Source organism: Dama dama, chromosome 23, assembly GCF_033118175.1.
Source record: "Dama dama isolate Ldn47 chromosome 23, ASM3311817v1, whole genome shotgun sequence".
Lineage (NCBI taxonomy): Eukaryota > Metazoa > Chordata > Mammalia > Artiodactyla > Cervidae > Dama > Dama dama.
In genome coordinates this window covers 36,087,588-36,159,676 of record NC_083703.1, presented here as the reverse complement: position 1 = coordinate 36,159,676, position 72,089 = coordinate 36,087,588, and the positions used below count along the sequence as shown (strand labels likewise).

Sequence of the window (72,089 nt, the reverse complement as noted above, 5' to 3'; positions counted from 1 at the left end):
CTAGATTAGATGTGCTTTCTTGCCATTAAAAAAGACAGATTCTTTAAAATAATTTTACTTTTAAAAGTGGATAAAGCATTTAATTCAAAACTGGCTCTTATTTTTCATATCCAGGAATTCCTATAAGATGAGAAAATCTAATCTTTGTATTATTTGTAAATAATATGAAACTAAAACTTGGCAATTAATAAGTATGATATAAAACTGCATTTTATAAACAGTGAATGCATTATTTATTAGCTTTTTTTACTTTTATGTGTTGAATTTTTTGAAAATAATTTTAGACTCACATAAAAGTATCAGACGCTTGCTCCTTGGAAGAAAAGCTATGACCAACCTGAGTGAATGAATGAAGTCACTGTATCGTCCATGGGGTTGAAAAGAATTGGACACGACTGAGCAACTTTCGTAGACCCTCAATGTTTGCATGCGTACTAAGTCACTTCAGTTGTGTCTGACTTTATGCAACCCTATGGACTGTAGCCGGCCAGGCTCTTCTGTCCATGGGATTTTCCAGGTGAGGATACTGGAGTGAGTTGCCATTTCCTTCTCCAGGGGATCTTCCCCACCCAGGGATCAAACCTGTGTCTCCTGCATTGCAAGCAGATTCTTTACCAGCTGAGCCATTGAGGAAGCCCTAGACAGCATATTAAAAGGCAGAGACATTACTTTGCCAACAAAGGTCCGTCTAGTCAAAGCTATGGTTTTTCCAGGAGTCATGTATGGATGTGAGAGTTGGACTATAAAGAAAGCTGAGGGCCAAAGAATTGATGCTTTTAAACTGTGGTGTTGGAGGAGACTCTTGACAGTCCCTTGGACTACAAAGAGATCAAACCAGTCCATCCTAAAGGAGATCAGTCCTGAATATTCATTGAAGGACTGATGCTGAAGCTGAAACTCCAATACTTTGGCCACCTGATTTGCAGAACTGACTCATTGGAAAACACCCTGATGCTGGGAAAGATTGAAGTCAGAAGGAGAAGGGACGACAGAGGATGAGATGGTTGGATGGCATCACAGACTCGATGGACATGAGTTTGAGCAAGTTCTGGGAGTTGGTGATGGACAGGGAGGCCTGGCGTGCTGCAGTCCATGGGGTCACAAAGAGTCAGCATGACTGAGAGACTGAACTAAACTGAACTGAAAAGTATCAGAATTAGTACACAGAGTTCTAATGTACCCTTTCCCAGCTTCCCCCAGGGATGACATCTTACACACCCATAGTTTGTTATCAATTATCAAAACTTTATTTGATTTCACCATTTTTCACAGGTACCAGTTGTGTGTGTTTCTATCAGATTTCATCAAATGTATCTTAATAGATGTGTGTGAGCACCACCATAACTAGGGTATAGAACTCTTCCATGAGAAAGAAACTCCTTCAACCCAAACCTTTATGGTCACACCCTCCCAATTGGCTGCTTAATCCCTGGCCACCACTGACTCATCCTCTATCTCTCCACTTATGTCATTTTGAGACTGTCATATACACAGAATCATACCTTTAGAGACTGACCGTTTTCACTCAGAGTCTATTTTCCCTGCTGATCTTTCAAATATCCTGTTCTCTAAGAAGGTGGGCTGCAGACCACCCAGAATTGGGGGATGGAGAACGAGTGTCACAAAAGGACTGAAATAAGAATATTTCGGTGTGTCAGTGATTCAGTCTACTAACCTTCAAAAGTAGCTCATACCTTTCCTATTGTGTTGGAGATAATGACCCGTCATGAAACTTTTTTACAACATCTCCGGCATCTCTGGGCTCCTTGTGGAACTATTCTCTGGACATAAACCCATCTCTCTGTCTGTCTTTCTCCCCCATGTCTGTATCTTCCTTTTTCAACTAAACCACCAACCTATCTCAGCTGACCGCCCCCCGCCAATAAGCCTCTGAACTCTTCCCTCTGTTTCCCTTCTCATTCTTCAGAAATCCACTCCTGGCAGCAGCTCGTGGCCCCTTTGACCCATGCCTGGTTGGCTCTGAAAATACCTCTTTAGAGGAACTTTCTCTGCCAATTGCCTCTCTCCCCAGCCCTTCCCCTCTCCCCCCAAAATAGCTACCAAGTAACTCTGTTTTATGTTGTTCATACACTTATGAAGAAATTCACATATTTATGTTTTTGGTGTACAGTCACTTACTGTTTATTTGTTTATGTTCTCTCCTTCACTATAACATCACCTTGATGAATGCAAGCTCCTCCGTCCCTAGCACCTGGGCACAGTCACGACCTCAGTAAATATTTACTGATTGAATGCATGACTACACAAACACTCAGTGTGATAAAAAGCTGCTCCCAAGGTGGAATAAGCCAGAGAGCTGCCCTTACTACACTCTACAACTGCTCCGAAAATGCAGCAGAACACGGAGAATGTCTACAGCATGTGGGGATAAACAGACCAGCAGGATATTGTGGACAATTTTCAAATCCATCCACATACTGTGTTCACAACCCCAACACTGTGGAAAATGCTGTTGAAGCTTGCATGGTGATGGTGGTTAGGAGGTTGGCTTTCACCTAAATTGCCTGGAAAACAAAGATCTCCCTCCCTGTCCTCTCGTTGTTGCCTGATTCGATTTCTTTCTATGTATAGCAGTCAGCCACTTGTAAACTCCTAAGCCACATGCCAGCAGGAAGCATGTGGCAAAGAGAGGCAGGTTTCAAGCCAGTGCAGGGGAGGAACTGCTCTAAATCAGCTCGGTTTTGTGGGTTCACCCGAGGTACAGAACACTAGTTGGCTCCAACAGCCCCCTGGCAAGACCAGCCAGCTCTGCTGGATTGAATATTTCCTGCCTCAGCAAGAAATTTCTGTACTAAATCTATTGATGGATGGGCTGGGGTGGGGGTGGAGGTTGATATCTGGCATTTGGGACCACAAGGCAAAACAAATTCATGTTTTGTAGGGAAAAGAGATTTTCCTCAATAGAAAATTAAAGGCTTCTTTCTTCAAAGAAGAGAAGTGAGATGAGATTTTCTGCTCCTAATTGAAAAAAGGACTAATGCTGAAACTGAAGCTCCAATACTTTGGCCACCTGATGTGAAGAACTGACTCACTGGAAAAGACCCTGATGCTGGGAAAGATTGAAGGCAGGAGGAGAAGGGGATGACAGAGGATGAGATGGTTGGATGGCATCACCAACTCAATGGACATGAGTTTGAGCAAGCTCTGGGATTTGGTGATGGACAGGGAAGCCTGGCATGCTGCAGTCCATGGGATCACAAAGAGTCGAGCACACTGAATGATTGAACTGAACTGAATTGAAAAAAAAAAGTCTTCCACATAAAATATTTCTGCACCATCCCAATAAGACCAAGACTGGTCTTGAGGTGCAGGCTGCAGGTGGTCTCATTAAAGATATATATCTCTGTTCCCAGGGAGTCACAGCACAGGAACAAACTAAAACAGCAAAGGAAGCCAGTTAATCTCAATAAGCAGCATTTGGAGAACTGGGGTGTGGGGAAATGGTCACCAAGGCAGGGATAGCAACATCCAGAATGTGAGTTACTCTTTCTTGATGTTGTGCATTCATTCTGTCACTCATCAGATAATGACCGCCTCTACCAAGAGAGTGAAGAGCACTGGACCAGGTACCACAGAACATTCCTGATGCCTGAGACACAGTCCCTTTCTTCAAAATACTCACCATCTAAGTGTAGGAAAGAAGAACATGCATAGAACACATGGAGAAAAGCTACCAGAAAGTTACAGGTAAGATGTTATGAAAATCTGGGGAAGACAGAACTTATTTCACTCAGTTAAGGTAAGAAATGCCGGGAGGGGACAAGAAGTGAACAGAAAATTCTCTGTAAGAAGGGACACCTGCAAGGGAATTTGCCAGATGGGTGGGGGTTGACCAGGAGGGTATGAAGCCAAAGGGAATTCCTCACAGTGAAGGCATCCACACAGTCACCCACAGAAGAGTATCTCCTTGAGAAGGCAGAAGGGGGCATGCAGAAAATTGGCTTAATCAGTTCTGAAAGGAGTAGAGAAGAAGTTGTATGAAAAGGTACATTTCCTTGATTCATGATCAAGAATGACACCAGTTTCGATTTGCAATATATAGACCAAGATTACAGGCAAGGCCCCCAGAGTCTAACCCAGCAAAAATAGCTAGGGGGGCAAACCAATAAATGCCTTGAAGAGATCTGAATTGCCTCAAATTAAGTGTGGGCTCATGCCAACGTTATGACTTCATCTGTCTGTGACTTTTTCTGAGCTACCTCACTGGCTTCTCCTGATTTATGAATGAGACCAATTATCATCTTTAGGAACATCCTAGAGGCTTGTGAGGCAGAAATTCATAGTGGTAAGAGCACAGGCTTTTGGAATCAGTTTGTTTATATTTTAAAAAATTTTTGGCCCTGGAGCATGTGGGATCTTAGTTCTCCAGCCAGGGATCAAACCCACACTCCCTGAATGGGAAGTGGGGGTATTGTGACCACTGGACCTCCAGGGAAGTCCCCAGTTTGTTCATATTTTAATGATAAGTCCTCTTATCATCCACTTAGTAAACTTGGACAAACAATTTAACCTTCCAAAAGTTCCCCCCTAAAAATGGGGATAAGAAGAGTATATATTTCATGGGCTCTGTTTAAAGGTTAAATAAGAATATTTGTATAAGACAATCCAATTTCAGCACCTAATAATGTAGTTCTGTTATGAATAAGCAAATAGCATCTCCTAATCCAGAAACTGATGCTACATATTGCTGCAGATGAAAGCCTTGTGATAAAGGTCATTAACTGACTCAAGGGATCCCAGATAAGGATGCATGGCTTGTGTGACTTAGAATACAGAATAAACCAACATGAAGTACAGCCAGATCTCTGAAACTGAGTTTTTCTTTTCTTTTCTTTTTTACTTTTTATTTTGTACTGGGGTATAGCTGATTAACAGTGTTGTGATAGTTTCAGATGAATAGCTTAGAGACTCAGCCATACATTTACATGTATCCATGTAAATGTTCTCCCCCAAACTCCCTTCCTATCCAGGCTGCCACATAACATTGAGCAGAGTTCCCTGCACTATATACAGCAGGTCCTTGTTGGTTATCTCTTTTAAATATAGCAGCGTGTACATGTCTATTCCCAACTCCCTAACTATCCCATCCCCTGGTCCTTACCTCCAGCAACCATAGGAGACTGAGTTTTTTGATTAAGTGAAAGGTCAGGAGAGAAGACACTTAGAGAAGATGATTCAATTGGAAATTTTTGAGTAGAATCCACCTCTCTCTCTCTGTCTCTTTTCATCAACATTCTGGAAAGCGACCATTGCCTGTGGTGGAAGTTTGGGACATGGCAGGACTCTCCAGGAGTAATCATCTCAGGCATCGTTGGAAGCAGCCCTCCCAGCATTGCTAGCAGAGCTCCATTATTCATTTCTTTAAAATCAAATTAAAAGCTCCTAAGGCTTATTTGCTTTGAGGTTTCCCCTGTGGGTTTTTTTTTTTTTTTTCCCCATCCAAGGTGTCCGCTGAACAATCAGGTAGACTTTTCATGCAGTGGGTTCTTAGAGCCACCAAGCTCTTTGTACCTCCCCATATGAGAGTAATTTATTGTAATATTCTGTTTCGGTGGAATTTTAACACCTTCACTTAAAAGACAAAGTTAAGTAACTTCACGGAGGATATTTTAGAACCTATAAATGTCTTTCCCAACACCCACCTCCTGGTTCAATTTCTCTTGCCTATGGGAATGGAGTAAAATATACAGTTTATCCAGGAAGGGTCAGTGCCAAATGGAGACATAGCAGCTTGTTTAAAAAGCAGATATCTTATTACTTACAACCCTCACCTTCTGGCCCAGGCTAATGCCATAATTACTCTCTTAAATTTCCCTTTATTTAACATCATCCATCCTGCCTTCTTCTGTTACCATTATTTAACTAACTAAACACACCAAATACAATACCAAGGACTAAAGGAGGCATGAGTCCAACTTGTGGAAACCTGCTTTTAATTTAGGGTTATGGGGCCAGTTTCCTAGAAATTGCCACATTTTTAAAGAAAATGGATTTTCCTTCTTTATGTCAAGAGATGGCTGATCTAATTAAATTCAGTTTAATCTAATAACAAGTATGTTAGTGCCATCTTCAAAATTAAAATTTTAGGTCACATCCAAACTTTAATCATCAGACATACGAATTCTTGCTAGCCTAAATAAGAATTCAATTATGCAATTCCCATAAGAATTTCCTCCACTCTCATGGAGATATATTAGAAGGTATGAAGATGAAAAGATAAAGCAAAATTGTATTTGGCCACCAAGTAGACCTCTATGAATCATTTTCCTTCTGAAGACATGCTGTGCTGTGCTTAATCGCTCAGTCATGTCTGACTCTTTGTGACCCCATGGACTATAGCCAGCCAGTTTCCTCTGTCCATGAGGATTCTCCAGGCAAGAATACTGGAGTTGGTTGCCATGCCCTCCTCCAGGGGATCTTCTCAACCCAGGGATCGAACCCAAGTCTCCCACACTGCAGGCAGATTTTTTTTAACTTTCTGAGCCATCAGGGAAACCCAAAAATACTGGAGTGGGTAGCCTATCCCTTCTCCAGGGGATCTTCCTAACCTAGGAATTGAACCGGGGTTTCCTGCATCTCCGGCAGATTTGTTACCAGCTGAGATACCAGGGAAGCCTCTGAAGAGATACTGAAATATAAACACTACTGGGAAATTAGGAAGCTCTTGGTAAGCTTGTGGAAGGTGAATGGCATGAATCATTTTTGTATCTCGACTGTTTCACAGCATAACACACACAGTGGCTGCTCAGTAAATAAGGGCTTCAACCTCGAAAATTCCCAGCTAAAGTGAGATGATCCCAAGAGGGGAGACTCTTCTGTTTTGTCCTCGATTATACATAATTTGCTGTTGTTGTTTAGTTACTAAGCTATGTCCAATTCTTGCAACCCCACGGACTGTAGCCCACCAGGTTCCCCTGTCCATGGGATTTCACAGAGAAGAATACTGGAGTGGGTTGCCATTTCCTTCTCCAGGTTATCTTTCCGACCCAGGGATTGAACCTGCCTCTCCTGCTTGGCAAGTGTCTTCTTCTGAGCCACCTGGGAAGCCCTATTATACATAATAGGTGCTTTGGAAATATAGATTGAGTGAATGAATGGCTGATACTGACCTGGACCTCTCATTGGGTTGCTGTATCTGGTTCATATAGAATCTTCAGGCCTTGGAGAAACTATGGCCCTTGAGTTGCTAAAGAATAAGTTACTGAACAGGAAACTTGACCAGCTTCCCAGTGCAACATCATGGGGACCCAAGCAAACAGCAATTTTATAGTAGATAATTTTGACCTTGACCACTAGGAGGCCCGAGAATTCTGTTAAGTTTGACAGGTTTAGACGTGCAATTAGAAGGCAAGATTCCCTCCCTTGTCCTGCTAATAAAAAGGGGTAGAAGGCAGCATCTAGAGAACTAAAGAACTCACAGTGGACTGTAGGAAATTTCCACTGTAAATAAGTTAGGCGACCTTAGAACTGTCTATAAATAGTTGGTATATGCCCCAAACCCAAGACACATTAGGAAGGAACAGCATGACTTTCTCTGGGGAGTTTCCACAGCTCTGGTGCATATAGACAACTGTTCCCTTGTTCTGTGCATATCCAGGATGAAGTCAAGTCTTCTGTGTTAGTATCACAGAAAAAAAAAAGGGATGGAAGTTTCAGTTCCTGAAAGATGGTTGGTTCTCCCAAGCTGATTAGACCCACCAGAAGCAAAAAACAATCTCTCACCAGAGACATGAAAGCAAGAAACCTTGACCTCAAATCTTCGATTAATCCACCAACTCTGAAAAACACCTTTGAAAGAAAATTGGAGTATAGTTGACATACATATAGTTGTGTTAGTTTCTTGACTGAAGTGGTGGATGCTGCAGAGAAGGGCTGCAAGTGCTGCGGAGGAAACGAGACTCAGGATCTTCAGAGACTGAAGTGGAGAGTAACAACATCCACAACCACAAAAAAACTGCAAAATTCAGCAGTTATTGCAGAACTGTGGTCACCAGGATTGAGTCACATCTCTGGACTCCTCATTAGCAACCCTGACTTTGTTTATGGAAACTGGATTTTAATAACTCTAGTCTTCCACAAATTTTCAAATAATTTCATAAAGAGGAAAGCTGATGCTCATGTCGAATACATACATATTCTCCCACATATTTACATGGATGTATGTGCAAAGTCATGCATACTAGGAAGGAAGGCTAACCATGCTGGCCTCTGAAATGGAGCTGTGTCTGGGGAGAAACACAATAGACATTGGCCTCAGTGCATCAAAACTGGGTAATGACTTTCCGACATGCCTCCAGGCGATGGGGAATAAATAGCATGTCCAATTGAAAGCCAGAGAGGATTTAGAAGCCCCCAGAAAGGACATGAATTCTCCTCTGTCTCTCTTTTTTCATTTTGAACTCCATAATATAGTTTTCCAACATGGACCTTTTGAAGCCTGACACTCGGATGGAAATTCCTGAAGGATGTGAGGCGGCAGAATGCGTGACGGAGGAGGGCATGGAATGTCCTTTCATGCATATCTTTAAGGACGGGAGAGACAGACAGATGGATGTTTAGACCCCTCTCCATCCTCCAACTTCAACAGCCCAGGGAAATGAATCTCGACTCTGCCCGATGAGCAAGGACAAAACAGAACAAAACAGAAATAAACAAGGACATCCCTATTGTGTCTGCCCTTCCCCTACTTATTATGGCCCAGCTCCCCAGGCACCAGGGCGCTCTTCACCCTTGCTTTGTCCCTTCCGATCTTCTTTGATGCAGACGTTCACAAAGGCTCCGCGTTTCCTTCTCCTCCGCCTGTTGGATGTGTTCATCCACCACCTCGGGGCGGGGGTGGGGGCACCCAAGTCCTTGGCAGCCAGTTGAGCCCAGACTTGCCCTGTCACTGATGGTCCCTCACAGGCCTCACCTCCTTCTGCTGTTTCCAGATTCCCTTTCAGGACCACTTCAAGTCTTCCTGCTTCCCTCCAGTTTTCTGGAGTTGAAATTCATTTCCATGGGGTAGCAGCACCAAACCTTAAGGTCAAGGTCCTGAGTGTTCGCGCCCCTGGGGCAGAACAACATGACCCTGATCCCCTCCACTCTCACCAGACAGGCCTCTGGGTGTGAATCTCCTTGGCTTCTGGCCCTTCCTCACCTACAAACTGGCCCACCTTCACACCAGGCTCAGCCTCCTTCCAGAATCAGATCAGGAGACCTGCCTCGTTCTGTTGAAGGTCATGGGATCCCAGCCTCCAGAACTCAAGGCTCGTACTGGGCCTTCCCAGCCCTCCTCTGGTCCATATTTTCCATTTCCTCCTCCTCCCCCTCTTTCCAACCTCATCGAGTTACTCCAGGGCTGATAAAATTGTTTAACTCGATCTCCTCTCATCTTCCAAAAACATAATCAAGTTCCGTTGACTTTACTACCCATTTTTATAGCAACTCTCTCCTCAACCAAAGTTCATGAAGGAAGCGTGGAGCACTTCTTGTCTCCCATCTGGAATTTCTCGCCTGTTCCTCAAGCCATCCCTTACCACTCACTGTCTCAGTAACAGGCCTCCCCCTGCCCCCACCACAAGGCTACCCTTGTTCCTCAGGATATCAGGGACCTTCGTAATGATGGCTTTTTTAGAAAAATTTATTTATTTGTTTGGCTGCACTGCATCTTAGTTGTGGCACACAAGGTCTTTCATCTTCCTGTGGCATGCAGGATCTAATTTCCTGTCCAAGGATCGAACCCGGGGCCCCTGTATTGGGAGCGCAGAGTCTTAGCCACTGGCCCACCAGAGAAGTCCCTGTAACGATGACTCTTCATGTTATTGAACATCTACTTCACTTGACACTGTTGATCTCTCCCTGCTTCTGGAAGCACTCTCTTGAGTTCCCTCGAGGGCCCCGCATTTCCTGAACTTGTTTCATCTTCTTTTCTCCTTTATACGGTAGTATTCTCAGAGGCTTGGTCCTTAGCTCTGTTTTCATCTATACTTTCCCTTGGCTGAGCTCACCTAATTTCCTAGACTTACGAGTCGTTAACATATAAGAGATGGGTAATCCCAGATTTCTCTGCCACAGCTCATCGCCCTGAGCTTCAGACTTCCTAAAGGCCACTCCCTTGTGATTTTTTTTTTCCTTGCAGTAGCTATTAGCAAGTCAAACTCAGCACACCCCAAACTGGCCCTCTGTTTGCCCTCCCTCCAGGGTTTCTGTCTCAGGCGGTGGCAGCAGCATCCTTGGTTGCCTCACCTGGCTGCAGGTAAACTTCACTCTTCACGCTTCGTTCTGCCCGCCTTGTGCCACCACATTGCTAAACAGCCACTGAATGCTTTGATTCCCCTCCTGAACACATCCCAGATCTACTCCCTCTTGGGACAGCCAAAACCCTCATGTAGGTACAGATGTTCTTCCAGGAGGATTAGTGCAAAAGGCTCCCATCCTCCTGCACACAGTTCTGTCCTCAGATATATTGGGCACATCCCATCTGAAAGATCCATGCCTGAAACCCGACCAGTCATTCACTCCCTATTACCTAAAAGGTAAAGTTCTTTACCCGGCTATACGGAGAAACATAACGCAGTATTTTGGGAATGGCAGCACCCACACGATAAACACAGCCCACGTCTGTGGTAACTAATACAAAATTATTTCCATGTGTGTTTATCTCTCAGACTAAATCATCCTGAGGAAAGAGACTGTGCCCAGGATCTAGCACCGTGCCTGGAAAATAGTGAGAATGAACAGATGCTGGTTGACATGTGCATGGAGCGATCTCCCTGAACTTGCTAAGCTTCTCTGGAACTGGCTTCTAGAAATCTGAAGGGAGGGACGGAGAAGCAGAGGGGCACTCTGTGAGGTGAAGGGCTGAAGCGGAGGACGGTCTGTGATGGGGGAGCTGATGAGGTGTGTGGGTTTGGCTCCACGTGACTGATGTTAAACACAGAGGTGCCTCTGATTGGTATGACGGGATCACCTCTGCCAAAGGACAGAGGAGGTGGAGATGTAGAGAGAAGGAGTGGTCTCTGACCTGCGCTTATCCAGTGCTGATAAGGACAGAAGGCTCGTGGTGACCTCTCTCTCTGTATGTCCAGCATTGGACATATGAGCAGCCTGGCATCTTTGTCGGCTAGAGCTGATCAGGTGTTTCCCTGATAGGTGTGAGTATTCAGGGGACATGATTAAGCCCAGGAAGGTCAACACTCAGAGAATGATGAGCTGCCTAGTAAGGGGGTCCTCCCACAAAATCTGAAGAACCTTTCCTCAGCAGGGAAATACCTCTGCAATCTCCCACGACACTTGTGGAAGCAGAAGATACTGCCTCTATCTCTGTACACAGTTGGGCTCCACAGGGTCCCATCGGGACCAGCAGCGTTGCCCCTAAAAGGAAGTCCCCAGGCCTTTATCACAGGAATGGCATTTTCCTACTTATCTTAATGTAAAGAGCCTCCCAGGGTCCTTTTCTTCTTAAGTCCATGTGAGTATGATTTGTGAAGTTAAAATTGTAGATACATCTCAGGGAGCAGGTTTATTACTATTATTGAAACCTTCCTGTGATCATAGGCAAACAATAGAAAATAAACCTTCTTTGAACCTAATTATTTTGAAGACCAGGAACTTCTTTGGGTTATTACTCTCCTTATCTACTGACTGAAACCTTTTTCTGAAATTCTAATTTTCTAATCTTTGTTCAGATTCTCAAAGGAATTCCCTGGTATTTCCCACAAGGCCAAATGTTTGTGGTATATTAGAAAATCAGATTGTGTACAGCTGATGGGGCTATCACAATATTATCCAGAACCTCCAATTAATGCACTGTCTTGTCTTATCTTGGACAAAGAAGAATGATTGAATACGAGGGTTAGAGTTAGTGTTAGTTTATGATAAAATTTCTGCCTGAGGAGTACCTAATTTTATAACAGCACAAAGAGAATGATCATTTGTATAAAATCTTTCTCCATTCCTTTTTGTTTGCTTGTTTGTAGTTTTTCTCACTCTGATACTGTTTTCCAGTTAATGTCCATCTATGATAAAGACTTCTGTATTCATTGCTCAAGTTATGGTCTTTTTTAAAAACCTTGATTCCCCTAAATCTTGCCAGGTCTCTGAATTGGAGGTGAGGTTCAGTGAAAACTGAGATGAAGAATTAAGGAATTGAATAAGAACCTTCATTTCACTGTAAGTGGAGACCACCTGTCCTTTTCATCCTGTAATAATGTCATTTTTTAAAAGAAAATCCTATGATTGGTGAAAGTAGAAATTTTTATAACCACTCCAGAGGGTAATTTGGCAATGTATGAAAAGTTTAAATGACTTGCCCTTTGACCCAAGAAAAATTGCAAGAATGTGTCTAAAAGGATGTTCATCAATTATAGCACATTTATTAAACAAACAAACAAATCTAGAAACAAGTGAAAGAGGTTATCAGTCAAAAACACACCAAAGGAATTCTAGGCAGTCATTAAAAGTAATGACATTGTTTTGTAATGGTTTTCACATTATAAGAGAAAAAAAAGGATTACCAAGTGGAAATATAGTAAAATTTCCCTTTTGTTAAATTGTATGTATGTGTTTTGAACAGTCTATAAGGATATGCAAGATGTTAACAGTAGTTATCACTGGGAAATGAAATGCTACATCTTTGTGAAAAATATATTTCCATGCTGTCCGAATATTTCTCATTTGGGGGAGTCAAGCACTGAACTTTGACACCAGAACTTTGCAAGCTTCATGACGAGGCATCTCCTAAGCCCCAGAGGGCAGAACATAGGGAGTGTTTTCCTGAACCAGCTTGCACAGAATATTCTGTGCTCTTGGCTCCCCCAGGCAGCTGAGATTCAGACCAGTCATGGTGGTGAATTTGTTCTCATTGCCAGAGAGGATGCAAACATCCCAGAGGGTATTCTGGTGGTACTTGCCTTGCAGGTCACATGACACCCATGTGAGACCAAGGTCATGGGCCAGCCCAGAATGTTACCTAGAAAGCTGAGTTCCACTCAGGGCAAGAGAGGTCATAAAACCCACTGGTGAACAAGTTGATCTGTTCCCTGTCCATTCTGGCCTCACTCATCACTGCTAATACCACTTCCCAATATGCTACCTCCCAAACCCTCTCTGTCAGGATGAGACAACACCAGGTTTGCTGGTATCGATATTCTGTGCATGCCAGACAGGGCTTCCAAACAAATTACGACTTGGTTTAAAATAATAAACCTTCCACCGATGTTGATAATGAAGGAGATATATTACTAGGTCTTGTCTAATTTTGAAATCTTAAAAGTAATTCTTAGCATGTGGGACTAGTTATTTTATAATAAATAAATGATTCGAGCTATTGCTCCTTAGATTCCACAACAGGCTTTTTTGGTTTGGGGTTTGTTTTAACAACAGCTGCATGACAAAATGCCCTCAGATTTCCCAGCCAGCAGGAAGGAGTCGCTGACTAAATCTGGACACAGCCCAGTGAAAAAGCAAAAGTGTTAGCTGCTCAGTGGTATCTGACTCTTTGCGACCCCATGGACTGTAGCCCACCAGGCTCCTCTGTCCATGGAATTCTCCAGGCAAGAATACTGTAGTGGGTAGTCAGTCCCTTCTCCAGGGGATCTTCCTGACCCGGGAATAGAACCCAGGTCTCCTGCATTGTAGGCGGAGTCTTTACCATCTGAGCCATCAGGGAAGCCCTTGGACACAGCCCAGGCTCAGCAACATCTTGCTGGTTGGACCAACTCTGGATTCACCACTCCATCCCAGGGCTGTGGTTTCTACCTCCTTGCATATCATCACCGATGTCTGTTCCTTCCAGATGTACAATTCTAAGATCCTTTGTCTCCTATCACCTTAACAGAACAGAGAGAATAGCATTTCAAGGTTCTAGTTGCTGCCTAAAAGGCCATTGTTGGAGGTGCTGACCTTCTGGGTCACCCGAATGGGTGAGAAAGTAGGAGGGCACTCAGGGATAAAACGAGGAGTGGAAGGGTAAGCCCCTGGCTTGACCTGGAACTAGAGATATTGCTTACACTGGGGAAGAGCGAGAAAAGGAGTGGGGGAAGAATTTGATTTCATGAGCATTTTGTATGTACAAGATGCATCCTTGGTGCCAATAACAGTGAAGTTCTGCTGAGCACCTACTGTATGCCCCAGTCTGTGTCTAGTGCCTTACATATGCAGTCCACTGAGGCCAGCCTCAATCCTAGCCCATTAGGATGATTATGCTCCTTTATTTTTTCTTTTTGATTGAAATATAGCTGATTTACAATGTTGTGCCTATCTCTGCTGTACAGTAAAGTGACTCAGTTATACACGTAAGACATTTTAAAAATTTTCTTAGCCATTATGGCTTATCCCAGGGTACTGAATAAAGTTCACTGTGCTATACAGTAGGACCTTGTTGCTTATCCACCCTAAAGAAGATATGGTACATGCAGACAATGGTTTACTACTCAGCCATAAAAGAGAACAAGATAATGCCATGCACAGCAACATGGATGGACGTAGAATTTATCATACTAAGTGAAGTAAGTCAAAAAGAAAAAGACTTGAACAGGAGAGAAAACTGACACTTAGAGGTCACACAACTCTAAGTCATGGAGCAGAACTGCCAGGCAAGTCTAACCCCAGAACCTGAGCCTTAGACCATCACCTAAACTGTAAGCATCTCAGTCACTCTGCTGAGTAGGGACCCACATCTGAGAGGCATAACTCATCTGCCTGGAGAAGCATGTACGAAGCCATAGAGTGAAGGTTTGAAAGCAGGTCTGTCTGACACCAGCACATGTGTTCTTCTCCAGATTCTGGCCGAGAAGGAAGACTCACCCACTTAGCAAGCCAGCTGATTTGTCTCCATACAGAGTCTAGAAGGGCTTCCCTGGTGGCTCAGTTGGTAAAGAATTTGCCTGCAATGCAGGAGACCTGGGTTCGATCCCTGGCTCGGGAAGATCCCCTAGAGGCGGGCATGGCAACCCAATCCAGTATTCTTGCCTGGAAAATTCCATGGACAGAGGAGCCTGGCAGGCTGCAGCCCATGGGGTCAAAAAAGAGTCGGACAGGACTGAGCAACCCATAGCACATGGGTCTATGTGGCCAATAAACCACATGAATAACCAGGACAGCTTCAGATGAAGTTTCAGAGATCTTGGGACACATACTGTAACTACTGTGGTATTTCCTTTAGAATTTTATTTTGCTTTTTTTATGCACCTTCAAGTGGCTGACTTCGCCATGCAACAGGAGGGGAACGCATAGCTGGGCCAGGAGTCAGCAAAGCTCTGGCCTGAATGCAAACCGCAAGCAAGGCTATTCTGTTAGCTTATCTGCTTTTGATAGAAAGACCTCTGCTTTTTCACTCCCTTTGTGTGTAAACCAGCTCCCAGGTACCTTAATCAGCCTGCAAGTAACTGATACTATGTTACATCAACACCCCAAATACAATGACAACCTGGGTTGACAGGTGTGTCAGTCTGTGTGTGTTTATATTTCTGTGTGTGTGTGTGTTTGTAGGGTGGTTGTGTATGTATCTTTGTGTGTTTGTTTGTGAGTGTGAGTTTGTGGGGGAGTTATGTGTGTATGTATGTGAGTTTGTGTGTGTTTCTGTGTGTGAGTGTGTATATGTTTGTGTGTGCTTGTGTGCATGAGTATGTGCGTTATGTGTGAGTCTCTTCCCGGTCCCTGCCCTTATTGTTGTTGACATTTATTCTTTCACCAGGTACAATACCAAGTGATTCAGAGTCTTTTTGTTAATCCTCCCAACCACCCTCTGAGGTCTGTATCACTAGTCCCATTTTGTGAGTGAAAAAAAGCTTAAGCTCGTAACATGACAGTAGCTTTTCATGGTCCTGCTGAGCCCATATGAGTGAAACAAGACATGGGGTTCTGGGTCCACTGCTTCTGTGTCCAGCATGGATAACTATTCTCACCACGCATCCTGGCCAGTGTGAGGGAGGGTCGTGGAAAAGCAGGTGATACTCTGAGAAGGGCCCAGAGCAGCATCATAGCTGAACCTACCTAAGTCCAGGAAGTCTGGCTCCTTTCCTTGACCTTGACAACTTCTTGGGCAGCTGCCCAGTGACTCCAAGGCACGTGCCTCTGTGTTTCTGCAAGTCCTTATCTTTTAAGCAGATTCTGTCTGTTGCACTTCCAAAGGGAATTCCTTACACTCTTCTCAAACCTGTATGCTCTTGAGATAAGTGGACCAGGACATACCAGCCGCCAGCGCCAGGCTTCCCGGCTGAGAAATCTCAGTTACTCCAGGTCCTATCTTCATCACTTTCCCATGTCCAACTTATCCAGAAACACATTTAGGAAACTGAAACACAAAAATACATTCTTGAGATAAAGCCTGTTTCAGAAGGAGTTTAAAAATAAAGTTCAGTCATGATCTATGTATGCCTACATGTCAAACTGACAATCTGCCTGAATTTCTTCTTCTGCAAAGCGTTGGCTGCGTGATCTTAGGCAAGAAGTAACATTAATCCCTAAGCCTCTGTTTATCCATCTATAACTTCACAGTCCAAAACAGTGGGCACTGGTCTCTTGAAATGTGCTATAGGTAAGTGTTAGTCGCTAAGTCGTGTCCAACTCTTCACGACCCCATGGACTGTAGCCCACCAAGCTCCTCTGTCCATGAGATTTTCCAGGCAAGAACATTGGAGTGGATAGCCATTCCCTTCTCCAGGAAATCTTCCTGACCCAGAAGTGGAATCCAAGTCTCCTGCATTGCAGGCAGATTTTTTGCTGTCTGAACCACCAGGGAAGTCCATAAAATGCACACTGGACTTCAAGGGTAAATGGCAACCCACTCCAGTACTCTTGCCTGGAAAATCCCATGGATGGAAGGGCATGGTAGTCTACAATCCATGGGGTTGCAGAGTCAGACACGGCTGAGCGACTTCACTTTCACTTTCAAATGAAAATACCAGATTAGATGGTTAGATAGCATCACTGACTCAATGGGCATGAACTTGAGCAAACTCCAGGAGACAGTGGAGGACAGGGAAGCCTGGTGTGCTGTAGTCCATGAGGTCGCAAAGAGTTGGACATGACTGAGTAACTGAACAACAACAACAAATGTAAATAGTATCTTGAATATATTATCAGGACAAACATATCATTAATATATTATTGATAATAATGTTCATACTGATTATATGAAAACATAATATTTTTGATACATTTAGGTTAAATATGACATATCATTAAAAATGTTTAATAATGCAATCACGATCTAGATTTAGTCAGACTGCCCTCAGTTGGGTGTTTGATACAAAACCATCCTGGCTTGGAAGGAGTCTCACTGGGACCCAGTAAGATGCTACCTTTCTGTCCAAATGATGAACAGGTGAATCCACAGAGGAGACCCTGGGACCAGCATGGAGGGATTCAGAGTCCTGTGGGCATAGTTAATGTTCTGAATCCTTTCTGAATTCATCACTGAGTTCATTACATGTTTGTTACCCTCTAAGCAGAATGAGTTAAAATTTGAAAAAAGAAAAATCTCCAGTAGAGAAATAGAGCAATGACTGAGCTTGGTCAGTGGCATACAGAATAAATATTATTTCACAGCTCAAACAAATCTTCTGGCTGCCCAGGCAAGGCATGTTGACAAGAAACTATTATGTCTCTTCCCTCCAGTCCCTATTCCCCAACCCTGGTGACCTCTTCTTTTTAGTTGTCTATGGGGCTCCTGATGATGTTTGAATAATCAGAAAGCAAAGGCCATCATCTGAATCACACAGGAAGCCTTCAGATTCCAGGCAGAACCCAGATGAGTTTCGTGTCCCCCCTCTGCCATTGGTTGAGCACTGGGAAGGTTGGACATCTGGTTCTATTTTGTGTTTGCATCTGTGTTACCACCAGCTGTAGAATTTTATGGTTCTATTGCCACCATGGAGATAATTTTTAATGCACTCTTGAAAGTGCCTTGTAAATGGAATCTCAGGTGGGACAACCAGCAGCCTGGGGACAGCTCAAGCTGGTAGGATCGTGGACTCTGAGTCCAGGGGCCCTGTACCAGGAAGTTAGTGGATTCTCCAACTTCTGACAATAAAACCAGGTTGCATTTATTAAACAGTTGTGTTGTGCCAGGCACACTTTCAAGTGCTCTGCAGACATTATCTTTTTTGATCTTCACAGCAACCATACTGGATAATACCCTTTGCTCTTCCCTTTTTCTTTTTTTTTAACTGATGAAAATGTATATAACTCACCTAAGGTCACACAGTTACCAAGTGACAGAGTCAGAAATCAAATTCAAGTCTGTGGGATCCCCAAGCCCAGACCCTGAACCCCTAAACTACAGCAATCACGTAGCCACGTCCTCTGCTAAACTTTCATTTAAACTGTCAAACTCTAAGAATTTTTCTGACTTTTTTGATGAAGGAAGCTTTCTAGCCAGGCCTTGCTACTTTTAGAAATTCCGTTGTCATCACACCTCTCTCTCAGTTCATTTGGAGGTTGTCACCCAGACAACCCCGGGTGGCGCTATAGCTGTTGTCCGTACAGTTCTACGTTGTCCATACACCCACTGTGCAGTGCACAGCCCACTGTACACAGGGCCTGTGGTCCCTAATTTACTGATCACCAACTTCCACCCTCCTATCCCGTTCCTGATGAATACAGAGCAACATACTAAACATCAAAAGTGTCCCATAGCATTGATTTAAGTTTCCTGGGCTTCCTCTCAACTTATTTAAGATTAATCTCCTTAACTTCCAAGTGACCTGCTCTGTGGCTTGCTTTCCTAATTCCTCTTTAAGTAAAGCAGTCAGAGCTAGAAACTCGTGACAAATGAAATCGCTTCTGGCACAACAATTGGAAGAGAGTCTATGAAGTTTATGAAGTTCATCTCCAAGGCCATGGGACTTGTGTTTTTACACCAAAATTCCTAAACCTACATATGCAATTAAGGTTTCCTCAGAACGTATGTGTGGAAAATTACTTTTAGAAACGACCTTGCTTTTCATTAACCACAAGAATGAATCTCAAAACTTTCAAAAGAAAATTTGAAATGATACTTGATGTGGGGAAAAGGTAATCTATTTGCAAAGCAGAAGTAGAGACACAGATGTAAAGAAGAAATGTATGATACCAAGGAGAGAAAGGGAGGGTAGGGTGAATTGGGAGATTGGGACTGACATGTATATACGACTATGTATCAGATAGATAACTAATGAGAACCGACGGCACAGCCCATAGAACTCAGTGATTTGTGGTGACCTAAATGGGAAGGAAATTCAAAAAAGCGAGGATACATGTATACGTGTGCTGTAGAGCAGAAACTAACTCAACATTGTAAAGCAGCTATACTCCAATAAAAAATTTTTTTAAAGGTAATGAAAAAAGATATGAAAGTTTCATCTATTAAAAAAAATGAGATAATAAAATAATGACCTTGTTTTCCTTGTGTAAGCTTGTAATCAGCCTTCTGGAAATTCCAAGAGGTATTTTAAAATATATGCTGAGAGATGGCGTCACCTTGAAACAAATAAGATTATTGCAAAGGAAAATAGTCATTGAGTCTATAAAAGGAAGATTAAAGGAAATATTTCATGTCCTTTCAGTCACATCTGTCACAAAAGAATAATGCCCAGTTCTCGATGCTCTGCTCCTGATAGCGTGCTCGGGTGTACAAGGTAAAAATAAATTAAAATAGCTACCCCAAAATGCTAAATTGAACTCTGTGGCTTGGCATAGAATTGAGGGCTCATGTTTAAAAACTTATTTTTAAAAGAAAAGTAATTCAGAGGAGGGAGAAACCACCGAAACAGTAGTTCCTCTGCCAACTTTAGCTCCTGACCTTGGAGATGCCTGGCAATCAAATGTTCCATGAAGGACAAGCGCCAAGCAGCAGCCCCGGGCTGCCTCGGAGCTCAGGCGAACACACGCTCAGTGGATGCTATACCGTGGGAAGAGGCCAGGTTGTTTGTGGATCAGCCAGAGAGAGACTTACGAAGCCCAGACAGAGGGGTCTGCAGCCATGAGCGCTGGAAGGGGTAGGAGCGAAGCTATTAGAGAGGTGGAGTGGGTGTCTCTTGCTCCCAGCAGAGTGCTGGCTCCTCAACCCTCCAAACCCAGGCAGAGTTGAGCATGTCCAGTACCCTTCCCAACCAGAGAAGCCACCCCACTGTCCCAGGGGCTGGGTTAGTGAGGGAGGCAGGCAGAGGTGTCACAGCCATGGGGTCTCCTCCACCAGGATGGATGGTTTGGAGATTCTTCTCCCTGACTATTAAACTACTGTGTGGGAAAAAGTGAAGTTGCTCAGTTGTGTCCGACTCTTTGCAGACCCCATGGACCGTAATCTGCCAGGCTCCTCCGGCCATAGGATTTTCCAGGCAAGAATCTGGAGTGGGCTGCCATTGTGGGAAAAAGCCTAGTATTAATAGTAGTGTTCAGTCACTCGGTCGTGTCTGATTCTTTGTGATCCCAAGGACTGCAGCCCGCCAAGCTCCTCTGTCCATGGGATTTCCCAGGCAAGAATACTGGTGTGAGTTGCCATTTCCTTCTCCACAGGATCTTCCTGACTCAGGGATGGCACCCATGTCTCCTGCATTGGCCAGCAGATTCTTTACCGCTGTGCCACCCAGGAAGCCCTGGGAAATAGCATAGAGGATTTGAACGTGGCTTTTCCCCACCTCACTAACTTTTCACACCAGCCCCTCACAACACAACTGTTGCAGAGTAGTTATCACTAAATGTTAGTTATCAAGGTATTACCTTGAGATCGCATTAGCTTTCTCTGCAAAACGAGCTCCTTAGACATGGTTTTCTCTGAGGTCCCTCCAAGTTATGCAATTTGAAAGCAACTTGATGTTTGACTAGAGTTGTTTATACAATAGTCTGGAGTTGGAGTAAATTAAACATTTCCCTCCTAGGCCAGTTGGCTTCTGTAAACTGCCCTGTGACCCATCCACCTTCTCTCAATGACAGCAAAATGGTGCCCAGGACCCCAAAAAAGAGGTCAGTCTCTCCCTATGAGGTGCTTTGGGGCCATGAGACTGACATGGGTGACATGCTTTGATATATTTAGAAATGGAAGTAATTGCTTAGAGAATGGGAAGGGGGAGAAACAGTGAATGCAAGAGGAAAAGGGAGAAAGGAGTGGAAGAATGCAGAACCCAAAAGCCAGCCATCAAGACAGTGCAGAAATGGCAATAACAATAATAATGATAATAAATAATAACAAGAAGATGAACCCACAAGGTAAAGGCTTCCATTCACAAAGTGTAAGCCGTAATAAAAGGCGCCAATCATGTCGTTCAGGTTGGGCAATATCAAAACTTGACACTTTCTCAGCGCCCACTTACTGTCATTTTTTTAAATTAGGATTTTTGAAAAAGAGATGTATTTGAATATTATTGGCAAAGGAGCATGAACTTACCGTATGGATTAAAAGCACAGATATGAACCATGGGGCACCCCACAAAAGATATTAGTCTAGACTTTGGGTTTTCCAGTGGGTCGGGGGGGATATTTGACAATGTCTAGAGACCTTTGGGGTCACAACTGGAGTGGGGAGCTATTGGCATCTGGTGGGTGGAGGCCAGGGATTTAAACATGATACAGAACACAGGACAGCTCCCACAACAAAGACTTACCAGCCCAGACATCTATAGTCCTGAGGCTGAGAAACCCTGGTCTTCACTGGGATGGAACAAATGAAAGATGTAGCCCAATTCTGGTGGGTTTTTTAGGCTTTTCATTGCCTTCAGAAGCAATATTTTACATGGTTCCAAGGGCTCATGGCCCAGAGGAGAGCATGGCAGCCCACTCCAGTATGCTTGCCTGGAGAACCCCCGTGGACAGAGGAACCTGTTGGGCTATACAGTCCATGGGGTCACAAAGAGTTGGACAAGACCAAGCAAATTAGCACAGCACAAGGGCTCATGGAGCTGATAGCTTCCTGGTGAATCTGTTTGCAGATCTGATTTCCACACCCTGAGGGCTGGCCCTCTGTGGGTTGGCTGCCCCCACCCCACCAGGTAAAAGCACCCCGGGTTTACAAGCTGAAGCAGCTCAGTCTTGAAGATGTGGATGTGCTTAGTCACGCAGTCGTGCCCAGCTCTGCCACCCCATGGACTGTAGCCTGCTAGGCTCCTCTGTCCATGGGGGTTCTCCAGGCAAGAATACTGGGGTGGGTTGTCATGACCTCCTTCAGGGGATCTGTCCAACCCAGGGATCGAACCCAGGTCTCCTGCATTGCAGGCGGTTTCTTTAACATCTGAGCCACTTGGAAACCATTTCCTTATCAAAAAAAAGCAGCTAAGAGATGGTGAAAATAAGGCAATGAGGAATTGCCTTGCTGTTCTGGCCCAACCACATGAGCCTGTCTGCCGAGTATGTGAGTCTCAGGCCACTTGCCCCTGCACCTTCCCCTCCCTGGAAAGTTGGAAGAGGTCCCAGGTGCAGACTATGTGGTCCCTCACACAAAGGGCAGACAGGATGGTGATTGAGGGAGGTAAGGTCTGGATTGAAGAGATTAGTTAGCAGTGGCAGAATGGAAAGTTCTAGATCAACTCAATGTTTCTTTGAAGATCTAACAGTATTGCCCACAGGAGCTTGAGGCATGTAGACTCTGGAATAGCAGGAGTCCTCATCCTCCGGTGAGATACCCGCCACCACTCCAACCCCGTTCTCGGAACGTCACTGGGTGTCACTGTGTTCCCTTTCATCTGAGTGCCTTCACACCCTTCCCCCCTCAGATGACAGGGACAGGAAGTGCTCCCCACCCATCGAAGGCAGAGACTCCCAGTCGTCCACCTGCTATGGACATAGGAGCCCAGTCTGGACTGAGTCCACCACCTCAGCCAAGAAGCCTCGCTCAGGAGTGCCACCTACTGGACCAAGGGAGAAGGAACAAAAACCAATCAGAGTTCAACATAATTTCTGCTCAGGAACTCCAGATTCTGGTCAGAGCCCTGTGCTGAGATGTTTTCCTTAGGCCCAGACTTAACATAGCTTGCTTTCATTTGATTTTAAAAATTATCCTAGAGGGCTTCGCTGGTGGCTCAGTGGTAACGAATCTCCCTGCTAGTGCGGGGGACATGAATTTGATCCCTGATCCAGAAAGAGCCCACATGCCATGAGGCAACGATTGAGCCTGTGCTCTAGAGCCGGGGAATTGCAACCGCTGAGCCCAAGTGCTGAACTACTGAAGCCTGCATGCCCTAGAGCCTGTGCTTTGCAACAAGAGAGAAGCCACTGCAATGGGAAGCCCACACACCACAACTAGAGAATAACCCCGCTCACTGTAACTAGAGAAAAGCCCACTCAACAACAAAAAGTAAAATAAATAAATATTAAAAATACCCTAGAGCAGCAGTAAAAAGGAAAAAAAAAAAAAAACAGAAAACAAACCTTGGTACACAACCTGACCAGCGACCTAGCCCAGAGACAAAAACTAGTGCTTATCTCTGGGCCCAGCTGGTAGACTGGCTGGGCTGCCTGGAGTCTAGAGGGACAGAGAGTTTAAGGATTTCCCAGTGTAATTAAAGACACAGGTGGCAAAAACAGCAGCAGGACCAGAATGGGAAGGAATGTCCCATTAGAGTCCCAGGGCCATGCCGACCCAGGTAATAGGGAGACAACCAGGCTCTACCATATATTTCTGAAACACTGAATTTGTGAATGAAAGGCGATTTGAATTTATGTCAACAGGAATCAGTTCAGGCTTTGGAAAATTAGGATTTTGGTTACCTTTATTAAGGTTGTCCATTTCCAATCAGGACTCATTTAAAAGTACTTACATTTAACTGATCTTTGGAATACAGCAGAGTTTGAAGACTAGGCCTTTATAGGCCTAGTTTACACCAAGTAAAAAAAATAAAGTCACTAAGTATGTATGTGGCATCGAAGCTGTTGTCATATTTTATCTGGAGTTGGGGGTGGGGAGTGGGGTGAAGACTCAGACTTTCAGCTGCTTCTATTAAATCGGCCATCATCAGAATCATTCCTCAGTGAGTTTCTTCCAAAAGTTCAAAGCGCTCGTCTATGCAAATTACCTTTCTGGTGTATGCCTAGTATAGCATCACTTTGTAGCCAAAACCGCAGGAAGCTCATAGAAACCGAGGGTCTTGCCCAAGGTAACACTCTTAAGAAGGCCACCAAGCCCCTTACAGCCTCGTTTTCTGGTCTTACTGTCTGTCAGGTCAGATTCCAGGACTTGAAAGGGAGAAAGTGGAATTTCTCCAGGATCTGCCCGACTAGATGGAGTCCTAAGTGAATTGTCAGGGGTGCTATCTGGAGCAAGACCAGGTGGGAATCTCCTCTCAGAATTTCCTGAGAGCAAGATTCCAGGAATTCTCCAGCACATAGATGGCAGCCCTGGATACCAGCACTTTGGACAACAGGAAGCAGAGACGCAGGAGTCAGGGTTTCATGGACTCTGAGCCAGGGTGGGTTTCTCTTTTCCTCCATTTCATGAGAATATATGAGTGTTGTGATTCGTATACTTGAACCCCCTCCTTAATAAATATTAAGATAATCAGGGTCCATTCACTAAATGTTAATAACTCTTTAGGTCTGTAAGTTCAACTTCAGAACTCTAACAAATGAAACTAAGGGAATTAAGACAAATGGAGAGAACAGCAGCTGGAGGAGAAATGCATTCTGAAACCTCATTTGAGTGAGGTTTTCTTTCCCCTAGAGAGCACCGGGCCAGAATGAACTTCAAACATGAAGAAATCCCACAAAGAATGTGTGTTCTGTTTTTCCCTCCCCGCCTTGTTGAAAACTCCATTCACTGTTCCTCCTTCAACAGTCAGGCCACTGTCCCCGCCACTTGGCAAGGCCTTGACTCAGCCAACAGCAAAGGAAATGTTTTAACAGCTCTGTTAATGCTGCAACAGAGGTTTATTGTTAATAAATAGACAACTTAGGGCAAAACGGCTGCCGCTTCCCCGGCCCACCTGGTCTGCTTGGAGGACCCGCAGGCCGAAAGGCCAACTTCCAGCAAAGTGAGGATTAGCCCTGAGGCCGGAGACCGGAGACCACAGAGCACGGAGGTTTGGAGTTTAGAGTTTGGGTCTGAGTCAAGATTCTCTCACAGAATCTGTGACTTGTGGCAAATTGCTTAATATTTTTAAAGCCTCACGTGCTTAACGCTTTACCTGGCACATAGTAAGCACTCAATAAAGAGCAGTGTTTTTTTTCCTTTATTTAAAAAACATTAGCATTTCTGAATATATATAAAATAAAGTACATAAATGTATGTATTGCATAAATCTTAAATTAAGAATTTGTTGGATCTCACCATATATAAACATCACACAGATCAGAACATGGAACATTTCTAGCACCCCAGAGGAGTCATTATGGCCCCTCCCCAGTTATGCTGCCCTCCCCCACCTTTCCTGACATCTACCACCAAACAAACATTTTGACTGTTCTTGAATCTTCTGGAAGTTTGTTTGTACAGTCTACACACTTCTCATGTCTGGTTCCTCTCACTCAGCGTTTTGTCTCTGTGTTGTTTTGTGTATCAATACTTGCTCTATTGTGTTGAGCAGTATTCTGTTGTGTGAATACACCATAACTTTATTTATATTTTATTGGTTATGGATATTCTAGGTGTTTCCAGTTTGGGGCTATTATAAACAAATCTGCTATGGACCTTCTGGTACATATGTTACTATTTTTTCATAGGCCAGCATATGAGGTCTGCTTCTCTCATTACTGGTAGACCAACGGTTCCAAAACCATTTTTCTCTTCTGCTTTTCTCATCTGTCTTTTCAGAAAATATATTCAAATCCTGACTGAAGCAATTTCTAATGTTTTCCATTTCTGTTTCTCTCTATACACTGTATTGTTTAACTTCTGAAGACCAAAAACTATCATAGTAGAAAGTGGAGTCACTCAGTCATGTCCGACTCTTTGTGACCCCATGGACTGTAGCCCACCAGGCTCCTCCGTCCATGGGATTTTCCAGGCAATAGTACTAGAGTGGGCTGCCATTTCCTTCTCCAGGGGATCTTCCCGACCCAGGGATCAAACCCAGGTCTCCCGCATTGTAGACAGATGCTTTACTGTCTGAGCCACCAGGGAAAACTATCATAGGTGGCTGAAGAATCCCACAACAATATCTGCAGAGCTGTATTTTTTTCAGTTGTCATGTATGGATGTGAGAGTTGATCATAAAGGAGGCTGAAGAATTGATGCCTTTGAGCTGTGGTGTTGGAAAAGACTCTTGACAGCCCTTGGACTGCAAGGAGATCAAACCAGTCAATCCTAAAGAAAATCAATCCTGAATATTCATTAGAAGGACTGATGCTGAAGCTAAAGCTCCAATACTTTGACCACCTGATGTGAAGAGCCGACTCACTAGAAAAGACCCTGACGACAGAGGACAAGATGGTTGGATGGCATCAGTGACTCAATGGACATGAGTTTGAGCAATCTTCAGGAGATAGTGAAGGACAGGGAAGGCGGGCACACTGCAGTCCATGGGGTTGCAAAGAGTCAGACATGACTTAGCAACTGAGCAACCACAACAACATAAAATGGTTTGACCTTAAAAACCCATGGCTATGGTCTGCTTTTTCCGTCAAAAAGCATTTCTCTGGACTAAGCTATAAGACAAGAACTGAGAAATGTGCTGCAGGGAAAAGCGAAGGTTAGCTTGATATGCCTCTTACTTTCAGAAGCTCATAATCTCAGAGAAGGGAGATGTACACAGTCGGTTACACCATCACGGGTAGCATGTGCTCAGTGCAATAAAAGATCTAGGTAGAATCCCACAGGATGCTCACAGGAAGAGATCTTAGGTCATCTTTCCCAAACAGATCATCTCACCAGAGCACAATACCCTCTCACAGAAACCCCATCCCTAGAACGTTTTATAATGTGGGATTTAAGTCTGAGGCTTATTGGGAACCTTTGAAGACACAATGGGAGACAGTGGGCCCCACATTTAAAGAAGACAAAAATGACACGTGTTCCCAAAACACAGGGTATGTAGGATGGAGCATCTCCTCCAACATATTTGCCCAGAAATAACTATTCTCCATTTTATTTTGCCCTTTATGTCCAGGAAAAAAGCCCATTTAACTAAAGCTGGGAGACTGAAGACCAGAACATTTCAGTTTCTCTGAGGCCCACAGGAAAGAGATGCATGAAGAAATCTAGTGCATTTAATAAACAACATTTCAAATAAAGGATACATTGGGTTTTTTTTTTTTTTTTTAAAGCAAATAAGGACAATGTACCGGAAGCTAAGAAAAATTCAGCTGAAATGCTCTCTTCTTATCTCAGACATCATGGCTTCCGGGAAAGATGTCCATTCCATTCCAGCTCCCCATGGAGACCAGACCTGCGATGAGAAAAATTCAAGGAAGCAATGGTGAAAACCTGGCCATCAGTGACAGATCTCTTCCTCAGATGTGTATTTTCTATAGTTATGTGCAGAGTAAGTCTCTGCACATGTAAGTCTCAGAGGGGCTTCCCGGGTGGCGCTAGTGGTAAAGTGGTAAAGAATCTGCCTGTCAATGCAGGAGACCTAAGAGATGCGGGTTTGATCCCTGGGTCAGGAAGATCCCCTGGAGGAGGGCCTGGAAACCCACTCCAGTATTTCCGCCTGGAGAATCTCATGGACAGAGGAGCCTGATGGGCTACAGTCCATGGGATTGTACCGAGTCAAACACGACTGAAGCAACTGAACGCACACGCATGTAAGTCTCAGAGACAATCAACTCAGAACACAGGTGACTCTCCGGTACAGGGCAGAGGGTCCACGTCTCCTCCTTCTTCACACTCCTCACAAATCAACCTGCAGAGCCCCACAAAGGTTCGGGCAGGGGACACCCGCTCTGCTAGCACTTGCAGGCCCTTCCAGAGGCCTAGACATCGTGACAAATGTCTTTGAGATATAAATATTTATGTTTCAAGTTTTTGTATCTTCAAACAAATTTACTGTTCATTTGAAAATTGAGTAAGAAAGCTCTAGCCACTCTCACTAAATGAAGGGCAGGATTCCGAGGTCTCAGACAATAACATCTCTCTCTGGGAGCAAAGCTCTTGGCCCCACCCAGTTGTTTGAGGACTCTGGTCCGGTGTGGGTATGCCGGACGCCCACCCTCCCTCTGCCCACAAGATTTCCATTGACGTAGGTGGGAACCCTGGATTCCAAATACACAACCCCAAATAGGTCAGCAGAGGAAGCCTGTCACAAAAGGGAACCTGTCTCTGAAATGCCAGCATGGGACACCTCCCATGAGAGACAGTCTCAGGAACACGAATATTCAATCCCCTGCTCTAATTATTTCTGATTATTTTCTAATTCATTAGAAAAGTCACTTCTTGGTGGCTTCTGTGAGGGTCTGTCTGTAGCTATCATGAGATTTCATCAGTAAAAATCCCTTCAATCTTGGACTTTAAAAGATAAAGAGATGAATGTAGCATGGACATCACTTTGGAGCTGAGCAAGGATCCAGAAAGGCAAGAAAAATGCAAAGTGCCTTCAGGGTCAACCGAGCTTGTGTCCAGGACTCCCCCTCCCCCACCCTCACTGTGTGTGCAGCATCCAGTTAGCACATCCCAGCTCTTGCTGGGCACCCTGCCTCAAGCTACATGCCAGATCCTCCTCCCCCCACTCCCATGTGTCCTACAGGTTTGAAAAAATCATTTCATTTGGGGGCTTAATTTGTGGTCCCAATAAAATCACAATGCCCTCAGGAAAAGGGAAAATGAAGCCTAGAGACCTATTTCAGATGGGGAGTTGGTTAAAAGCAGGTTTCAAGAGAAGGGTGGAAAGAAGGGAAGGCAGATGCTGAAGAGGGACACAGGCAGATGGATGCCCAAGTTTGATTGGGAGAGGGTGCTGTCAGGGGAGTGGGTGGGGAACATGTCCCCTCCTCACTCCTCCCTGCTGAGGAGCCCTTCATGTGGCTTTCAGAAAGATGTCTGAGACTGAGACTTGTCTGTGTGCTGTGACACCTGCCACACCATAAACAGCATATGTCAGGATCTTGCTTGATTCATGCAGTCATCCTAGAAGTCAGGTTTTAATATTAACGGCTTATTGTGTGGATTAGGGATTCCAGCCTTACCTGCCCAGGGTGGACAGGCCGGGAGGGAGACCTCACATCCTCACTCACTCCTTAGCACAACCAAGCTGGAAGCTCTGAGACCAGGGTGCTGTCATCATCCGCCAGCAGCCTCACTCTCCCAGAGAGGAGGTGGCAAGCGGGCTTAGTGATCACTCCTATTTTGAGATTTTGTGGTCCAGGCTGAAATGAAGAGAGCCAGTTGTAAGCATTAGATGGCCTGAAATCAACAGTAAAATGAAAGAGCGCCGCCATCATGTTGCCAGCCAGCGGCCACCAAGCTTTCTCCCTAGTCCTTTCTTACGCCCCAATTATGCCACTGAATGGATCCCAGGAATAAACTCCAGGTCACCACACGCCTAGGAACGGTCCAAACCTGCCTCTGGGGGCAGGAACCTGCACCAAGTTCCAATTAGAAAACCATCTGGGAGGAGCTGGGATGAGGATTAGCAAGTAGAGCTGTGTTAGGGGAAGTTCAGCCACTTTTTGGCAGCCTCAGCCAGCATCTGATTGATTTATCTTCTACTTTAATCAGTGAAAAACTGACATTTGTGTAGTACTTTAGGGTTGACAAGGGATTTTTATGCATTACTCTGCTATTCCTCAAAGCAATGATGAAAGTTAATCCCTGATTTTACAGCTAAGGAAGCCAAGAAGTCTAGTGACTGGCTTGGTGATTCAGCCGATAAATGTCAACATCAAAATGGAAATCCAAGCATTTGGTTTTCTTTTCTTTTTTTTTTTTAATGATTGAAATTTTCAAATATAAGAAGAGCAGAGAGAATGGATCATAATCCCTGGGTCCATCACCTAGCTTTAGTCATTGTCAGTATTTTTCTGGTTTGCTTTGTCTATTTTTGTTTTGCTGAAGAAATTTCACAGACATCCCATCATTTTATCCCAAAGTGTTTGGTGTGTATTTAAAAAAAATAAGACCACCTGTATCTTCGGACCCAAGCCCAATGCTCTGCCCAGGTCGTCCTGACACCCGACAGAACTTACCTGAACACGCTGAGCATGTGCTGGACTAAGTGACCTCTCTATGCTGAAATTTTTGTTTTTGGCAACCAAAGCAACATTCACCATGATGGCTTTTGTGCCCTGCTCTCTCCTGGCCTTCCAAAAGTGTCTCCCCTCCTGTTTCTGACTAGGAATTAATAGCTCATTGACAAGGGGGCTGAGAGAACCAAGTTGTGGTGACAGAAAATTAGAGCTGGGTTTCCCAGTGAAAACGAACCAAGAGCATCCTTCGGGGGTCCACACAGTGGGGAGCCTAGAAGAGCTTCCAGAAGAATGATGTAAAAAGTTATTGACACAAACCTAATATCAAAGTCTTCATCTTGAGAAAATAAGAGCTTGATGGGTCTTAGCGATGCTTATTTTATGGTTTAGTCATGTTTATAGGTTGGATTTTCAGCAGACACGATAACTCTTGCAGGATTTGCTGCTTCTAAAGACAGTCTTGGCTGTCACCATTATTAGAGAATTAAGAACTAATTAAGGTGCTGATTAAATAAATGGAATTCCAGCAAGGTCCAAAAGGAATCCCAGCTCAGATCTAGTGAAGGAGCCTGGGTGTTTACAAATTGGGAGAAGTGTATTCTAAGACAAGTGGACGGGGTAAGATTACCCTCCATGCATCTTGGCTGAGCACAGACCCTTCAAGTGTCTCTTCCTGAAAGGCTTGCGAGCCTGAGGTTTTCCTGTTGGCTGTGATATCTTCCACATCCCCACATGAAGGCTTGTGTTGCAGCTGATTCATGCACCCATCCTGCGAGGCAGGTATCAGTTGCCTCATTTTGTGGATTACAACATCCTGCCTGAAGGGTTTTGGGGAATGGCCTCCCCAGATAGCCTGTGTATTTCTCAGGATTAGGGCAACAGTTAAGTAGGAAAAGTACCATCAGCCTGTGTAAGAAGGTGGCTGAGCCTGACTCCACCCTCACCCATCCCAAAGGGAGTCCCCTTCCCGGAAGGCCACCTGGGGGCGCTGAGCATCCCCACTGTGCTTGGTATTAGCATCTGAGCTGCCTCTTGTTTTGCTCGTGAACCCTGTTAGGGTGACCCTTACCCAGAGCCCCTGCCTCTGGGGCAGAAGCAAGTTGGAAGCCTGGTCCAGCACCTCGGTCAGCTGGCCTGGAAAGCCTGCTGTAAGTCTGGACCTGTTTCAGCCAACATACTTTCTACCAGGCGAAGAATCTATACCAGACACTGTCTTGGAAAACCCAGTCTTGAGAAGTAGTTTATTGATCTGGCAGATGATTAAAAGACAACAGAGATGAGCTCAAGTGATGCTTGGGTTTTTCCATCCTGAAAGGGAACCTGAAATTTCCTTGGAGGGTTGTCAGTCCGTCCTGCTGCTGCAGGAAGCAGATGGCTACTCCATTCAGTCAAAGGTCATGCAAATGTCCCCGTCTCGGGCTCTCTTCTGTTCTCGGCAAGATTCCGTGGACAGTGCCAGGGTCCACCCTGGATGCAGGCAGTCAGAATCTTGTTCCCGATCATGCCTACGCCCAAAAGGAGCTGGCGCATGGTCCATCACCCAGGCTCTGCCCTGGCCCCTCTGCTTATGGGATGGGGGTGGGGTGCAATTACTGGAATGGCTGCAACGTTTTAGGGCTGCTCCAGGAGGGAAGGAGGGAAAAACTGACGTGCTCACATTGCAAAGAGCTGACCCAGATCCAGGAGTCCAGAGAAGGCATGGAATTTGGGCTGGTGTGTATGAAGTCACCTGGAGTTGTCATCTGAAACAGACATTGCTGTGGCCAAACCTTGGGTGACCTCACGTCCTGCGCTGCTAAGCGGAGAGGCTATGGCTCGGGGAGAAATTACAGGAGCGTCAATGCTCAGCCAGCAGATTATTTACAGCCTGTTCTTAATGCAAGGGCTTTTACAGCAGTGGTTTTGTGGACAAAAGTACGTATTAAAAGGCTAATGTGATCACTCATGTTAGCAGTGACATATACCCAGGTTGGGTTTCGCAGAACACCTAGAGCAGTGAAGCGTGCTTCAATCTGATGACACAGAAAGCATCTCTGCACTGGAACAAATCACACCCTGCCCAGGCCAGCAACAGGAGAGCCTGACAATGAATTTCTCCAAAGCAAACTTTTCTGTCCTCCTCTTATACACTTTCCAACCCTGTTGTTTGAGTTGTACATGTATGCTCTTATACACCAGCTCCTGAGCTACCAAAGAAAACCGATTCTGCTTTGAAAAACATGGACAATAAAAAGACCTAAATTCTTCTCTTCCTGCCACAAACTTCTCTGCAAAACTTGCCTATGGTTAAAAAAAAAAAAAAAAAAAGCACTGTCCCAGGAAAGCACACATACAGATAGTTAGAAAGGAACTTCTTTCAACATTTTATGGAGAGATAGTTTTAGAGATAACATGAGTCCCCATTGCCCTCTCCTCCCACAACCCCCCAACTTTCTCAGCCCACTGTTTTTTGTCAACGATCTTTGTAGTTACAGCTCATGAATCATCCATCACTTAGATGGATTCTGCCAAGAATGCTGATAGCATCACAGCCCCAGGAAGCAGCCTGCAGGGGCAGGAGCGTAAGGATGCTGGGGCAATGCCTTCTCTAAACTGGTCTGCAAGGTCACCAGCCCGAGTTTGCATTTCTCATCTCTTTCACATATACTGAAAACTCACGCTCTAACTCAGGCTCAGTTCAGCTGGGCAAGCTCTCAGACACGGGGACTTTACCACCCAAATAGGAATAGGTACTCCCAGGCCATCTAAAATGCTGGCATAGTTGGAAACACTCAGAAACAGTCAGCATCTTTTGTTAATGACGGTCACTGTGCTGTCTTATGCTCTGGATAAGCAGATGAATTCTGTTTTATCATTGTGTCCGCAGTGCAGTTGCATTTCTTGATATTGGTCAGAACCATTTGTGATCTAAACAGTATACACAACACGTACACACACACACACATGCACACACACAGGGGAAGACATGCAATGTTTATATATTGGCTATAATTTCTGAACCCAACATTAGGACATCTGGTGCGGTAGGCAAAAGTAATATTGTTTTATCTGAGAAAGTATATATAGCAAAGAAAAACGTCATTGGGCAATAAATAAATTGAAATCCGAACTTCTCCAAATCAGGCATTTCAACAAGTATTTGCTTCACTCTTAAAGAGACAGACTAATTGCAGCACAGCTTTAAAGAGGCAGATCTTAGTTTTTCACAAGTATCTTTAAGCAGTCCAGAGAGACAAAAGTGACCACATTTCCGAGGTGAGAATTTGGAGTCAAGAAGAGGAGATGCCCACCCCTGTCATTCAGGGACGCCTCCTTCCAAGACACCTCATTTAATGCGCATTCCATTAGCGACCCTGTCAAAGACCCTCACTTCCTTTCTCAGACACTGACAGTAATGGCTTAAGAGTTGGGTTCTGGCCATTATCACAGACCTTGCTTCCTTCACCGGTTCTCGCTTCCAGGGAGATGGGGGCAGTCAGAGCAGGAGAACTCAGACAGTGGGGGTTGGGTAGGATGCAAAGCTGTGTTTAGTGTGCTAGATTCCCTGCTGGGAGGGTCAGAGCTTGCTCCCTGAAGTCCAAACTAGACGAGATTTTGTGGATATTCTGAATCAGCCTAGGAGGAGTTGGGTGAGTCTTTAAATTTTCAATTAAAGGAAAGATTTCAGGGGACGTCCCTGGTGGTCCAGTGGTTAAAACTTTGCCTTCTGGGCTTCCCTGGTGGTCCAGTGGTTAAGAATTCACCTTGCAATGCAAGGAACATCTGTTCGATCCCTGGTCCAGGAAGATCCCGCGTGCTGTAGGGCAGCTGGGCTCCTGCACACTAGAGCCTGTGCTCTGTAGCAAGAGAGGTCATCGCCGTGAGAAGCCCACAAGAACAACTAGAGAGGAGCCCCCTCTCGCCGAAACCAAAGAAAGTCCAAGCAGCAACAAAGACCCAGCGCAGTCAGTAAGTAAATACTAAACAACTACAGCAAAAATTTGCCTTCCGATGCAGGGGGCTGCGGATTTGATCCCTAGTTGGGGGACTAAGGTCTCATCTGCCTCCTGGCCAAAAAAAACAAAACAGAAAACAGAAGCAATATTTTAACAAATTGAATAAAGACTTTAAAAATTGGTCCACATCACAAAAAAAAAAAAATCATTAAAAAAAAAGAAAGAAAGAAAAGATATCAGGCATACTTGTAGCTCAAGTCCTTTTTTTATTGTTATTTTTTAATGCCAGACTTTCCACATCAGTCGCTGGGAGGTATGCATGCAGATAGCCTAAGACCACCTCCCTTACCTGCCCCTCCCTCACCCCACAGCTAGGCTCCAAAGGGGGTCAGTTGGAATGAGGACAGTTGGCCCTTCCTATCCACGGCTCAGCATCTGTGCCCAACCAAAATAATTCAAAAAGTTCCAAAAAAGCAAAATAAAAAAGCAAAACTTGAACTTGCCTCTTACTGGCAACTATTTCATAGTATTGGCGTTATGTTTATCACTATTTACATAGCATTTGCATTGTATTAGGTATTATAAGTCATCAAAAGATGATTAAATATATAAGAGAAGGAGTTTGGGGTTTTTGAGTGCTAGCCACCCATTTTCTTTCCTAGGCCCTGCAATAAACCTTTCTCTGCTCCAAAGACTATAAAGTAAATAAGTTTATACGCAATAAATAATACAGCATTTGATACAAGGGACTAAAGCATCCATGGATTTTGGTATCTGCAGGGGTTCTAGAACCAACTCTGCATGGATACTAGGGATGACTGTGTAAGTTAGTTTTCAGATGAAGAGGCAGACGGAAGCCTCAAGTTAGTGAGCGGGTTTTTTTTTTTTTTTTGGTGAGAATTTCAAACAAGTACCTTTCATTAACGTTGATGTGAACTGTCTTGCCTTACACCAACTGGTTAGCAAGTTGAGTAAATACTTTTATGGGTCTGAAACAGTCCTCTCTCTTTATATTTATAAAAGAGAGAGAAAGAAAGAAAGGAGAATTCAATGGCAGGGTCCAGACACGTCATACGATCTTCTCCAGAAATAAAACGTTTCACTTAAGAGATAAGGTGGACTCTGGGCATCTGTTAATAGTCTTTCTCTGGAAGATAAATGCTGCAACATTTGTAGAAAATGAAACTCGCAGAGAAGCCAAGACTTTTCTTGTCAAAACAAGGAGATTATTTTCTAGCAACCAAGGTCAGTCTTTTTGACCTCGCCTGCCATTCGGGTGAATGAGATAATAAAAGAGGGAGCTGGAGCTGGGCTGAGATAGCTCATGTGTGAAGGGCCTGGGAAAGAGACTCAGAGATTTGTGGAGAACTCCGCTCCATCCAACGGCTTTCCCTAAAAAGATGACTCCTCCACCTCTGTTAACCATGCGGCAATGACAGGACAGGGAGGGGTGGAATTGTGTTGTATTTGTGTTTATGATCTGGAGGTGGCGACTGTCACATCATGCATGGCTCCTAAGTCGGTCAGCCGTGGACTCCGGTTCAAGGACTGCAGACACGGCTGTGCCCGGTGGAAGGGGGCAGCGCTGGGACACACCGCAGGCCTTTCTCAGACGTGCCGGCAGCGCGGGGCCCCGACTCGCCTTGTAAAAGTAGCTCCAGAGCAAATCATTAGCACATCTAACCTCAATATTTTGAAATCCAAAAACAACATTGAGTCATGCCGGTCGTACTATAAAGTTTTACTGCATTAAAAAAAAAAAATGGTCAAAAACAAGCTGGGATCATGTGAATTATCTCTTTACATGTGTCAAGCCCAGGAATTTGACACATGGCTCACGATGCTGGAATGAGCTGGGCAGTCACCAGGAATATGTCGTTAAGAGGGAACTTGTCCTGCCTGGGGGTGTGTGGCACCTCCTTGGGCAGCTTCCCTATGGTCTGAACCACATACCTGGCATGGGGTGTCTGATCATTGAAAAAATGGGGCTATAAATACCCTCATCCTGTACTAAAAATAGAGATTCAGTTAAAGCAAAAAATCCACTGAGGGGAGTACTGACCATTATAGACATCAGTTTATGTCTCCCGGCAACTGTGTTGTCCTGGTCATGCTCTCTGTGAGCCTGTGGAGTCAGGTATCTTATAAGTTTTAGGAGAAAAATGAATGAATGAATGAATCCTCTTCTGGGGAAAGCTCAGTATATGTTGAGGGCAACTACCCATCCACGCTTCCTAGAGGCTTTCATGAATCTCCAGGTCAATCTTCCCTGGAAACAGTCCACTGATTTCACCTCAAGGGTCAACTTTGTAAAAATACTCAATTGAACATCCAAGAACAGTTCCTTAGCCTATAGCATCCAAGGCCATGGGAGCAGACCACTCTCCAAGGTTCCCAGGCTACTCAGGGGGAACTTAACTAAGCTGACCATAATTCAGACTTGAGAAACACTAAACAGATGAGAAAATCCAATAAAGAATTTCAGAAGACAAATGAGCAGACTTACAGTGCCAGGCAATATAATAGATTATAGAGCTACAGTAATTAAACATATGTGCACTAACTTCAGGGTGGACAAAGAAATCAATGGACTGAGAAGAGAGTGTCCAGAAACAGATGACAAAGTTTAATAGTATATGATAAAGGTAGTGTGTCCATGTAATAAGGGACACATAGATTATCACTAGGGTGTACAAGGGTAATTGTACATGTTACGAGATTTACCTCCTGGCTTATTCCAAATGGATTAAAAAGAGAAGTATTGAGCATAAGATTACAAAACAAGACAATGTTACTGACATTTACACAGTTGTTGTTTGAGAAGGGAAGGATTTCCTAAGCATGATACAAGAAGTAGAAACTCAGAAAGCCTATAAATAACAAATGCTGGAGAAAGTGTGGGGAAAAGGGAACCCTCCTACACTATTGATGAGAATGTAAGTTCATGCAGCTGCTATGGGAAACACTATGGCAGGCGGTTCCTCAGAAAACTAAAAATAGAATTACCATATGATCCTGCAATCCCATTTCTGGGCATATATCCAGACAAAGCTATAATTCAAAAAGATCTATGAATCCTGATGTTCACAGCAGCATTATTCACAGCAGCCAAGACATGGAAACAACCTAAATAGCCACCAATAGACGAATGGATAAAGAAGATGTGGTGCCCACATACAGTGGAATACTCAGCTCAGTTCAGTTCAGTTATGCAGTCGTGTCTGACTCTCTGCAACCCCATGAATCGCAGCACGCCAGGATGGAATGCTACTCAGTCATAAAATAGAACCAGATAATGCCATCTGTAGCGACATGGATACAACCAGAGAATGTTATCCCAAGTGAAGTAAGTCAGAAAGAGAAAGACAAATATGTCATGATATCACTTATACATGGAGTCTAAAATATGATACAAATGAATCTATCTACAAAGCAGAAACAAACTCGTAGACATAGAGAACAGACTGGTGATTGCCAAAGGGAGAAGGGTTTAGGGGAGGGATGGAGTGGGAGGCTGGGGTTAGCAGATGTAAACTTCTATGTGTAAGATGGATGAACTTCAAGACCCTACTACATAGTACAGTGAACTATATTCAAAATCCTGTGATAAACCATAATGGACAAGAATGTAAAAAAGAAGGTGTGTGTGTATATATACACACACACATATTAAAATATATATGAATAACTGAGTCACTTTGCTCTATAGCAGAAATTAACACATTGTAAATCACCTATACTTCAATTTAAAAAAAAGAAGTAGAAGTCATAAGGGGAGAAGACCAACAGATGTAAAACAAAACTTCTCTACATCACAGAGAAAGAGAGAGAGGATAAAGGGTGAAGGAGATGAGTAAGAAATCCATAAACGAAGACATACACTGTCAGGGTGTGTGAGCGGTGGATGCTGTGAGCTGACTGCCCCAGTCTTGTTTGTGAACCCCTTCTCCTTTATTCATTTTAACCCTAAAAATGGAAAAAGCTCAATACTCACTTTCATGACCTATGGATATGGGTGCCCACGCGATGTGAATCTGTACAAAGAGCTACAAGAAGAGGTTTCATCAGTCTCTGTCAGGTAATGCATAGATTTCCACTCTTTTTGGGGTCAATTACTGCAGGTTTTCTTTGTTTCAAGTGTGCTTGATGTGTGAGTTCAGAGATCTATGGCTTAATACAGTTCCTGCAGTTAACAATACCATGTTGTGTGCTTCAAAAAAAAAAAAAAAAATTAAGTGAGAGGACCACATATTAAGTGTTCTCATCAAAAAACCAAACCAAAGTGACCCAAGGAAACTCTAGAAAGTGCTAGAATTGTCTATTATCTTGATTATGGTGATTGTATCATGGAGGTTTCCATATGTCCAAATCCATCAAAGTGTACACATTGAATATATGAAATTATTTGTCTATCCATGATATATCAATAAAGCTGTTAAAAACTAAAGCTTGTGCATAGGATGCTAAGGAAAAAAAGAGGGTATTGCCAACTTCTTTGCTTCTTCCATCTGGAGTGAAGATAGATGCCGGGAGCTTGGGCAGCCATTTTGTGACTATGAGAGAAAGTCAAGAGGATTAACAGGAACTTTAGCCTGGACACAGAGCCCTCAGCAGCCATAGTCTCCTGTTTGTATAAGAAAAACTAAACCTCATCTGTCTAAGGTAAGATAAACCTGCTTCTCTTTTATTTGATGGAAAACACGTTCCTAGCCAATCGAGAGGATGACAACTATTAGAAAGCATGACACAAACAAGTAATATACATGCAGTCACTTAATACATAAGTAAAAGGAAAAGAAAGAGTAGGTGTTCAGAAGATGCTTGGCAGAATAAAATTTTTATTTTATTTTTCAATAAGTGTGCTATTTGGATATGATGTTTAATTCTAGAAATATCACTAATTCATAAACTGTCATGTCTGAATTGTTTGGATAAATAATATTTTATTAAACATCCACAAAAGCCCTTAGAATGACCAATTCTGGTTAATAACTTTGTGTGGTACATAAGCTATAAAAATATGTCTTCTGTTTTATGCTACGGTTTACACCTGAAGCTGATATAATGTTGTAAGTCAAGCATACTTCAATTAAAAAAGAATGACCAATTCTGGTATCAAACCAACAACATAAAATATACATATAAAATGTACATTCAAGAATGTTTAATATTATACTGTCAAATAAAAAGGGAAGAGTAGAAAAACCCTAGCAGTCTAACTACAAGTTTGGTTAATGAATAATTATAAGCCCATTAAGTAAAATAATAAGGATGCTGTTTTCAGATTCTAGAAGAATATTCATTGACATAAGATGCTATATAAGTCTAAAAAGCACTACAACACAGAATATACAGTAAATGATCACTTTCTGTCCCTGAAGGCTGAGACCACAGTGGTGTTTATTATCTCATCCCCAGGTCCTAGTACAGAGCCTGCCATATAGTGGTGCTTTGCTAAAAATTTCAAAATGTGTTAAATGAATTAATGTATGAAAGAAACATACTAGTGGTTTTTTCTTTTTTGCTTTGAGCACATACATATCCCTTTTCTTTTTGTTTCTATTTTTTCATTCATTTTGCATTAAATCGTTTTTGTTGTTTAGTTGCTAAGTCATGTCTGACTCTTTGCGACCCCATAGACTGTAAACCGCCAGGCTCCTCTGTCCATAGGATTTCCCAGGCAGGAATACTAGAGTGGGTTGCCATTTCCTTCTCTAGGGGATCTTCCCAATCCAAGCATCAAACCCACGTCTCCTGCATTGCAGGTGGATTCTTTACTGCTGAGCCACCAGGGAAGCCCATTGCATTAAACACGTGACTTATAATTAGGAAAAAGATACAAGGCAGCTAATGAAATAAACCCCTCTGTTCTCCAGGAGCGTGCTCCTCTTTGTCTGACAGTGAACGTATACACCTTCCTTCCTATGGACCACACTCATGTGTGATCTTCAAGGATGTGGAACTGAGCTGCACTTGGCCCGTGCCATCCCCTCCAGGCCACACCGTAGGGGCCAAGTTCATGATTTTCTTTGCCCACTTAGCCTTTGCCCTCCCTAGGGTCCACCTGCTGCTCCCACTGCTGCTGGCTCCCCATCCAAGCCCCAGAATCCCAACCTTCCCTTTCTCCATCCTTCTCTCTCTGCCCTCCACCCCACCAAGAACCCCAGTGGATTTGCCCTGCACCCCATCATCTGTGCTCCCTTGATGTGCTTGACAAAGTGATAAAGAGCTATGGTGAAGAGGTAGGTGCTCTTATCTTCCTCCCCAAGGGAATATTTTCAGCAGGAGACAGACAGGTGCATCCCAGATTGAGCAAACATGGCAGAAATCTGAGAGCAAAGCTTTCCTGTGCCACCTCTAGTTGGGTTTCAGGTTCTCAGATATTGGGATTGGTCTCAAGGATGATGGGGGCCAGGACAGTTCCCGAAGGTCAAAGGCAAACTTTACAGAAAGTGTCATGACAAACATGACCCTTTCCCTATTTGCACCATCACTCCTTCCAAGGAGGCTCTTTGGGATGCGCGGTGGAGAGCAGTCTCATTCCCCTCCCGGAGGAGCCCTGAGACCCACGGGACGGTGCTGCTCTAGAAACCAAGTCCAGATGGTACCCATGTGTGCTGACCTGCTGTCTGGGGAAAGGGGGAGCCCCTCCAAGAAGTAGGTCCTGAGTGGTCATCCTGTGAGCATCCATTGTTCAGGGACATTACATCACACACAAAGATGGTTAAGGCATGAGCCTAGCCCCCAGGAAACTGGAGGGCTAGAGAGTGCCCGGTCACCTTGTCACACTCCCCAGTGACAGTGGGCCCTTCTTATGGAGAAGGATGCAACAGCACAGAGCCATACACAGATGCTCCTTCACACTTTGCTCCCTCCCGGTGTCAACTCATCATTAGTCATATCAATGGAAGACATGAGAAGGACCACCAAGAAGTGCTAACCTTGTTCATAATCTCCTCTTACATATCTGAAAAAATACCTAGCTGGAAACTCACATGGAAACCCCCAGCTGTTTCTGCACCTGGATCCACAGGTTTGTTCCTGGGACCCCAGCCCCCTCCCATGTGGTATCATGTCCCCACTCACCTCCGCAGCTGTGAGCAGGGTCTTGTATCCACTCCTTACATCTGGGACAGATCAAGTCAAGTCAGGGTGATTTTGGGGTTGGGGGAGGAGGGGTGGTGTTTTTTCATTTGCTTGTTTGTTCAGGTTTTTAGCTGATCTAGAAAAGCAAAGGAAATAAAGTTGAGAGTGCTGTCTTCAAAAATAAAAATTCTGGGATTCTCTGGTGATTCACTGGTTAAGAATCCGCCTTAATGCAGGGGACATGGGTTTGATCCCTGATCCAGTAAGATCCCACATGCTGTGGGGCAACAAAGCCGGTGTGCCACAACTACTGAGCCCACATCCTCTAGAGCCTGTGCTCTGCAACAAGAGAAGACACCGAAATGAGAAGCCCGTGGACCAGAACAAAGAGTAGCCCCCATTCAACACAACTAGAGAAAGCCCACGCACAGCAACAAATACCCAGCTCAGCCAAAAATAAATTAATAAATTTATAAAGACATAAAAATTCCATGGCAGGTTAGAGTGCCTTGAAAGTTTGCAGGGTTATCCTGCTCTGGTGTGTGAAGCACAGAGCAGTGAAGAGCATCCTAACTATGCTAAGTGGACACGTGTGTGTCCAAGAGCCGCATCAGGCCTCATCCACCTAGTCACCTGGTCACACAGCTTGCACAAGAGGATTGTGAAGGACTAAACCCCATATGTAGTCAATACAGGGCTTTCCAGGTGGTGCTAGTGATAAAGAACCTACCTGCCAGTGCAGAAGACATAAGAGATGTGGGTTCGATCCGTAGATTGGGGAGATCCCCTGGAGGAGGGCACAGCAACCCACTCCAGTATTCTTGCCTGGAGAATCCCATGGACAGAGGACCCTGGCAGGCTACAGTTCATAGGACGTCAAAGAGTCAGACACAACTGAAGTAACTTAGCACAAATGCATATTCAACACAAATATGTTACATATAAGTGTACGGACGTGTAAAAGATGTGATGTGTGTGTCTACCTGTATCTGAAACACAGGTAGAGACAGAGAGGTCGACAATGTGCAGTGAGCAGCGTCCTCTCTCAAGGGGAGACCCAGGACTCTGCACATCTAGGACCAGCCACCTAGGCCAGGGGTCATCTTGATTTCCTTGCACAGCCTGAAAGGATGCTGCTATGACCATATCATAGGCTGAAATGCCAGGAAATTTAAGGGCACATGGTTTTTTTTTTTTTCTAATGTTTTTATTTGTTTGGCTGTGTAGAGTCTTAGTTGTGGCATGCAGGATCTATTTCCCTGACCAGGAATCGAACCAGGCCACCGGCATTGGGAATGCCGAGTCTTAGCCACTGGACTACTAAGGAAGTCCCTAAGGGACTTTTTTTTTTTTGCACCCTGTTTGTGAAAATCACCTGAAATTTTTCCAACTCAGGCAGGAATGGTTATCTTCCTCTCCTCATCTTTGCACCTGAAAACAAGTGATTTATACTCATTGGAAACACATTTCGGCCATGCTGGGAGAACACTGAGAAACACAAGGGGATGAAGGTGCAAATTTCAGCAAATTAAGAAAAACAAGTGAAGTGTGTAGGGAGTGCAAATAGTCTAATTAGAATGAAGCCCTAACCTCGCTTTGCCTCTGGGGCAATCTGGAGTCTTGGCTGTTTGCTTTGCTGCGTGCAATGTTTCTTTCTGCTCTGCTATTGACCCAGCGAGGTGCATGGCAAAGTTTTATTGGAAAAACATGTGCAAACGGTATCCAAAGCAGCAAGGATGAGACTAGTGACTTGTCCCACTCTCTTTAAGGCAACCAACAGTGGGGAGCATGAGCAAGGGATTCATGACACAACAGCGGGAGCAGCATCTTTGGCTCCTACTCATTAGTTTTCAAAGCAGCATAAATGATTGCAATGAGTGTGTGTGTGTGTCTTGTGTGTGTCTTGTTTTGTTCCCTCATCCTGGGACCCAGCTCCATTCCCGTCCTTGTTTTGTTTCTATTTCCAAAATGCAAATCATGACTTTCTGCCTGGGAACACCACAAAGTCCTTCCTCAGAAACACTGAGAAAACAAGAAACTCACGAATTTCCCACCAAAGTGTCTTTCCACTCCCGTCAGATACAGTGATGTTATTAGCAGGTTCCCAGAAAATAAAGTTTTGTGTTTTTTCACAAAGTGAAATAGAAGTCTTAGAGTCAGCTGAAAGAATAAGGAGAAACAGGGCTTAAGGATCTCTTTACTGACTTTTTAAAATGTCATATAAAGCCTCTTGAGTTGTAACAGAACCCTAAGAATTTTCTAGAACTTTCTAAAAGATAGGGCTTCCTTGGTGGCTTAGATGGTAAAGAATCTACCTGCAATGCAGGAGATCAGAGTTCAATCCCCAGGTTGGGAAGATCCCCTGGAAAAGGGAATGGCTACCCATTCCAGTATTTTTGCCTGGAGAATTCTGTGGATAGAGGAGCCTGGTGGGCACGGGATCGAAAAGAGTCAGATGCAACTGAGCGACACCCAGCCCCCACCCCTGCCCCCCTCCCCCACACGTTCTATAATATACACACGGTGTGGTCTCTTTGATTACACAGAATCTAATGACTCCATGGATATGTCCTTTCAGCCATAAAACGTCCTAGGGATAATTTTTTACAGAGCTTCCTTCCTAAATATCTTCCTAAAAAGTTGGTACAAGTTACACCAGAAGAGGATATACATTAGGAGCAGATGGAAACTTCCTAGCACTGATCATCTTTCTCCCCACTCACCAGGAATCTCTGGTTGGCACATTTTCAGCTTAGACATAATCGGACACAACAATTCTGCTTTGACTCTGGAAACTGGAGACACTCCACTGTGGCCCTGGGGATTGATACCAATTGTCCATCCCTCCCGTCCAGGTCCTTCACATCCAAGAGAATCTTCATCCTTATACGCTGGGCCCTGTAAGTGTGCTAATCACTGCTTCCAAATGTTTCACACACTCTGCTCACTTTTCAGCTAAAAAGAATATTTTGGCTGTTTTCCAGTTTTGATGAAGAAAACTTTGGTCAGCAAGGTGGGTCTTTAAGAAATGTCACAGCAGCCTACTGAATCGTCTTCCTTCTGTATGCAGTGACGTGGGTTCTTTAGTATTCAAAGCCTCATCCGTGCTGCTTCTGCTGGGGGTCTGTGGGGTTCTCAGTACTGGCCTTCCTTCAAGCCTCAGCCACAGAAGTCTCATTTTAAAATGCAGTTATTTTATTTAGAAGGAAAACAAGACCAGTGAACTAGGATTGTTTAGGAGGAAAATAAGACCAGTGAACTGGATCAATCCCTGATCCAGTAAGATCCCACATGCCTGGGGCAACTAAGCCCATGTGCCACAACTACTGAGCCCACACACTCTAGAGCCCGTACTCTGCGTCACAAAGAGTCGGACATGACTTAGCAACTCAACAACAGCATCGCCAGTCTTGGAGACATCTGACTCAAGAGGGTAAATAGGATCTTGCCACTTTTCTACCCGCATTTATCACAAGTATGCTTGCGTGCTAAGTCATTTCAGTCGTGTCCAACTCTTTGCGACCCCATGAACTGTAGCCCCCCAGGCTCCTCTGTCCATGGGGTTCTCCAGGCAAGAATACTGGAGTAAGTTCCCATGCCCTCCTCCAGGGGATCTTCCCCATCCAGGGATCGAACACATATCTCTTACATCTCTTGCATTGGCGGGTGGTTTCTTTACCCCTAGTGCCACCTGGGAAGCCCCTATCACAAATATGGTGGTCAGTTTTCTGAGTCTCCTCTCTAGATAGCGTGAAAGAGCAACAGAAATGAAATTAAGGGTGTACCATCCATCAACTCCTGTATTTCAAATAATGAGTTCTCCCTGAAATGTGTATTATGATAAAACATCTGGAGGGAAAAATCTGAAATAAAATGACTTTATGCTTCTATGGAAAACAATATCCCTGGAAATGGGTCATTTCTCTGTGCTCCTGATCCCCAGGATGGTAACAAGGTGATTGACAGGCACCCAAGACTTTAGTAAAATGGTGAGGACAGTTTGGTGAAAGTAACTCAGTCGTGTCCAACTTTTTGTGACCCCATGGACTGTTATGGTCCATGGAATTCTCCTGGCCAGAATACTGGAGTGGGTAGCCATTCCCTTCTCCAGCGGATCTTCCCAAACCAGGGATTGAACCCAGATCTCCCGTATTGCACATGGATTCTTTACCAGCTGAGCCACAAGGGGGAAAATGGCAAGGGGTGAGAGAAGAGGGGAGAGGGGGCAAGAGAGAGGGGGAGGAGGGGAGGAGGAGGGGAGGAATGGGGGAGGGAGGAGAAGGGGGAGGGGGCCCGGAAGAGGCAGACCCTGCCCTGCAGAGACCAGCCAACCAAAGGCCCTCCAGGAGAGAGAAGAATGACTCACCAGTGTCAGCTTCCCAGGCTCCAGGTCCTCCCAGCCGGGTCCAGGGTGCTCCACAGACACCCACTCAGCAGCAACAAAGATGAAAGTCAGACAAAATCAGCCAAAAGTGCTGAACTCAGCCAGCTAAGTCCTCAGGGCTTTATTAGACTTGACTTTCCTCAGACGTTGAGGGAAGTCTTCAGCTGAAGTCCATTAGGCAAATTAAAAAGCAGGAGAAAAATAAACAGAGATGGATGGAGATAGCAGTTTTACAAGGCAAAGGAAGCCGTGAGCTCTGACAAAGCTCCCAGCCCTTACTTAAGACTCTTGCAACCTCAGCCCTTAAAAACTCTCAAGATTACCTTCTCTCCAAGAAACCCTGCGGGCGCTCATAAAAGAAAGCTATTCCATAACAGAATTTTTTTCCCTGCAAAGACAAGGGCTGCTATAAACTAAAGCAAAAAAATATCCACATTGTTTCTCAGTAGAGTTCCTGACACCAAGCCATTTGTCTTCAAGCAGGGGATACTGCCAGATATATTATATATTATATGCATTTTATATTTATACATGTATATCATGCAGCTAGTACCTCGAATGAGACTAAGCCACTTTAATATTTATATACTTCCCCCCCAAATAGAAATTTGAATGCCAATCACTTTAAACTCGTATCTTTTTGTGATTATTAGTAGCATTTGAAAAACAAGACATTTTACAATGTTTCATATCTTTAATAATACAAGTCAAAAACCAGATGTATTGCACACCCACAGGGTACAAAAGTCCATGCTTGGGCCTGTGATACATGCAAAGATGAACAAAAGATCCACTTTCACATCATCTTCCTTGCACATGATTTTATGAACTCATTTTAGACAGAAATAAAGTCCCCTTTGACTCTGTCCCCAAGGAGAGGATTATTCCCTCAAGGCAGTGATGCCATGCACCCTGCATCTTTTCCCCTGGGGCAGGGGTGATTAGATTTTCCATTTCACGGTCTGGGGCCTGATTCAGAGGCCGGGCTTCCTCACCTTGCCCCGAGGTTATGGAAACCGAGCCTGGTGCCAGCCCAGCTCTCTGGCGGATACACACGTGCTCCTCCGCTACAGAAAGTGGAGGAGAGATGTCTAAGTACAAATTTAGTCCTTGGATTTTCCAAGCCAAGTAGACTCTGCATTTCCAAACATTCTTACATATTAAAAGGCGCAGGCTTTCCAAATACTGCAAAATCCTTGCCGTCCAACTATCTCCAGCCTCTGCTTTATACTGAACATGGATATGCATAATCACAGGAATTGTACATTTCCAAACAATTCTTTGGGGGGGAACTAACCTGTGTCATCAAAACCCATCAAAAGAGAGAAGTATTGTTTTGCAAAATGGTTACAGTATTTTTTAAAAAGGGAAAAAATTTAAGTTCTAATAATTTTTAATAGATAAAAACACATGCTCATCTTCTGTGTGCATTTAGTTACAAAGAGAGTGTCTTTAACACAAAAAGGACCAGATTCTCCCATGGCCCAAATAATGTTCAATTAATCTCCCCAAAAATTCCTTAATCATCCCAAAGCCAGTTATTGCTCTCTCAACTCCAAAAACCAAATTAAATAAGATTATTCTTTCTAGCAGGACACAGGAAAGGCATAACTAGTTTAAGTCCACAGAAACCCCAGCCCCAATTTTGCCAATCATTTTAGCAACTTCTCCTTTGAAATCTTTTACAAGAGCTGCCTTCAAAACAAAATGGACCTGTGCCTACATTTTCCTGCTAGCTAGTGGCAATGTAATAACCAGGAAAATGCGTGGATTTGTGTGTGCAGAAACCAGAGAGAGGAGGTTCAAATAGTCTACAAACTGGGTTACCAGTCAAAGGAAAAATATAAAGGATCAAGAGTTTCCCCAAATCCCCAAATGAAATTAGAAATAATAACCCCCTGGAAGTACCCATGATTTTTTAACATCCGTGGAATGCTTGCTTGAGCTCATATCAAATATTATTACCACATCTGGGTCAGCAAGTGGAATTTCCATGCAATCTTGGATCCTTGACTTTTCTTACGCAACCTCATTCATGTTGGAAACTCTGCCATGAAAACCCATCCAGATTTACAAGCAGTGTTATCTTTTTGTCAAAAAAACCATTAAGATCACCAGTCCAAGTTTGATGCATGAAACAGGGCACTCAAAGCCGTGCACTGGGACAACCCAGAGGGAAGAGATGGGGAGGGAGGTGGGAGGGGGTTTGGGATGGGGACACATGTACACCCATGGCTGATTCATGTCAAAACCCACCACAGTATTGTAAAGTAACTAGCTTCCAATTAAAATAAATAAATTAATTCAAAAAACAAGCAAAGTGGAGAATCCTGAGCCATGGATGTACTGGAGCAGTTATAGTGACAAGCTGGCCGGGTGGCAGTACCTTATTGAATTAGGGGATGAACCACCACTTACTGAATGGAGGCGAGGAGAGATAGAGACAGCCTTCTGAGCACTCAGGCATTGGCAGGAAGGGATGGGAAGAGGATTCTAGGAGATGGTGAAAGAAATGATCATTTCTAAAGGGTTCAGAATGCCCTTAATCAAGGTCAGTCACTGGGAACAGAGATATACTCCCCAGTTAACTCTATGAAGGATATTGGGCAACATCAATGTTGCCCAGTAAATAATTCTTGCTTAGAATTCTGCTAGATGATTGCGATGTTCAAAAAGCAGACTGACTTTGTAGTCAGAGTCTGAAGTCAGGCAGGTTGATTCCTCCAGTTCCATTCTTCTTTCTCAAGATTACTTTGGCTATTCGAGGTTTTTTTGCATGAGACAAGTGCTCCGGCCTGGTGCACTGGGAGGACCCAGAGGAATCGGGTGGAGAGGGAGGTGGGAGCGGGGATCGGGATGGGGAATACGTGTAGATCCATGGCTGACTCATGTCAATGTATGACAAAACCCACTGAAATGATGTGAAGTGATTAGCCTCCAACTAATAAAAAAAATAAAAAAAATAAAAAAAAAAGCAGACTGATGACTCCAATTGTCATTGGTGAAATCAGCTGGTTCATGGAGGTTTGTATCTCTGGATTAGATGGTTGTTTATTATGGTTGGTTTTACACTGAGTTGCCATGTGTGCATGTATGCTAAGTCACTTCAGTCGTGTCCGACTCATTGTGACTCTATGACCCATAGCCCTCCAGGATTCTCTGTCCATGGGAATCTCCAGGCAAGAATACTGGAGTGGGATCACCCTCCTCCAGGCGATCTTCCAACCCAGGAATTGAACCTGTGTCTCCTGCATTGGCAGGTGAGTTCTTTACCACCAGCACCACCTGGGAAGCCCTCAAATTGCTGTAGACATTTTCTATTAACTCAGTATTTATTAAATTCTGACTAGTTGCCAGGCACCAGGAGACTTTTTCTTACGGCAATTCACTTAAGCACAAAGATTCATTCAGCAAGCACTTACAGAATGCTGACTTGGAGCAAAACTTTGTGCTACATATTAAAATGTAGCAAGATAATGCTTCAAACCTCATCTTTCTAATTGGTCAAAGACAGTAGAACGCCACTAGACTGTGGTGTTTCTAAAGTTTCTTTGGTTGAAAAAATATCATTTTGATTGGTTTTATTATTGTCTATAAATAGTTTGCCTTTCATTTGTAAGCTTGAAGAATCCAGATTGTTACTGGGGTTTTTCCCAAATCTAAATTATACATTGGAAAGGTCACCAGACAATTTAGCACTCACCATCAGAGACTGCCAGCATCGAGAACAGAGATAAACGTTAGCTGGAATTTTAAACACATGCTTACAAATTACTGCAAGCCTCAGATACAATAAATAAATGACAGCAAGGGAATCCGGATTATTCCCATAAAATTTCATCCCACTTAAAAGCGGCAACATAATCAGGATTCCAGCAGAGTTGGGGCCCGCCTTTGGGGGACACACACACTCAAGACTAGTGTGGTTGGGACCTCATGCCACAGCCGTCTCGCTCCCAGAAATGACTATTTTTTACCATTGACAGGAGCCAGTGGTTGTCAGACTGCGAGGGATCTGATTTTTCGTATTCTGAGAGTGCACAGTTGGATTAAATGATGGAAAAAGTCATGCCACACAAACATTTTCCTACAAAGTGAAGGAGAGTTCAGCCACAGTGCACGTACTCTCTGCATTTATCTTGGACTTCAAAAAAATTATAAATGGTGATAACATGACATGCTGACATCTGAGGGTGAAAATGGGGATGGTTTGGAAAGATGATGGCAAAGAAAACGATCTACCAATAGGCGGACATTTGTGGGGGGAAAAGTTAGCAGGAATTTGATAGGAAGAGCTAGACATTAACACACACACACACACACACACACACAAACACACACACACAGACGCTCCCAGAGCAGGAATGACTGCCACAAAGGGCTAGTGTGTGTTTCATGGAGTAATCAATGTTATCCTACCATCCTGAACCATGCCTGAAGGATTTGGGTGTGTTTAGGGCACTGGTTTTTCCAGTAGTCATGTATGGATGTGAGAGCTGATCCATAAAGATGGCTGAGCACCAAAGAATTGATGCTTTTGGAGAAAAAGTGTGCCTGCATATGCTCACTTTGCAATCAATTGCAAAAGATTTTCAGATCTCCCAGTGCCTTGAACTGAGAACTCTTAACTCGAAAGTATCTCCAGACCTTTCTGATGAATGAATTTTTCCTTAGAGAGGTCTCATGTTTCTTCATCAAAATAGCTACCAAACCTGCCTACTGCTGTTGCCTAAGACTTGATTTTCTTCACCATGGTAATAAAAAGAATCATACTGGTCATCTCTCTAATGATGATAGTAACCAGGATATGCTGAGCTCTTTATGTATCAGGAGCTATTTCAACAGCTTACAGGTATCACTCCCGTTTGGTCTACCAAGTAGTTACCCTGTTGAAGAAAGTGCTGTTATGATCCATTTTACATGTCACACCACTGAGGCACAAAGAAGTTAAAGTAACTATTAGTAGCTGGCAAAGGCAAATATTCAGGTCCTGGAGTCTGATTCCAGACCTTGCACTCTTACCTTTTCAGGTTCTTCTACTCATAAAAATGAAACTGTAAAAACAGACTCACATAGTGTTAAAAAAAAAAAAAATGAACCAAGGCATTTTTTTCATTGTTTTATCCTTTTTCCTAATTATTTCAAAGGGGGGTAGCCTAGAATTTTGATCAAAGCCCATCCTTTGTAAAGATGGGCTCCTCTCCAATTTCAGGGGCCAGTTGCCACCTGTCACACACACGAGTTACATTGTTCTTGAGTCCTTCATCCTATTTACATGCCCCAGATAACTGGATTGAGAAGAATATATCCTTTCACTTGGGCTTCCCTGATGGCTCAGCTGGTGAAGAATCCACCTGCAATGTGGGAGACCTGGGTTTGATCCCTAGGTTGGGAAGATCCCCTGGAGAAGAGAATGGCTACCCACTTCAGTATTCTGGCCTGGAGAATTCCATGGACTGTATAGTCCATGCGGTCACAAAGAGTCAGACACAACTGACTTTTTCACTTTCACTTTCATCCACCCACTTGTAATATATGGTGAGCTAGATGGCCTAGCTTATCACCAATGAGGCCCCATTTTATAAATAATTAAGTAATATCAGGATATATTAGGTTAACTACCTTACTAGTTACTATGATTAATTTAATAAATATGAGGCCTTTAAATAATAGAGTATTCATAATAATTTGTAATGAGGAGAGTCATCTCAAAATTCTTTTGTGCCATGTTTTCTGGTTTTGTCATGAGCAAAGCAGTTAAAAGTGTCAGATTTAGAGATTAATCCTCTTTATTTTGGACCTCCCTGGCGGCTTAGTGGTAAAGAACCAGCTTACCAATGCAGGAGACACAGGTTTGATCCCTGGGTCAGGAAGATCTCCTGGAGGAGGAAATGGCAACTGACTCCAGTAGTCTTGCTTGGGAAATCCCCTGGACAGAGGAGCCTGGTGGGCTACAGTCCATAGGGTTGCAAAAGAGTTGGACATGACTTAACAACTAAATAACATCTTTATTTTACCATAAAGAAGTTCATTAAGTGTATGTTTTCCCAACAGCACCAAGCAGTTCTTCATTCTCAGTGGACACTGGGTGAACATCCTGTATTGTAACTCAGTCCTGACACTGTCTCCATGAAGATGGCAGCATCAGATCCCACAGATAAGGGCTTGTTCCACCAAACAGCCAATCACAAGTCCAGGCTGTTGCTTTACTTCCTACCAACAGGAAATAAATTGGAGGCTCCTACAATCCCCTCCTCTGGTTTGATTATTTGCTCATAGTGGCTTACAGAACTCAGGAAAACAGTTTACTTTCTAGATACTCATTTATTGCAAAGGGTATTACAGGACACGAATGAACAGTCAGATGAAAAGATCCCCAGGGCCAGGTCTGGAAGGGTCCTGAACACCAGAGCTTCTGTCCACATTGAGTTCAGGAGGTACCAACCGCACCCCCCCCCCCCGCCCCCCCCCCCGCCCCCGCCACCAGCGTGTGAATATGTTCTGGTTCACCAACGTAGAATCTCTCTAAGCCCCTCCTTTTGAGTCCTTATGGAGGCTTCATAACAGAGGCATAATTGATTAAATCGTTGGCCAGTGAGGACTGGACTCAGCCCTTCTCCCACCCTGGAAGCTGTAGGCAAGGTGGGCTAGGGGGCTAGGACTAAAAGTTCCAACCCGCTAATCACATGGTTGGTTTCCCTAGCAACCAGCCCCAACCTTAGATGCTTTGAGAAGTCATATCATTAACATAAATTCAGGTGTGGTTGAAAGGAATTTGTTGTGAATATCAAACAACTTTCTCACTCTTGTTATTTAGGACATCCCAAGAAGCAGGCAAGAAGACCAAATATATTTTCTTATTATAAAGCACAGTATCACACAAGTATTTCAGATTTGCTCAACTTTTCTGGTATAAGTGGCTATCAGAGGTATGCAAACTAGCAGATTTTTTTAATCTTTCAGTTTTATTTATTTAGAATAATTTTAGACTAAATTTGTATTTATCTCCATATGCCCTTAACCCAGGTCCTTACCACTAACATGTGACATATCCATAACACACTCATCAAAATTGAGAAATCAATGCATTAACTACAGGCACTATTCAGATTTCATGGGTTTTATGATTATCCTGTTCTATTTCAGAAGCCAATCCAAGACACTACATTAAATTGAATTATTGTATCTTTCTCTCTTCTGGTCTATAATAATTTCTTGGTCTAATTTCTCATGACGTTGATACATTTAAAGAATTCTGGTCAGGTATTTTGTAGCATGTCTTTCACCAGGGTTTGGCTAGATTTTCACAATTAGACTGGAGTTGTGGATGCTGGGAGAAAACCAGAGAGGTGGGTGCTCTTCTCATCACATCACGTCAAGGGCTACAGAACATGAATAAACACTGATGAGGTCAACTTTCATCACTGGCTAAGGTGGGGTCCACCAGGTTTCTCTGCTGTAAAGTCACCCTTTCCCCCTTCCATACTCTCTCTGTTGGAAGCATGTCACTAGAACCAGCCGCTACTCAGAATTAAGCTCCATTTCCTAGAGGGGAGACTATCTAAAGAGAGTATTTAGAATTCTTCTGTAAGATTTGCTTCTTTTCTCTGTATATTTATTTATTCAATCATTTATTTATACCAGTATGCCCTATAGATATTTATTTTGTTCTCTGAGCTATAATCTAATCCTATAGTTATTTATTTGGTCACTCAAATTACTCCAGCATTGGCCATTGGGAGTTCTTTCAATTTGGCTCCTTTCTTTGTTTGATATATTAATCCCTCTCTGTTCCTCTCTCTCTTTCCTTTTAAGTATTTCCTTAACTTTTAGCACTAACAAGATGCTCCAGGCTCATCTTGCACTTTTCCTGCTCCAGTTCTGAAATGAATTTGAAAAAGATATCTGAAGAACAAACCTGTAATATTTTTCATATTAGAGACAATTCATCACAGAAAAAGATCCACAGATGAATCCTAAACATATGAAAGGAAACATAGACATAAATTGAAACCATGTTAAGAAGCCATTTCCTACCTCTCAGATTGGCAAAGACTATGAAGTTTAATAACTGCTGCTGCCAGGCAGAAGGGAAGGAATCTCATCTCCTGATACAGGACCATGTGGAAGGCAATTTGGCAATACCTAGCAAAACTGGGAAACAATCCAAGACTCAGCAGTTCCACTTCCAGGAATTTATCCTACACATATTTTTGCAAAAATGCAAATAACATATATATATAAGATTATTTGGGCTTTCCTGGTGGCTCAGACTGTAAAGAAGCTGCCTGCAATGCTGGAGACCCAGGTTTGATTCCTGGGTCAGAAAGATTCCCCGGAGGAGGGAATGGCTACCCACTTCAATATTCTTGCCTGGAGAATTCCATGGACAGAGGAGATTATTTAGTGTAATATGCTTATAAGACAAGAATGAAACAACTTAAATGTGCATCAATACCCAGTTGGCTAAATATGTTATACTATGTCACACAATGCAAAGCAGCACAGCCATAAAAGGGGATTCTTAAAATACACTATCAGGCTTTAAAAATAAGGTACAGGAATAGTTTAAGAAGGGATATAAAAGACTATTTATATATGTGTGTCTGTGTATCATACCTCTGGAAGATACAGCTGTATCAGCTATTGCCAGTGGGGGAGAAAACTAGTGCTTCTGAAGCTGGGAAAGAGAATTTTTTACTATCCTAATTATGCTTTTGGAATTTTGAGATTTGTTATTAAAAACTGTATTATATCTGCACACTTCTAAAATCTTAATATTTCCCAACATTTTTCAAAAATTTCCAAAAAAAAATCCAGTAGGCTTCAAAATCCTTTATTAAGACTAGAAAACTCTATTCTAATTAAATTTTCATTTCTAATTAAGTTGCAAAAGCAAAGATACATAACTGGAAAAGTAAACATTTATTAGGTAAAGTTGAACAAAAATCTTTGATAAATTGGCATGTAGAATTTAAGAAAAGAATGTAATGATTATTGTGTGCAACCAACAGGAACTTTTTTCCTTAGATTTGCATATCATAATGAGAATTAATTTCAAATATCCTTTAAATTTGAGAATGGAAATAAATGGATCTTAAAAGTAGCCCTTTAATTATTGATCCACAGAGCACTAAACCAAAGTTTTCAAAGCTAATTAACCTCATTCAATCATTCTGATCTTACTAAAAATATTTTATTAATAATAGTAATTCAATTAGAGAAGACACTTTGTACTGTTAATACAACTTTCAAATGTTAATTTCATGTCTGTCACATCCTTTTAAAAATTCTAGTTTGGTAGTGCTTATAATTTATGTAACATATTAGTACAGAAGGACTTGAGTATGGTTTATAATTCAATATATACCTACAGGGGATACACACTTAATTTTTCTTTACTGATAGGATTTATGATAAAGTTTGGAGGCTGTTATTTTGGAAATAAGCTCTCAGTCAGGTGAGAGGCCCCAGTGGAGTTGAGAAGTGAGGAAGATGAAGAAAAAGAAGTAGCCTGTCCCTAAATGTAGTTATCATATAAGTCCCAAGAAATAGAATTCTAGAATCTCTTGACAGCTGGAAACAAAAGAGCTAAGAATTCTTCTTCCCCTAAAGCTCTACAGAAAGGTCCTTGGTTTGGCCAAGATCACTTGTGCCTGGTCAGGATCAGAATGGCTTCGTGGGATGCGAGAAGCTTGTGTGAGCTCCTAATCACTGATTAGGTAAGTAGAATGGTGTTTCTCCCCAGAATCACCTGAGGCATGTCTCTGGGGCAGGTATCCTTTTAATAAGACCAAAATCACTCTAGATTGGTTCCAAATAGGAAAAAGAATACGTCAAAGCTGTATCTTGTCACCCCGCTTATTTAACTTATATGCAGAGTACATCATGAGAAATGCTGGGCTGGATGAAGCACAAACTGGAATCAAGATTGCCAGGAGAAATATCAATAACCTCAGATATGCAGATGACACCACCCTTATGGCAGAAAGTGAAGAAGAACTAAAGAGCCTCTTGATGAAAGGGAAAGAGGAGAGTGAAAAAGTTCATTTAAAGCTCAACATTCAGAAAACTAAGATCATGGCATCTGGTCCCATCACTTCATGGCAATTAGATGGGGAAAGAATGGAAACAGTGGCTGACTTTATTTTTGAGGGCTCCAAAATCACTACAGATGGTGACTGCAGCCATGAAATTAAAAGATGCTTACTCCTTGGAAGGAAAGTTATGACCAACCTAGACAGCATATTAAAAAGTAGAGACATTACTTTGTCAACAAAAGTCCATCTAGTCAAGGCTATGGTTTTTCCAGTAGTCATGTATGGATGTGAGAGTTGGACTATAAAGAAAGCTTAGCACCAAAGAATTGATGCTTTTGAACTGTGGTGTTGGAGAAGACTCTTGAGAGTCCCTTGGACTGCAAAGAGATCCAACCAGTCCATCTTAAAGGAAATCAGTCCTGGGTGTTCATTGGAAGGACTGATGTTGAAGCTGAAACTCCAATACTTTGGCCACCTGATGCAAAGAGCTGACTCATTTGAAAAGACCCTGACATTGGGAAAGATTGAAGGCAGGAGGAGAAGGGGACGACAGATGAGATGGTTGGATGGTATCACCGACTTGATGGACACGAGTTTGGGTAGACTCTGGGAGTTGGTGATGGACAGGGAGGCCTGACGTGCTGCGGCTCATGGGACCACAAAGAGTTGGACACGACTGAGCTACTGAACTGACTGACTGACTGAAATCACTCTGGTGAAGCCATCTGTCCCAAAGAATCAACAATGACAACCCCCAGCTAGAAGGATGTAGAATGTTGTACTTGGGGCCACCACTGCTGTGGGCTTTTATTTTATTTTGATTTGCTTGAGACCAGTGAGAGTCTAAAGATAAGGGATAGAAACCAACTGGATTTGTAAACTCTGTGTCATAAACCTCGTTGGTCTCCCTCTTGGTGTCTGGCGCAGTGCTAGGGTATAGTTCCCTGCTATACATCAGGGGTTTTTGCTATAAAGGTCCAGATACTGAATATTTTAGACTTTATGGTCTATACAATCTCCAACACAACACTCAACTGTAAAAAGCAGCCATACACAATATATTACTGGATGAGTATGGCTGTGTCCTAATAAAACTTTACTCACAAAAAGCACTGATCCTTGCTCCTCACCAGTATGTATCTGGACACCCCATCTGACATGTAGTCACCTTATTGGTCAGTTACCTTAAAGCCCCCATAATGATTCCCCTCTGGCCTTGCTGAATATTCAGCCTTGTTCTTAGCCTCTCCTCTCAACTGGGAAACTTAGCTCCATGAGGAGAAATGAACAACTCTAGAAATGTCTAGGCAGGTGAGGAAAATGATACTGGATGAAAGTATGTATGAATGTCAGGTTCAGAATCAGGAGCAGTTATTACCAGAGATTTCACTCCACCCTCATCTCAGCAAGGTTGTCCTATTTGGGGAAGACAAATTTCTTTGGGAGAAGAAGCGGTTTTGGAAAACCAGTAGCCAGCAAGGCAGGGACTTTTTGATCCTACTTTCATTTTAAATGGTTAGGTGGGAGTTCCTTCATGTCCTCCCACCACCAGCACTTTCTCCTCTTTTGACTCATCATCATTTGTCCCCTTCTTGCTTGCCATTGACACCAAGCTTTTCGGGGGACCCATGAAACAGTGATGGAAGAACCTAGAAAAATATTATATTGCATTTGCAATATAACACTGATATTTTTGAAGCAACATTCCCATGTTTGGAAAAGTATCAAGAGAAAAAGGAGCTATCATAACATTGTTAATCAGCTATGAGCTGTGCTGTACTTAGTCGCTCGTCATATCTGACTCTTCGTGACCCCATGGACTGTAGTCCACCAGGCTCCTCTGTCCATGAAATTCTCCAGGCCAGAATACAGGAGTGGGTTGCCATGCTCTGCTCCAGGAGATCTTCCCAGCCCAGGGATTGAATCCAGGCCTCCCACATTGCAGGTGGATTCTTTACTGTCTGAGCCACCGGGGAAGCCCGGTAGTCAGCTACACTCCAATGTAAAATAAAAAGGTTTTTTAAAAATAAACATAAAAAATAAAACATTTCCTGTCTTCTTAAAAAATCTTCTCCCTTCAATAAACTCCCAACAATAAATCTTAAGGTTGTCTATGAAGACCCATGTATATCCATCTCTGGTTGAAACTGAGATGTCTGATTCTATGGGTACAGGCTATGCTTACCTCATTGTACTCTGGTTATTTCTATTCATAGAGTTAAAATGGGGAATCCGAGAAATGTGTCACCCTCTGTGGATTCTTTCTGGACATCAGTAAAGGCAGGTTGATTCCCTTCCTTGCCAGGTCCCAGGAGCTTAGCATTTACTTGAAAGTAGCATGTAGAATGGCTTCCCAGGTGTCACTAGTGGTAAAGAATCTGCCTGCCAGTGCAGGAAATCTAAAGAAACTCAGGTTTGATCCCTGGGTTGGTAATATCCCCTGGAGGAGGGCATGGCAACCCACTCCAGTATTCTTGCCTGGAGAATCCCTTGGACAGAGGAGCCTGGTGGGCTACCGTCCATGGGGTCACAAAGAGTTGGATGTGACTGAAGTAACTGAACACGCATGCATAGCCGTGTAAAAAGTTTTAGAGAGCCTGCAGTCATCCCTTCCCTGTACTATGTACTATTGGCACTTGGGTTTTCCCTGATGCTGGTTCTCAATGTTTACAAGTGACAGGCTACATTCAGGCTGGCAGATTTGGAAGTTCTTGTTGGCAAGAAACTTAGTCTTGGGAATCAAGCGGGGTTGTCTGATGTGGTCTCTTATTCTTGACAGGTTCTGCTTCCAACAGGCCTGGGGATGAAGGCTGCTGGTATTTTAGCCCTGATGGGCTGCCTGGTCACAGTCATTGAGCCCAAAATCTACACTCGATGTAAACTGGCAAAAATATTTTCGAGGGCCAGCCTGGACAATTACCGAGGCTTTAGCCTTGGAAACTGTGAGATTTCCCCCTTCCTGTTTTCTTTCTGCCCTTTAACTCTTCCTTGAGATGTCAAAGGCCCCTCCCATACCCACTTCTGTTTGCTTCTAGCCTGTCCTTGCTCTGCCCCACCAGCGACGGCTGCTAGCTGTTTACCTGTCCTCCACCATTGCTCTCCGGAGCTTCCCTCCTCCTCCCTGCCCATCCTGTCCTCACTCCTGGAGTCCTGTGTGATTGACACCAGTGAGGAAAGGAGAAAACAGCTTCCTCTGGCTGGCATTGCAAGGGGCAGACCTGATCTTTAGTCTGGCCCAGGGTCAGCCACTGACTAGGTGTGCCCCTCTGCCCATCCTGTGCCTCTCAGATGTGCTACCTGCCCTGACACTCCCCAGGGCGTGTCGGGAGCAGAGCATGGGTGTAATACGTGTAAGGGAGCGCTCCCCTAAGAGCAGGTAGGAGGAAACAATGAATTCCTCTTATTGACACTCCTGGCTATTCTCCCCCTCTAGGGATCTGCATGGCCTACTACGAGAGCCACTACAACACCACGGCTCAGACCCGGCTGGAGGACGGAAGCACCGACTACGGCATCTTTCAGATTAACAGTGACACGTGGTGCAGAAATGCGAAGCTACAGGAGAAAAACCGCTGTCACGTGGCCTGCTCAGGTAGGCTTCTGATTCCGCAGATATCGCCCTTAGGAGCAGACAGGAAAGCTGGCCATGGAATATCCACCCATCTTCTGCTTTACCCAAAATTTGGAAGTTTAGATGTGCAAGTGGGTCTGTAAATAAATTATTATAAATTATTCAAGAGTTCCCCAAAGTGGCACTCACAACCTTGTGGTCGACTTGTCCAAAGATGGCCTATTCTATCCAGGGTGGGTTTTATGAAGCCCACCACAAAAACAGGGGCCTGGACAAACGACCTGACTACCCTTCCATGCATAGAGAGGTTAAATATGTTCATTAAGAAGGAGAAAGCTGTTCGCTAGCTGCTTTCCATAAGCAATCCACTCAAAAGATGCAGTTGATGCTTCTTTATACAGAATGAAACAAATTCACTTCACATAGCACTTCTTCAACAGTAGAAATGATGCTAGAATTTATTTCTAAGTCTTTCTATTTAATCACTCAAGAAATATATGTGGGCATAGAATTGAGCATAGCAGGACTCTTTAGACATGAATTCTGGTATTAAGGAAGACTGCTTATACAAAGTTATATAAATGACTGTAAATAGGTGCGAGCTTCAGAGGAAAGAGATGTTATTAATAAAGTTATGGAAAGCTTTATAGGCAGCATGATATTTTATTTAGTATTTGGAAGACAGATAAGATTTGGATATTCAAGGATAGAGAAGTGTTACTCCAGTTAAAAAGAACAAAAAAGCAAAAATTCACATAAAATATAACAGGACATGTGGTTGGAAAGTTTGATGACTACCTGACCATGAAGGGCGCTGGGACTCAAGCTGAGGAGAGTGCCCTCAGCTGATTTCTGCCTGCAACAGGAAATCAGAATGGGTCAGTTAATTTGTCATTGCTTCAGAAAAATGAATATGCAAGCTGGATATGAGAGAGATTAAAGAAGAGACAGTTTAATTGCCCCTCCAATTGTTGAGGTGAGAAATAAACAGGCCTGAATGATGGTCATGGCTGGCAATATAGAGAAGAACATGCAAGAGACAACAATAGAAGGTTGAAGCAAAGTAAGTGACTGTCTTGTTTGTGCACCTGTAGAATGCAAACCCCATGAGGGCAGGAGTTCTATTTCGATCACTGATGCATTCTCAATGCCTAGAATGCTCCCTGCCCATTGTTGGAGCTCAAGAAATATTCATTGACTAAATCAATGGAGGGAAGGTCAAAAGGGTGAAGACAGGGAGCCATAAAATATTCTCCAGCAAAAAAAATTTTTTAAAAATAAATAAAATTTAAAAAAATATTCTCCAGCAAATTCCTTAAGAGCAGGAAATAAACTTTTAATTTCTCGTAGACATGCACAAGATAATCAGTAACCTAGTGTGAATGTATGAATGACTGCACACTGTGTTAATTTACCTAATAAATTAGTAGTCCCTGCCCCTGCTTTACTATGGAATGCTCACTACCTCCTGAGGCCAACCACTCAATTTTTGGTCAGCCCTTATTTTAGAACATTCTTTTGTTGAGCCAAAATCCATCTCCTCATAGCATTCTCCCACTAATGCTGGTTTCTCCTTCTGGATTTATTAAAAACAAATTTTCTCTATTTTATATATTGTTGTTGTTGTGTCCAACTCTTTGTGACCCCATGGACTGTAGCATGCCAGTTTCCTCTGTCCTCTACTATCTTCTGCAGTTTGCTCAAATTCATGCCCATTGAGTCGGTGATACTATCTAACCATCTTATCTTCTGCTGCCCCCTTCTCCTTTTGCCTTCAACTTGTCAAATATTTGAAAATGATGATTAGGAGGTATTTCTCATCTCCAAATCTTATCTCCCAGGCTAAAACATTCAACACCTTCACTTTCCTACAGATATGACTTTTTAAAACCCTCCCCTTCCTGGTTAATCTCATTAGCATACCCTGTGAGCTTGCCACTAGAGTTTTCCAGTTAAATATGGCGGTTGGATGTATAAGGATTGTTTGAAGCTGAAAGTGAGAGGACTAATGGTGACTAATTTAGCAATTAGAGAAACCTCAATCCTAAACTGACCACGGGAAAGCCAAAAAGCAACCACAGGATCCCAAAAGAGCTCAGAAATCAACAACATCAGCTACTTCCAGAAACTGGGGTGAAGGCAGGCTAAAAACGGTATGATTAATTGGAAAGCCAGTTAAACAGCAGCTGACTCATCTCCTGATTCCATTCATCTATTGACTGCTCCTCCCAACCCTGGAAAGTTACTGGAGCTCTCTCTTGGACAGAATAGGTAGAAATTCTCTCATTGAGGGACCTCACCAACATTTGAGTGTGAGAGTTCCATCCTAAGAGGGAGTCAAGTTCCTGTAGTTCCAATCACCTCCCTCCACTCTGATCCCTGAATGATGGCAGCCAGCCTAGTCTTTCCAGAAGAGAAGACCCTAGTCTGGGGAATCCAGAGAGAGGAAAAGGAAAACTAGATTCTGAGTGGGGGCTTCCCAGTGGACAAACTAGCTAGATCTCCCTCAGTGAGATGCACAGTTGAAAATCCCCATCTCTGTACTGGACTCCTAATCAGCTTTTTTTTTTTTTTTTTTAAGCATCCTTCTCTTAAATAAGTGCAGCTAACTAGAAGTCTGCCAATGACTAGACTTCATAGGCTGTTACTGGCATGAGAAAATGAGACCACCACCACCAGCAACAAAAACCAGATAAAAGTAATTTGTTGAAAGCAGAAATTATGCAGCAAAATGAAAACTTCAAATGAAAAAAACCTATTATTAATATCTTTGGTATATTTAATTTAGAATGAATTTCTTATAGACAGCATATAATTGAGTGCTGCTTTTAGAGCTTGTCCAACAATCTCTGCTTTTTCACAGAAATGTTTAGATCAGGAAACTTTTTCTGAAAGGAGCAGATAATAAATATTTTATATTTTGTGAGCCATATAGTCTCTTTTGTAATTATTCAACTTGTCATACAGCACAAAAGCAGCCACAGACAGTATAGAAATGAATAGGCATGATTGTGTTCTAATAAAACTTTATGTACAAAAATGAAGGGTGGGTCTGTGGGCCATAGTTTGTACTGAACTTTGATTTAGATCATTTATATTTAATGTAATTGCTGATATGATTACTTTGAAATCCACCATGTTGTTATTTGTTTCCTATTTGTTCCATCTATCCAACTACTCTTGGTTTATTTTTCCTGACTTTTGGATTAATTGAATATTTTCCAGTATTCAATTTTATTTCTATCATTGGCTTTTTAAGTATATGTGTGCATGCTTAATTAGCCGCTTAGTTGTGTCTGACTCTTTACAACCCCACGGACTGTAGCCCTCCAGGCTCCTCTGTCTATGAGATTTTCGAGACAAGAATACTGGTGTGGGTAGCCATTCCCTTCTCCAGGGGATCTTCCCAATCCAGGGATCAAATCCAGGTCTCCTGCGTTGCAGATTGATTCTCTACCATCTGAGACACCAGGAAAGCCCTTATTAATTTCATTTCTGTTTTATTTTTAGCAGATTCTCTAGGGTTTACAATATGCATCACTTTCTACCTCCAAATAACATTATACCACTTCACATATAATAAAGTTGACACTTGAACAAGGTACTACTAAAACCTACCATTGACTAGAAGCCTTACCAACAGCATAAGCAGATGACTGACACATATTTTGTATATGTATTATATACTGTATTCTTACAATAGGGTAAGGTAGAGAAAAAAAAAGTTAAGAAAATGATAAGGAAGAGAAAATACATTTACTCTATCATATATACTGATTCTGTAAGCTTATATCACCTGTTTATAAGATGAATCATCTGTCAGTACCCACATCAATTTTGTTTTAGATGATACAAAACACTGTAGATGTTATATATATTACTAACACTGGACACTAAAATGAAAGATAATGTGAAAAAGGAATTCATATTTATAGGTATAATGATTCATGCATTAATAACTGAGAAGCAGTAATATGATCATTTTATGATCCCCTAGTGCCATCAATACAATTGCCTCAAAATAGCCCAGCCTATACTCTAATGAATGGTTAGAAAATTTTAATGGCACGCAGTATTAAAGTCATATTCATAACAAAGTATTGGAAGCATTGTTGCATTTTTAAATGAGAGAAAGAGACATATACTGTACGGTAATATAATTCTCTGAAGGCGAAGTTATAAAACAGGAAGGGAGCTAAAGTGAAAGTTGCTCAGTCGTGTCTGACTCTCTGTGACCCCATGGACTTTAGCTCTCCAGACTTCTCTGTCCATGGGACTCTCCAGGCAAGGATACTGGAGTGGGTAGCTGTTCCCTTCTCCAGAGGATCTTCCCAACCCAGGGACTGAACCCAGGTCTCCAGCATTGCAGGCAGATTCTTTATCGTCTGAGCCACTAGGGAAGCCCAAGAGAGCTTACACATTGTTAATTTTATATTAAATAACACTCACCTTGTGCCTATTAAGGACAGACTAGTGCCTACACAAGAGAAGGGGACAACAGAGGATGAGATGTTTGGATGGCAACACCAGCTCAATACACATGAGTCTGAGCAAGCTCTGGAAGTTGGCGATGGACAGGGAAGCCTGGGCTCGCTGCAGTCCATGGAGTCACAAAGAGTTGGACACAACTGAGCAACTGAACTAAACTGAGTGCCTACATATATTTTATGCGTTTATGATATATCTTTTTATTAATTTTTGATATTTCTAGGCTATGTGGTTTACAAGTGTTTTCAAACTGTCACAAATCTCAAAAAAAAAAAATGTTTCCAATGTATTCATCAAAAAAAAATCCAAACCAATGTTTTTCAAGGATCTGCTGCATAAGAATTTTATACTACTGTGGTTCAATTTTCCCCATCATGTCTTCTGTGCTAAGTTGTCGTCCTTTTTACTTCCACACGTTATACGCTTCACAATGCTTTTAAAAAATAATTTTATTTATTTATTTTTGGCTATGCTGGGTCTTTGTTGCTATGTGGTCTTTGTCTCCAGTGGCAGCAAACGGAGGTTACTCTCTAGTTATGCTCAGGCTTCTCATTGTGGTGGCTTCTCTTGTTTCAGAGCATGGGCTCTAGGGTGCATGGGCTTCCGTAGTTGCAGTCATGGGTTCAGAAGTTGCGGTCCCCGGGATCTGGAGCACAGGTTCAGTAGCTGTGGCATATGGGCTTAGTTGCTCCAAAGCATGTGGGACATTCCCAGACCAGCGACTAAACCCGTGTCTCTTGCATTGGCAGGCAGATTCTTTACCATTGAGCCTCCAGGGAAGCATGATGAATGCATTTCTACATACATTACATGCATGCTCTACACCTCACAACATGTATAGACACAGTACATTTTTTTTATTATTTTTGCTTTAAATGACTATCTTTTAAGTAAAATGTTCAGATGAGAAGGATCTCTTTATATTTAGCACAAAATATTTATCATTTGGGGCTTTCCAGGTGGTTCAGTGGTAAAGAATCCATCTGCCAATGCAAGAGGCTCAGATTCTATCCCTGGGTTGGGAAGATGCCCTGGAGGAGGAAATGATAACCCACTCCAGTATTCTTGCCTGGAAAATTCCATGAACAGAGGATCCTGGCGTGCTGCAGTCCATGGGGTCACAAGAGTCAGATACGACTGAGCACACACACATTTACCAATTACCACATTCTCTATACCTTTGGTGCCTTCATTTGGACACACAGTTAAGGGCTATTTCTTTCAGCCTAAAGAACATCCTTGAACAATTTCCTGGAGTGGAATTTTTCTAGGAAGCATCTTTCTGCTTTTGTGTGTCTGAAAATGTCTATATTGCCTTTTCTTCTATAAGAGATATTTTCTATGTATATAAAACTCTAAGCTGAGAGATGGAGAAGGAAATGGCAACCCACTCGAGTATTCTTGCCTGGAAAATCCCATAGACGGAGGAGCCTGGTAGGCTACAGTCCATGGTGTAGCAAAGAGTCGGACCCGACTGAGAGACTTCATTTTCACTTTCAAGCTGACAGATATTTTTCTCTCAGCTTACTAAATATGTCCATTATCTTCTGCTTGACTTATTTATTATGAGAAATCAGTGATTTTCTCACTTGAGTTCCCTGTGTGCATCATGTCCTTTTTCTCCATCCCCTTTTACAATTTCTTCATCAACAGTATCTAGCAAGTTGATCACAAATGCCTATTTTTTTGTATTTATTTTGCTTGATATTCACTAAAATTTTGGGTCCCTGAGTGAATAGTGTTTAAACTTTCTCCTTCTAGGAGTCTAATAACACACATGCTAGATCATTTTTGTATTCCCATTGGTCACCGAGACTCTTTTTCTTTCAGACCTTTTCCCTCTCTGTGTTTTATTTTCAATCATTTTATGTTCAAGATCTCTGATCATTTTCGTGAAGTGCCTGATCTATTAAATTCAGCAATTGAATGTTTCATTTCAGATATTGTATTTTTTCAATGCCAGGTAGTTATTTCTTTCATTTGATTGATGTTTTCCTATAAGTCCTTGCTATCAATAAACATATTTATAAGCACTGTTTTAAATTTCTTATCTAATTCAATCATCTCTGTCATTTCTAGGTCTTTCTCCTGGCTGTGAGTTATGTTTTCATATCTTTTTGTACATTTGATCAATTTTTTACTGGATACTAGATTGCATGTATATTACATTGTTGAGTGTCTGGATTATGCTGTGTCCCTTTAAGGATTATTCAAGGTCATCTTGGCAAGCAGTTAATTCTGGTCTGGGACATTCTAGAGTAGTCTTTATGGGAGGGCTTGTGCAGCCTTACTATCAAGGTATTTATCTATAGCACCTGTTGAATAAACCAGGGCTCAGCAAAGTCTCTCTCCTCTGGCCAGTAACAGATCACGTCTCCCTGTGTGAGCCCTGCAATTGCTGAAGTGTCTGGTAGCAGTTTTCTGGTTACTCTCATGGAGTTTTTCAGTCAAAGACTCAGAAATCTCTCTCTGCAGAGTTCTGGCACACTCCTGGGTGGCTCTGTCCTCACAGGGACCTCTCTCCATAAATTCCAATTGTCTTGGCTTCTGATCTCTGTCTCCTCTACTTAGATTGCCATGGCCTGCCTGGATTCTACCTTTGTGGTCTGGAAAGTGCCTCTGGGCAGAAAGTCACAGCAATCCCAACGCTCACCTCATCTGGTTTCTATCCCTCAAAGATTCTGCATTCCCTATTGTCTAGCTGTCTAGCTGTTACAGTAGGAGAGAAAATCTCTAGTGCATCATGGCCAAGCTTGACTTTATGTGCAGTTTACTAACTGAATATTGTCCAATGGAACAATTAACGAAATGTGGGCTAAAAGTATATTTACAAGACAACAGTGGATTCTCAGAAATTAAAATGTTAGATGGCTTATGGTTAGAGGTGAAGGATCACTCATATCTGTTTTCTCACAAAAAGAGCTTGGGATTTTTAGGGAAAGCTTTAAAATAGAAAACAGGATGTTGGTTTTATATCCTAATCACCCTCCATGACTGTCCTCCCCCAGCCTCAGGCCAGAGAGTCTATAATTAGCGACAATGTCATTCTGTCCCATGGATTACAGAAGTAGAGCTATTCGTCATGGAAACCTGGAAACAAGCTAACATTGGGGTGTGTGTGCAACGTAGACGGCATCTCATGTGTGTACAAAGTACACGCACCTCATGCCCATCTACTGAAGCTTCTCATTCCCAGACCAGACCATATGCCTCAAGTTGCTGTCAACCTTCCCCAAATTATTTTACCACAGTATTTGTTATATAGAGATATAAATATATCTATGTATACATACACACATGCATATAATAATATAATAGCCATTTTTGTTTCCCTCCAATAACTTAGTCTTTATTAAAATAGATTTTAAGAAAGCAGTCATTGCCTCCTGTATCTAGTATAGCCCACCTGTGTTAATCTCTGTTTCTCCTACCAGCCTGGTATCTGAGTTGGCTGTTGCCACTTCAGAAACGACAAGGAGATGTAAATTCTGGGCAAGGTAGTGACACTTTTATGGGGGCCAGGGGGATGCTGAGGAGAGGCTGGTTTTGCAGTAGAACTCCACTGAAAAGAAATGGTTCTTTTTGTGTAGATTGTTGCTGTTTTCTCTTGTTGGACGGGGGAGAATAAAAGATTCCCTTGAATGATGTTTGACATTCAACAGAACCCTCTCCTTATCCGTGTGTGACTGGACAGAATTGTCTATTTGAACACTGAGCAGAAGCCACTATTGGCTCAGGTCCTTGTACATACGTGCTCCCTGGGCTCATTTCTGCCCCTTTGCTGCCCCACTGTGGTGATTTCACTGTGTTTCCACATTTTAGCCCACAGCCAGGTTCTTTATTCCCCAGCCCCCTACCCCTTTAACATATTTTTGCAAAGAAATTCAAGGTTCCATGCAACTTGTTGTTGTTTGTTTTTTGGTCTTTGCAAAACATCTCACTTGTGCAATAAAATGGTAGAACAAAGTGGGACGTTGACAAACACTTTTCATGGATTGTACAGACTGAGCCTGCAGCACCTACCCTCCCCACCAACCTGTCCACAGCATCTCCAGACTAGCAACCTGCTTCACCCCCAGTGGGACCCTTGTTCTCCGCATGCAGGTCTAGCAGAATATCCTCTGTAGATCACAGCTACAGTCTCCTCTGCCCACTCCTGCTTCCACCCATTCTTCTACAGGCGTGGATCCCTAACAAAACAACCTTGCACCCCAAACTCACCTCCACATCTACTTCTGGAGAACGCAACCTGAAACAGAAATGATGTTGGGCCTTTTTGTTTATTTGCCTTTTCTTGTCATATTTGTGTTGAGACAGATTTTGAGGTCACTTCTGGTGAAGTGATATGAGTTAACACATTTTCAGTTGAAAGATTTGTTATGTCTGAAAGTCACAGAAAAAGTAATAAAGGCAAAGGTTTCACATAAAGCTTAAAGTTTTCTGCATGTGAAAAATACTTTGGGTATAAAAAAAAAGTTAATGCACAAACCAGAAAGCTATAATAAATAGAAGTTTAATCATTACATATAAAGAGATCTTACATGCCAAATTAACATGAGTAAAGAAAACACTACTATCCTGTCTAGCTTTTATGTTTCTTTAGGAGATAAACATTTTCCTATTGTGTTTTCCCTTAAACACTTTTCCAAAAAAAAAAAAAAGTTTTTTTTTTTTTCCCATTATGTTTTCCCTAAGCACACTTCCAAAAGCCTTTCAGGGATGGTCTAGTCCTCTACCAAAGAGTCCTAAACTTTAAGATGTGGATGGCCTAGAAACAAAAACAATCCTTTCTTTGTGAAGAAGTGGAACAAAAAAAAAAAAAAAAAAGAAGGAGACAGCTCATAGTTCTTCCTGCTCCAAAATGCAGTGAGAAAAGTGAAGAAAATCTGATTTGGGCTTCCCCTCCTCCAACAGCAAATTCTCAACTAACCCTCTACTACTCTGTCTTATAGCCTTGATCACTGATGACCTCACGGATGCAATTATCTGTGCCAAGAAAATTGTTAAAGAAACGGATGGCATGAACTACTGGTAAGAGTCTTTCCTTGGGAGACAAGCTGACATGGGTGAAACCCTTAGTGTATGTGTCCATCCAAGCTGCAGGGGATGGGAACAAGTTCACCTCTGCAGAGTGGTCCAGCGATTTCCACTTGACCTTGTCTATGTCATCTTCCATCACTGTGTGGATGTGCAGTGAACTTGGGATTAGTATGGGGAGTAGAGGGTTAGGGAGTCAGAATTATTTGCAATTGCTTTTCACATCAAGATGTTCCAAACAATGAAGAAAGGGCTATTTTCTCATGTGAACTGGAGAACATCAATGAAGACAATACACCAGAAGAAAAAGTTCCAGCTTGCTCTAAATTTGGATAAGATTTGGGAAGTCAGTGGCAGTGAGAGGAAACTAACCATGTTGGTTACATGAGACATTGACAGGAAACTTCCCCAGGTGGTGTGTGAGCTATGGCTTAGCCAGTGCACACCGGCTCTCTGTGGCTGTGTTTTCTTGTGAACGTTGCTGATTGGGTCACTCACTTGCAGAACCCAAATTTTAAGAGATGTGGATGTTTAACTAAATGCCCCATCCTTATAAAAGTTGTTTGCTTGTTGCTGAGGCTCATATAAACTAGGAGAAAACCAGGGAGAGGGCAGTCTTAAGGCAAAAAGGATGAAGTCTTTAGATCAGGACTTAGATCAGGACCAGAAACAAATGACACTAAAGCCTGGGCACTGCTGTTTAAGTGGGTTCCTTGTCTACGGTTTTTGAGCCTCAGCACATTTGGACTGTCACACTTGCTCTGTTGTTCCTTCTTCCCTCTCCTCCCCAGGCAAGGCTGGAAGAAGAACTGTGAGGGCAGAGACCTGTCTGAGTGGAAAAAGGGATGCGAGGTTTCGTGAACTGGACAGTACCAAGGATGCTTCATGACAGCCCCTAGTGAGAGTGGTCATGTCATCTTGTCCTCCATCCTCCTGATGATCCTTCTCAAAGTTGGAGAGGGAGAGTTAAGCTATATTTTTAAGGAAATAAATATTTCCATTTAAATGTCTTGACTTTACCCTGACTCAGTTTCAATGATGTCATCATAGTACAAGGTTAAGACTTGAAAAGTCACCTATAAAATGTTCTAGTCCTAGGAGGAACAAACTTCTCTTCTTTATGGCTGCTAATTTTAAAAACACAATTCTCAGGTCCAGGGGAACACTAGAGGAATGATTGTAGTTTGCTGACCTCTGTCCTGGAGCACTGAGTCCTTCTCCTCGTCATGGGATGTATAGCCCTTTCTCAGTTCAGCTGTCCTGGAGAGAATGTTCCCACTTCCTCCAGGCAGTTGTGAGAAACATTCTAATGGGACCAAATACTTAAGTTGCAACTCAGCTCCAGTGTTCCCCGTGGATTCCAACATCCATGTAAGTTTAATCTATCAAAAACCCTCATGGCTCAAACAGTAAAGAATCCACCTGCAATGCAGGAGACCTGGGTTCGATCCCTGGGTTGGGAAGATCCCCTGGAGGAGGGCATGGCAACCCACTCCAGTATTCTTGCCTGGAGAATCCCCATGGGCAGAGTCCATGGGATTGCAAAGAGTCAGACACGACTTAACAACTTTTACTATCACTATCAAAAACCACACTTACATCCTCAGGGCAAAATTGTTTCTAGACTTAGATTTTATTCGTTTGGTCTGGAAACTGACCTGACTATCCAAAAGGTACTTCATTACCTGAAACTGTGGGCTGAGAAGCCCAGATCCCAAAGATATTCCCAGGATGCTTTCTGCTCCATGCAGAGATGGTTTCTCTTTTGGGCGGCTCTCCTATGCTGAGTTTTGTCTTGTCCATTCTCTGTCCTGGCTAGAGTTAGAAGTGGTTGGGCTGTCTTGTTAGAACTTTAGGGTCAAGTTGAATGCAATCTGACCTTGAGAATGCACTAACTTGAGGTTTGTTGGAAAAATGGTTATGCTTGGAAATATGTTGCCTGGTTGGAAGGAAGTCCTCACTAGTCAGGTCGATGGGTTTTATGATAGCACCAAAGTAACCCATAAACACTCTCTCATTGCCAACTGCCTGGGTTTTACTGTTGGCTCAATTCACATCCACAGGCTTTTCTCACAGGAATAGGCTTTAAAAAATCTGAATGCTACTTGCCAAACAAATAAACTTTTATATATGTCTAAACAAACATAATCCTGTGATGATTTAATAGGCATTACAAAGCATAGGGGGAAAAAAACTTTTGAAACTTCTGATGTAAGAATCAAAAAAACAATTCTTTATCAGGGCTGAAGAAAATCTACAAAATTGAGAGTCCATTAAGCTATACTAAATTAATAATCAGTACTTGTAAAAGTCCATAAATATGTATTTTTCATTATTATTGTCATTCATCCACCTCACAGTACCATTCTTAGCCAAATCTCCTGCATTGTTAAAACCAGTGGTGCCATGTTAATGACTTAGGTGGGCGTGGAACCAGGTGCCAGTCATTCAAAGACTAGAGGAAATTTTTTTTTTAACAACAACAACAAAAAGAGTGTTTTGAAATCCAAAATGAAGGGGAACTGGCTGGCCCTACAATTTGACTGACCTCTGTGCAAAACTCATAAGTGCTCTAAGCATGCAAACCTACTATTTCTCTCCTCAAATGTTTCATTTAGTGTTTCCATAAATAATAATTTAGGATAAAAAATGCATGGTCCTGGATAATTTTGCACAATCAATGCCCTCTGAAATTCAAGAGGAAAATATTACTCCTATTCCCTAATTATCTGTATTTAACAAAATTATATTAAAATAAACAACTAAGATCTATATTCCCTTTTATAGCTTCTAAAAGTGAAATTCAGTCAGTCGGGTCTGACTCTTTGCAACTCCATGGACTGTAGCGCACCAGGCTCCTCTGTCCATGGAATTCTCCAGGCAAGAATACTGGAGTGGGTTGCCATGCCCTTCTCCAGGGGATCTTCCTGACCCAGGGATCGAATCCAGATTCTCCCACATTGCAGGCGGATTCTTTACTCTCTGAGCCACCAGGGAAGGCCTCACTCCTATTTCCTAATTATCTTTATTTAACAAAATTATATTAACATGAACAACTAAGAGCTATATTCCCTTCTACAGTTTCTAAGGCACTTGGAAATAGATTTTCAGTTTCTCCTAGCAACAACATAAAAAAAAAAAAAAAACAAATCTAAAAGATGAAAATCATTTCTTTCAGTTGAGGAGTAGATATGGCCTGAGAAAGCACGACAGACTTCACCGTCACCCAGGGCAGCTGCTCCACGGAGTGTCAGGTTGCTAGGAGTTCCTGATGGGCTATGATGTCCTGGATGGAACTTCACACAACCAGCTTCCAAAAGAGCCAGTGCCTGGGAGAGCTGGGGGTGCAGGGGAATGCAGGGACACCCCAGCTGTGGCAGAGTTTCTGGACCACAATGAGCTTCCTCTAGGGACCTCAAGGCAGCTACACAGCATGGTGACTTGGCTAGGTGACCATCTTTTTGCCTCGTTTTCTTTCTGTCTCATATCCAGTTCTACAGTTCAGGAGATTGGGGGAAAGA

General features: G+C 43.0%; 1 protein-coding gene across 1 annotated transcript; it reads left to right on the top strand.

The window, feature by feature from the left end:
* The first annotated feature begins 58,275 nt into the window (after positions 1-58,275).
* Positions 58,276-69,429, top strand: LOC133044354 (lysozyme-like protein 1). Its single transcript, XM_061125740.1, has 4 exons — positions 58,276-58,414; positions 58,906-59,064; positions 68,484-68,562; positions 69,360-69,429. The coding sequence occupies exons 1-4, from the start codon at positions 58,276-58,278 to the stop codon at positions 69,427-69,429; spliced, it is 447 nt and encodes a 148-aa protein (XP_060981723.1).
* Positions 69,430-72,089: the final 2,660 nt, after the last annotated feature.

Bases quoted from the DNA above. Each gene is read 5' to 3' on its own strand.
- LOC133044354 (XM_061125740.1), top strand. From the start codon at position 58,276: ATGAAGGCTGCTGGTATTTTAGCCCTGATGGGCTGCCTGGTCACAGTC. The intron at 58,415-58,905 runs GTGAGATTTCCC...CTCCCCCTCTAG, and splicing joins AGGCTTTAGCCTTGGAAACT to GGATCTGCATGGCCTACTAC. The intron at 68,563-69,359 runs GTAAGAGTCTTT...TCTCCTCCCCAG, and splicing joins ACGGATGGCATGAACTACTG to GCAAGGCTGGAAGAAGAACT.